Source organism: Homo sapiens, chromosome 14 (genome assembly GCF_000001405.40).
Source record: "Homo sapiens chromosome 14, GRCh38.p14 Primary Assembly".
Classification (NCBI taxonomy): Eukaryota; Metazoa; Chordata; class Mammalia; order Primates; family Hominidae; genus Homo; species Homo sapiens.
In genome coordinates this window covers 101432986-101493933 of record NC_000014.9, presented here as the reverse complement: position 1 = coordinate 101493933, position 60948 = coordinate 101432986, and the positions used below count along the sequence as shown (strand labels likewise).

At 48.1% G+C, this 60948-nt stretch overlaps 2 long non-coding RNA genes across 6 annotated transcripts, besides 4 other annotated features; one reads left to right on the top strand and one right to left on the bottom strand.

The window, feature by feature from the left end:
• Positions 16568 to 16751: a silencer, noted in NCBI's record as "fragment chr14:101943520-101943703 (GRCh37/hg19 assembly coordinates)". NCBI's record gives its function as "represses an EF-1alpha promoter that drives an FKBP-Casp9 reporter gene in an ReSE screen in HepG2 liver carcinoma cells {active_cell/tissue: HepG2}" and the evidence as "EXISTENCE:reporter gene assay evidence [ECO:0000049][PMID:32094911]".
• Positions 17438 to 18115: an enhancer, noted in NCBI's record as "H3K4me1 hESC enhancer chr14:101942156-101942833 (GRCh37/hg19 assembly coordinates)". NCBI's record gives its function as "activates a minimal SCP1, AML or CMV promoter by ChIP-STARR-seq in naive H9 embryonic stem cells {active_cell/tissue: H9 hESC(naive)}" and the evidence as "EXISTENCE:reporter gene assay evidence [ECO:0000049][PMID:30033119]".
• Positions 18144 to 29791, top strand: LINC03117 (long intergenic non-protein coding RNA 3117). Of its 5 annotated transcripts, none has more exons than XR_944217.3 (4): positions 18144 to 18204; positions 22847 to 23399; positions 23749 to 23969; positions 24105 to 29791. It is a non-coding gene; the product is annotated as a long intergenic non-protein coding RNA 3117 (long non-coding RNA). The 5 variants fall into 5 exon arrangements; XR_007064343.1 differs by having other exon boundaries at positions 18737 to 23399; XR_944220.2 differs by having other exon boundaries at positions 18144 to 22935; positions 23124 to 23399.
• Positions 19419 to 20197: an enhancer, noted in NCBI's record as "H3K4me1 hESC enhancer chr14:101940074-101940852 (GRCh37/hg19 assembly coordinates)". NCBI's record gives its function as "activates a minimal SCP1, AML or CMV promoter by ChIP-STARR-seq in naive H9 embryonic stem cells {active_cell/tissue: H9 hESC(naive)}" and the evidence as "EXISTENCE:reporter gene assay evidence [ECO:0000049][PMID:30033119]".
• Positions 39056 to 40255: an enhancer, noted in NCBI's record as "CDK7 strongly-dependent group 2 enhancer chr14:101920016-101921215 (GRCh37/hg19 assembly coordinates)". NCBI's record gives its function as "activates an origin of replication core promoter dependent on BRD2, BRD4, P300/CBP, MED14 and CDK7 cofactors, with strong dependence on CDK7, by STARR-seq in HCT116 cells {active_cell/tissue: HCT116}" and the evidence as "EXISTENCE:reporter gene assay evidence [ECO:0000049][PMID:35650434]".
• Positions 49619 to 51858, bottom strand: LINC02314 (long intergenic non-protein coding RNA 2314). Its single transcript, NR_135240.1, has 2 exons — positions 51677 to 51858; positions 49619 to 49952 (listed from the first exon to the last, which is right to left on the bottom strand). It is a non-coding gene; the product is annotated as a long intergenic non-protein coding RNA 2314 (long non-coding RNA).
• Between the last annotated feature and the right edge of the window lie 9090 nt (positions 51859 to 60948).

The window sequence follows — 60948 nt, the reverse complement described above, 5'->3', positions numbered from 1 at the left end:
TACACGATTTTGCTTTCTCATCCGTAATGGACAAGGGGTCCCATGTCTCCACATCCTGGCCAGCCCTCATTCTCTGTGTGTATTCACCAATTTATGACAGCCATCAGGAATGAGTATGAGGTGGGATCTCAGTTTGGTTTTGATTTGCATTTCCCTAAGGACTAATGATATGGAAGATCTTTTCATGGGCTTATTGGTCATGTGTATAGCATTTTTGGAGAAGTGTCTGTTCAGGTCCTTCACCCATTTTTGAATCAAGTTGCTAATTTTTTGTTGTTGAGTTACATTTGTGTCACTTAAATAAAATGTTTAAATGTGTATTTTTAAGAGCAGTTTTCGGTTCATAGCGAAATTGAGAGGAAGGAACAGATTTCCCATAGACGCCCACCCCCACACCTGAACAGTCTCCCCCATAACCAACTCTTGCACTCAGTGAGCCTGCACTGACACAGCGTGATCACCTGGAGCCCAGGGTTCACCGTAGGGCCCACTCTTGCTGTTTTACATTCCATGGGTTTGGACAAATGTGTCCCAGCAGGTATCCACCATTTTCACATTACTTTTGATTTTTAAAAATATTGGTTAAAATGTGACATCTTCATCACTGAGACTTTTTTCCAGCGCCGTCTTAAATTTTGTGAGTCCTGGCCCTGCTCTTCGTGGGGAGGAAAATTTCTGGGTAACCACTCTGGAAGGGGAGGGTGATCCCCTTAGCATGGGGTCCTGGAGGGGTAGGGTGGGGGCTGGGAAGGTCGGGGCCGCGGAGTCCTCAGGGCTGCGATGCGGAGCCCTTCCTGCTGCCTTCAGTGCGGACTGTGCTGCAGCGTGGGCCTTCTGAGGGGCTTCTCAAGGAAAGGAAGGAAAGGGTTTGAGTTCCACGCTGGGGCCAAAGCCTGGGAGATGCGGAGGAACCACTGTGAGTGGGGCACTGAGGCTGCTGAGGATGCCCAGGCGACCTTGGGAGCTTCCCAGGGAGGCTGGGGTGGGGGCCAGGCCCACCGAGATCCTCCGAGGAGGAGGTCCAGCAGCGAGGGGGCCCCGCCCCTGCCTTATGGCCGTGGGTGGCTGCAGCATCCTGGGCCGGTGGGTCTTCTTGAGAGTCCTTAGCCCCAAGCTCCGACGGCTCCTCCTTCCCTTCCTGTTCAGGGCAGCAGGTGGCTCACCCACTGTGCAGCAATGTCCGGAGGAGGCGGGGTGCTGTCCTACTCTCTACGGAGCGGGGAATCACAGGCCCCCGCAGGAATCCAGCACCATTAACACAGAGCTCTCACCAGCCACTGGCGAGGTCCAGTTTGCTCAGGCTCTCAGACAGCGTTTTAAGAGGTAGGGTTGTTGGGTCATTCATAATACATCAGTTGGCCCTTATTCTGAAAGAAAGAAGTGCCTTTTCCCAGTGGCCCAGCTGCAATACATGTGGCTTCCTAAGGTGCACGAGGGCATGTGCTGTTAAGCCCGTTTATTAGAGCTGGGGAAACAGGCATTTACATTGGTTGCCAGCTGTCCATCCAACACCTGTGATGATGCTGCACCTCCAGGGAGAAAAGCAAGGCGAGATCACACGCTGTGTGCCCAAGTTGGGAGATTTCCCTACTCCTCATCCTGTGACGAGATTGTGTCTGTGTCACCTTATAGGAGTAAGCCTGCTGTGAGGCTTTTTCTCTCTCCCGGAAGGACCTCAGCTCCACCTCCACCTGGAAGGCCCTAATCATTGCATGATTGGATTAAAGGGTTGATTGGCGCCTTCTCGCCAAGCACGCGGCAAAGCGCGCTCTCAAGTGGCTGCGTAGATCCGTCAGGGTGCTCAGCTGCAAGTGATAGAAGACTCCACGGAACTTGGGGCAAGCAACAATAACATTAGAGAGCAATGTGTTGAGCCAGGCGTGGTGGCCCATGCCTGTAATCCCAGCACTTTGGGAGGCAGAGGTGGGAGGATCGCTTGAACTCAGGGGTTCGGGACCAGCCTGGGCAACATAGCCAGACCTCACCAATCCAAAAAAAAAAAAAAAAAAAAAGAGAGAGAAAAAAGAGCAATATGTTGACTCACAAAAACTGACCAACTGACCATCACATTTCAGGCCTGATGGATCCACAACTCCCTGTCTCCTTCTGTAAGATTCTCACTCCTTTTTCCTGCCCAGATCTTCCGTCTGGGATCACTTTCTTTCTTCCTGAAATGCATCCATTTCAAAAGTCCTTTTGTGAGAGTTGTTGGTGGGACAGTCTCTCCTTTTGTGTTTATCTAAAAATATCTTTATTTTACCTTTCTCCTTGAAATACAGTTTCACCAGGTATATGTCCAGATTGACTATTGTTTTCTTAGGCACCTTGAGGATGTCCTCCCGCAGTTGTCCTGTGACTCACTGTCTAGTCTGTTCACTTTCCTCCCTGCAACCCCCCGCCCCCAAACCAGTCTCCTTTCTTCTCCAAACCCCACTTCTCCCCAGTCTTCATGCTTAGTAGTAACCTTGCTTCTGGTTCACTGACAAAATAGAATTATTCAGAAGGGATCTTCTGCAGATGCCACCTACCTGAATCCTGCACCAAGTGCTGCAAGTGACAAGCCCCTTTCCTAAGGCAGGCCCTCGCCTTGTGCGCTGGATCCAGGCCCCCCCACCTGCTTAGTGGCATCCCACAGCCCATCTTCCTCTGGTTCCCACACTTTCCCTCAATTTCCCACATTCCTGTCAGCCTTGAGACCTGCTGTTGGGCTAAGTTTGGGTTCCCCAGAAACAGATTCTGAGACAGGATTCCAATGGAAGTGGTTTATTTGGGGGTGCGGGGAAGGGAAGTGTCTTGGGTGGGGTTCAACTCGGAGTTGTGTGTACTTGCTGGGGAGAGAGAGGAGCAGGATTGAGCAGCCGGAGGAGTTCAACAGTAGTACAGCTGCAACCAGAATCTTGGCGGAGCCCACAGAGATCCCTGGACTTGGGGTGGCCATGCCAAGGTGTCCTGAATTGAGGCCAGGGGGCAGGCGTTTGCATCCACGTGGATCAGTCATTGGATATTCCCATGCTAGCTACCGTCCCAATTTTTCTCCTCTTTGTAGAGCACAGCTTCATTAAGGAGTAAGTCTGTAGTCTCTGTCTCCCATTCCTTTTCCTCCTTTTTCTTTACCCCAAAGTCAGGCTCTTAGCGACATGATTCTACCAGGGACCACCACGCTGTCAGACCCAGCGGTTGTCTACTATGCCCTGTTCTTCTTGACCTACAAAGCTGCTGCAGTCCATCCTCCTTTCTGACATGCACTGTTCTGCTTCAGGACTCAAAGCCCTCCTGGTCCTCGGCCCTTGACTCCTCCTTGACTCCTCCTTGACTGCTCCTTCTGTCTCCTTTGAGCCCTCCTGGTCCTCCATGCCCCAGCCTCTCAGTGTTAGATTTTGTTCTTTCTCTTTATCCTACACTCACCCCAAATTTATATCTCCAACCCTAAACTCTGCACAAGCTCAGGAATTGTATATTTAAAGTCCCAGCTTGACATTTCCACGTGTGTGTGCCTCGTAGACATTTAAGCTCATGCCTCCAAACAATTCCCCAATAGCCCCAGACGTGTTCCACCCACAGACTGCAGCATCTCAATGGATGGCAACGAGATTATTCTAGTTGCTCAGACCCAAACCTTGTATCATCTTGACTTTTTTCTTCTTTTCTCCTTCCTTCCTTCCTTCCTTTCTCCTTTCCTTCCTTCCTTCTTTCTTTCTTTCTTTTCTTTCTTTCTTTCTTTCTTTCTTTCTTTCTTTCTTTCTTTCTTTCTTTCTTTCTTTCTTTCTCTCTCTCTCTCTCTCTCTCTCTCTCTTTCTTTCTTTCTTTCTTTTTTTTTTTTATGGAGTCTCGCTCTGTCACCCAGGCTGGAGTGCAGTGGTACGATCTCGCCTCACTGCAAGCTCCGCCTCCCGGGTTCATGCCATTCTCCTGCCTCAGCCTCCTGAGTAGCTTGGACTACAAGCGTCCCCCACCACGCCTGGCTAATTTTTTGTGTTTTTAGTGGAGATAGGGTTTCACCATGTTAGCCAGGATGGTCTCGATCTCCTGACCTCGTGATCCGCCCGCCTCGGCCTCCCAAAGTGTCTTGTTTCCTTACATCCAATCTATCAGGGATTTCTGTAAGCTTTGCATTCAAAATGTTACCATTCATTTTGAACCCAACCATTCATTTTCTGGATGGCTGTGATGCGATAGCCCCCTAGGAAGTCTCCTTGCTTCTGCCCTTGCACTCCTATTGTCTGTTCTCAGTTCAGAAGCCAGAGTGTTTCTTTTCAATTGTCAGTTTCTTTTCAATTGTCAGCTCAAAACCATGTGGTGGGACAGATGTCTGCTCCCAACCATGATGATGGAGCAACAGGGGCTGCACTGACCTTCCTCTTTACACTGGGCAAGAGAGACAAACAACTGCGCTCCCAGGAGGAGATAAGCGGGAGATAGGAAGGAGCCCTTTCTTTGCCTGACTTTCTGCTTGGAGGTTTCCATGCTGCTGTGTGGGACTCGGGGTGGGGGTGGGAAGCTAAGCAGAGCACTGAGGCTTCTCCAGGGGGGTCACCAAAAGCCGGGGGTCATACTTACAAAAAGGAAAGATCTTTGCAAAAAAGAGCTACAGAATAGGAGCAAAGGGGTCCTCTTTAATCTTTGCTGAATACCAAAAAAAAAAAAAAAAAAAGCCTGAGTCAGGTAAAACTCACCAGGTCAGTCAAAGAGTAATTCACTGGAGCTGCGTTGAACTGTTCGTTCATAAAGTCCATGTGGAGATGGGATCGTTCAAGTTCTCAATTGCAATTGCAGTTCAGAATTCCTTCTTGCTGATCACCGGGCATTCGGTAGACACCTTAGAAGAGCCACACTTTAGCAGTGGGCCCAAACTATCTCTAGAACAAAGGATCCTCTAGACCTGTCCTATAAAGCTAAAAACGAGCCTAGAAAGTGTGTAACTGAACTGGAAGTAACTAAACTGCCAAGCAGGACAAACCCCAAAGCTCCTTAAAAGAGGATGGCAAATTACAGACACTCAACAATGAAACATTCACAACATTCAGCATCTGATCAAAATCCATGTGCCAAAAAGCCAGAAAATGTGAACCACAGCCAGGGAATAAGGCCGTCAATAGAAACAGACCAAAGGATGATACGAACAACGGAAATGCCGGGCAACAATGTTAAAAACAATTATTATAACTATGTTCAAGTACTTAAATGAAAAGATAACCATAGTGAGAAAATAAATGGAAGATATAAAAAGAAACTATGTGGAACTGGTAGAGCTATGTCTAAAATGCAAATTTCACTGGATAAGCTTGACAGCTGGTTCAAAGACTAGTGAACTTGAAGACATAGTTCTATAAGTGATCTGAGACACAGCACACAGAGAAAAGAGACTGGAAAACAATAAACAGATTCGCAGTGACTATGGGGCAATAGTAAGTCATCTAAGGTATGGAAAAATTGAAGTCTTCGAAAGCAAGGAGAGGACAAAAAATGTTTTAAGATATAATGGATGAAAAATTTCCAAATTTGAAGAAAACCATAAATCTATAAATCCAAGAAGTGCAATGAAGACCAAGCAGGATAAATACAAAGAAAACCACAGCAAGCCACATCATAAGCAGTTTTCTGAAACCGGCGTTAAGGAGAAAATCCTAGAAGCAGCCAGAGAAAAATGAGACGTGTAACATACACAGGAACATGGTGAAAATGAAAACAGTATTCTTTTTGGAAACAATGTAAGCCAGAAGTCAATGGGGTAACATCTCAAAAGAAGTGCAAGAAAGAAGCTGTTAATCTAGAACTCTGTATCCTACGAAAATATCTTTTAAAAATGAAGGCAAAATAAACATTTTAAGACGTCATCAGACTTGTACTACCAGAAATGTTAAAGAACGTTCTTCAAGCATAAAGAAAACAATACCAGATAGAAACCCGGCTCTCTGAAAAGGAATGAAGACTGTGAGAATGGCAATTATGTAGATAAACACAAAAAAGTTTTTTAAACAAATAAAAGCCCACTTAAAGAATGGTTATTTGTAGGCAGTGTGGTGGTTCACACCTGTTATCCTAACGCTTTGGGAGGCTGAGCTGGGCAGATTGCTTGAACCCGGAAGTTCCAGACTAGCCTGGGCAACATGGCAAAACCCCATCTCTACAAAAATACATAAAATAAAATAAAGTAAAAAATAGCAGAGCATGGTGGTGTGCCTGCCTGTAGTCCCAGATACTTAGGAGGTTGAGGTGGGAGTATCATCTGAGTCTGCGAAAGTCAAGGCTGCAATGAGCCATGATCATGCCACTGTACTCCAGCCTGGGTGACAGAGTGAGATCCTGTCTCACAAAAAAAAAAAAAAAAAAAAGACTGGTTATTGGTAATGATATTTGTGGCAGTGGCATTCTGGTGGTTCATAAACATTTTAAAAACTTGATTAAATATTTTAAAATAACAGATGTGATGCATGTTCATTTTATTCTAAACCCTTCCAACCTATTACCTGAAGGAAACTATATATATATATATATATATATATATATATATATATATATATATATATATATATATATATAGAATATTATAAATTGGTGTTTTACATGAACTGTTTACATTATTGTGCTACATGCATTTAAAAATATCTATTAAAAGACTTTTTTCTCGCTTTTTAATGTCTTTAAAAGACAATTGACTGTTTTAAACAGAATGTCAACCATGTACTTTGGGCTTACGATATATTAAAAAGTAATATCTATGACAACAAAAACATGAAGGATGGGTGGGGTAAGATTGAAATATACTGTAGCAGGAATATGACATCATACATGAAGTGATAATATAATATCAATTGAAGGTAGATTGTGATAAATTAAATATGTATATTTTAAATAATGGAGCAAACACTAAAAATTAGAACAAAGAGATAGTTTGTTAGATACTAGTGAAGAAATAAAATCCTAAAAACATACTCAATTAAACTTAAAGAAGCAAGGAAAAAAGAGAAAAAGGAACAGAGAGCAGATAGGATAAATAAAAAACAAATAGCTAGATGGTAAACTTAAATCCAATGATACTGATTAATTGTATTAAACGTAAAAGTCTAAACTCTCCAATAAAAGGCAGAGATTGTGACACTGGATAAAAAAACAAGGTTCACTTTCCTGTTGTCTGTAAGAAACTCATTTTAAATATGCATAAATAAATTGCATGTCTATATACTAACAAAGAACAGTTGGTGATTGAAATAAAAAATAATACCATATGATAAACCATATACTCAAAAACCAAAAGGATCATGGGTACTGAAAGGACACAGGAACCAATTTGAAAGAGCTCCCAATGGCCAAAGCTGGAACAATTTGAGCAACAAAATAAATAGTAATAATATTGGATTATAACCAAAATAATAAAATCTTTTCCTCAGGTTATTTTACATATATACACACACACATATACATAATAAATATATAATTTTTATATTTTACATTATAAAAATAATGTGCAATATATAATATTAAATTATAAGTATCAATAAATAAATGGGAGAAAAGGAACAACACCTCATTAAAGAAGAATTCCTATTAACAAATGTAGAAGAAATGAGGAAAATAGAAAAATCATTGAAATTCCACAGCAATAATTGCTGGAGGCAAGTTAAACACCAAATACTAAAATTAGTGGGCAAAAGTTTAACAAACAGGACATTTGCACAGTCTCAAAGTATCTTTCCCAAGAGTTACTAATTACAAAAAGAAAAATAGTAACTGTACAGTGAAGGAATAGGACAGATACTCTCTTTACCAAGTTACCAAGGCTCACATCACCAGTAATAAATAAGGTAACTGCCTAGTTTGATGCACTTAGAAGGGTACAAAACTCCAGTAGTATTCTTGATAAAGCGTGACCATGAATAGTCGTGAGAAAATATCAAACCAAACCCAACTGAGAGACACTCTACAAAATATCTGACAGACCATCAAGCCATGAAAGCATCTTCAAGTCATGAAAGAGAGGAATACTGAAGAACTGTCATAGATTGTAGAAGACTAAGGGGATATGCCAACTAAATACAATGTAGGATCCTGGATGGGATCCTGGAAGTGAAAAATAACATGAGTGGAAAACTAGTAGAATCCAGATAAAGTCTGTAGTTGAGTTAATAGTATTGTACCAATATTAATTTCTTAGTTTTCATGATTAGATTGTGATTATGTAGAATGTTAGCACGAGGGCAAGCTGGGTGAATAATATACAGGGAGTCTCTGTACTGTGGATGTGACTCTTTCGATATTTTAACGTTACCTCCAAATAAAAAGATATTTAAAAACAATACCCCTTACAATAGCATAAAAGGTATGAAATGCCTAGAGATAAATCTCACAAATATGTGCAAGACCTGTACACTAAAAACTACAAAACATCGCTGAGGGAAATGAAAGAAGGCATAAATAAGCGAAGAGATATACCAAGTTCATGAATCTGAAGCCTCAATATTGTTAAATGTCTATTCAGCCCTCAGTGATCCATAGATTCAACTTAATCTCAACTAAAATCACATCTGTCTTTTTTGTAGAAATGGACAAGCTGATTGTAAAATTTATATAGAAATGCAGTGGGCATAGAATAGCCAAAGCAATTTAAAAAAAGTGAGGGGAACTTACAGTATTCAATTTTAAAACTCATGATAAAGCTATAATAATTAAGGTAGTGTGGTAGTGTAAGAACAGCTCAATGGAACAGAATAAAGAGTCTGGAAAAATACATATAGTATAATAAGTCTTTATATGATATATATTTTTTCAATTGACTTTTGAAAGAAGGGCCAAGCTAAATTATTGGGAAAAGGGAAGACTTTTAAACAAATGTTGCTGGAATAATTAGCTATTCATCCATAAAGATATAAACTTCAACCCTACCTCACACAATGCAGAAAAATTAACTTAAGATGGACCACAGCCCTAAACAAAGCCAAAACCGTAAAACTTCTAGACACTTTGTTACATTGAGGAAGACAAATATTTCTTAACAGAACACAACAATCCCACAAGCATAAAACTAAAAATAGATAAAAATGGACATGATCAAAATAAACAATGTCTACATTTGAAAAGACCTGTTAAGAAAACGAAAAGACAAGTTACAGACAGGGAGAAAATATTTGCAATACATATATCTGATACAGAGTTATATCCAGAATATATTTGAAATTCTTACAACTCAATAATATAATATATGCAACAATTAAAGAGTTGGACAAAAGGTTTGGACAGACACTTTGTAAATGAAGATACACAAATTGCCAGGATGCCCTAGCTGCTTCTCTTCCTGAGAGACACTCTTCCATATCTCGGTCTCACCAACTCCTTCCTCTCCTTCAATTCCCCTCCCAAATTTTACCTTCTCAATGAAGCCTCTCTTGAAATTGTTTTCAGGTGTAATATTAAAAATTGATATGTAGTAGCTGTGTGTACTTTGGGAGTACCTGTGATATTTGGATATCTGTATACAATGTGTAATGATCAAATCAGAGTAATTGGAATATCTATCACCTCAAATATTTATCTTTTCTTTGTGTTGGGAACATTCCAGTTCTTCTTTTTTAGCTATCTTGAAATGTACAATAACTTATTGTTAGCTATAGTCTCTGTACTATACTATTGAATACTAGAACTTACTCCTTCCATCTAACTGTATTTTTGTACCCATTAGCCAACTTCTCTCCCTCCCTCCTGCCCTTCCTAGCTCTAGTAACCACCATTCCACTCCCCATGAAATCCACTTTTTTTAGCTCTCACATACGACTGAGAACATGTGATGCCATATTTATCTTTCTGTGCCTGGCTTATTTCATTTAGCATAATGACTTCCAGTTCCACCCACGTTGCCGCAAATGACAAGATTTCATCCTTTTTATGGCTGAATAATATTCCATTGCATACATATACCACATTTTCTTTATCCATTCATCTGTTGATGGACTCAGGTTGATCCCACATCTTGGCTATTATGAATAGTGCTGTAATAAAGATGGGAGTGCGGATACCACTTTGACATATTGATTTCCTTTCTTTAGGATACATACCCAGCAGTGGGATTTCTAGATCATGTGATAGTTCTAGTTGTAGGTTTTTGAGGAACCTCCATACTGTTTTCCCTAATTACTGTATTACTTTACATTCCCACCAACAGTGTTCTTCTCCACATCCTCACCAGTATCCATTACTTTTTGTCTTTTTGCTAATATCCATTTTTAACTGGGGTGAGATGCTGTCTCATTGTGGTTTTGATTTGCATTTCCCTGATGATTAGTGATGTTGACCATTTTTTCAAATCCCTGTTGGCCATTTGTATGTCTTCCTTTGAGAAATGTCTATTCAGGTCTATTGTCCATTTTAAAAACAGATTGTTATTATTTGCTATTGCGTTCTTTATACATTCTGCTTATTAACCCCCTGTTGGATGGAGAGTTTGCAAATATTTTCTCCTATCCTGTAGGTTATCTCTTCCCTTTGTTAACTCCCCTGACATTTTATTAAATATGGTGCCCTGGCTCAGCCTCTCCCAACCACACACATACTCAGAGTCTCCTCATCCTTTTTTGTTTCTTTTTCCATATATTCCAATTGATAGCATTTGCCAATATCTAACACACTGTATAATTTACTTATTTATTATGTTTATTTTTTGTCACCTGTCTTCCTGGTGACAATGAACACAAATTCTGTCTCTTTCTGGACGGATATATCCCAAGTGTCTACAACACTGCCTGGCACCTAGCAGGTGCTTGATACATTTTTCTCTTACAAATTAATAAATCTGATGAATTTATAATAAGCATATGCTTTCCTTTTGTCTTTGGTATCCTGCAGTTCTACTATGATATCTCAAGGCATATTTTTATTTATCCTGCTATAAACTCACTAGTATTCTTGAATCTAAAGATTCACATCTACTGTCAATCTTGGAGCATTCTTAGCCATTATAGCTTTAGGCATGCACCCCCAGCCCTGTTATTTCTACTGTCCTCTTCCAGAACGTTAATTAGCTATCACGCTACTCACTCTGCCTCGATGCCTCTTCACCTCTTTTTTTTTTTTTTCTCCAGCAGCGTTTCTCTCTGTGATTCTCTGGGTAATTGCTTCAATTCTACCTTTCATTTCACTAATTCTGTGTTGAGCCAGTTCGAATCTGCAGTTTTACCAAATAGGTTTTCATATCGTTAATAAGATTTTCATAGTTCTGTTTGGTTCTCTTTCAAATTTATTTAGTCACTTTTGATAGTACTTTGCTAATTGCCCATAGTTTTGGCTCTCAATTCATTTCTTTATGCATTAAAATTATTTTTAAAAATTCCCTAGTGAGTAATTTTTGTTTGAAGTTCTTGGGGTTTGAATTTGGGATTTCGACTGCCTGTTCTGGTGAGTCTTTATTTGTGGGAATCCTGTGAGGTCAGGTTGGGGGATCTGAGTTTGCTTCTAGTCACGGAACACTACATACCTGAAATATCTTTAATTTTATGGTTTGGAGTTTCCTTGAACACAAAGGGAGTATGAATTCGAACCCCACCCTCCTGTGAAGTGAGGTCTGTGGCTGTGATTGTCAGGGGAGACTTGTCCTCCACCTGGATCCCAGAGAGAGACAGACAAGTGCTCCTGCTGCTTCTTTTACTAGCTGAATTAGTCAGGATAGCCTAAGTTCTGCTGCAGCAACAAAGGAACTCTCTCACTGGCTAAACCCAACAGATGCTTTATTTCTTGCTTTTATGGCTCCTGCAAAGTTTGCTGGGGACTTGAGTAACTCTCCAGGGAAATGTCTTCCCTGGAGCAGCCTGGGTCCAGGTTACCATTTTCAGGCTCAGCCTCCACACGTGCCACAGGAGAGAGATGGCGCTGCCGAGTCTGGTGGTGTCAATGGCTTTAGTCTAGGAGCGATTCACATCGCTTCCTCTCAGAGCCCTTTGGCCAGAGCTAGTCCCAAGCCCAGGCTAATTGCTGGGGTCAGAGACTGTGTTCATCTGTCGCCTGGAGGAAGAAGAGCATTTAATATGGGTAAGCAGTAGAAGCCTCCACATGCAGCAGGTGGTTTTCTCAAGTTGCCCCTCCACTGGCGTTAGAACCTCTGAGGTTCTGGTTTGGTGCAAGGATGGCAATCCTGCCATCCCACCTTCTCTCTGCCCCTGGATGGCCACTGAAAGCCACTGGGACTGCCTGACACCTGAGGTGGCTTCATGCCAGCACCGACTTATCACTCTCGCTCTTGGCTTTCCCCTGCCTTTGGCCTCTGGGAAACTCCTTGCCTTTCTTGTAAGCTCAGTTCCACGTGGAAAGTGATGTGTAGTGTATTTTATGTAGCACCCTGGGCACTTAGTTTTGGGAGGTATTAGTATTCACACTTTATAGAAGAGGAAAGAAAGCAGAAAGCCTCAGTACCTTGCCCAAGCCACACATCAGGGATGTCCTGGAGCCGTGCTTCTCAGCCAACCTCTTCTGACTCGGCAGCCAGTGCTCCTCTTGGGAGCCATGGTAGTCTCCTTCCTACAGAGAGGCAGGGATTGGGTCTGGCATGGAACTTTGGGGCAGGCTTCCCAGAGGAGGTAGCCTTTGACCTGGTCTAGAAGGATACACAGTGGGTCAACGGGAGGACATGGCGGAGGATGCAGCCTGGGCAAGGGCCTGAGGGTGTGAAAAGGCAGAGACACATGTTAGGTGCTCAATCAATGTTTGCTGAATAAACGAATAAATACATAGCCAGGGAGAGGAACGGGGGGGATGAATAACGCTGTTGGTAAAGCATGAGTCAGTTTCTTGCAATGGCTTGTGTTTGACCTGCCGTTTTTCTACCTGCTCTTGCCTAATTTCCTAAGCTAAACAAACTGGGAAGAATTTGTGGGAATGCCAGAGAATGAGTCTCTCTTCCAGTCTTAGCAATTGCAGTTACCTAAAATTACAAGCCTGTCTGATCTCATTAGCAAAATAAGACTCAGCGAGGACCCAAGGTGGAAGTTCAGTCCTGACAAGGAGACGCTGAGGTCTTTTCAGGGCTCCAGCTCCCTGCTCCCTGCTCCCGGAGCCCCCCGCCCCTGAGCCCTGACTAACATCTCAAATCTCTGGCAGCTGGAGGCCTGTTGAGTTAGCTCCCGCAGGTCTGGTCCATCAGCACGCCCGGGGAGGAAGAGAAAGCAAACAGGGAAATTCCGAGTTCAGCCTGGACTTCAGTCAAACCCGCTTTCCTTCATAAACACCCTCCCTTGCACTTATTACAATGAGGGAACTTGAGCCAGTGGCCTGGAGCAGGGATTAGATGATCCAGAAAGGGCCACCGAGGCATCTGTCGATGGGAAAGCCAGCGAGTGTGTCTCAGCCACTAAGTGATGGCTCTACAGGGCACTTAGAGGAACGTTTAGGGGCCTCAGACCTATTTAAGGACCTTGAGTTTCAGGTAATGAGAGAGTCAAAGATATTTAAGCTCGCAGAATAAAATCAAGAGGTCTTATTTGTAGAGTAAAGCCGAGGCTCTCTTGGGAACGTTTTAGAAGACAGAAACATTGTTGCCTGCTCTGATGGCTAGAGTATTTCACAAGAGTAATGCTTCTTTATTGATCGCCTCCTGGGGGCCAGGCTGGAATTAATGCTTTTACACCAATTAGCTTAAGCAATCCTCATAAAAGCTCTGCAGAGCAGGTATCATTATCCCTGTTTTGCAGATGAGGGATTGAAGATGGGGTGGTTAAGTAACTTGCCCCAGGTCACTTAACTGGTAAGTGTGGCCCGGGGACCCGGCCTGTCCATTAAGCTCCGCAGGCCCAGGGCGAGGATGTCTGTCTCAACCTGATACCTTTAGGGGCCCAAGAACATCTCTCTAACTTTGCTTAAACCAGAAAAAAATATGTGGAAGCATTTGAAGATTTATTAATTTTTTTATTTTTAAATTTTATTTATTTATTTCATACTTAGGGACATTTACTACAATTTTCCCCCCAGCTTTTATTTTAGGTTCAAAGGTACATGTGCAGGTTTGTTACATGGGTAAATTGCATGTCATGGGGTTTGGTGTACAGATAATTTTGTCACCCAGGTCATCCGAATAATACCTGAAAGGTAGTTTTTCCATCCTCAGCCTCTCCCCTCCCTCCACCCTAGAGTATGTCCCAGTGTTCCCTGTTTCCTCCTTTGTATCCATGTGTGCTCAGTGTTTAGGTCACATTTATAAGTGAGAACATGCAGTATTTGATTTTCTGTGCCTGCGTTAATTCGCGTAGGATGACGGCCTCCAGCTCCATCCCTCCAGCTCCATCCGTGCTGCTGCAAAGGACCTGATGTCTGATGTTCTGTTTTATGGCTGCATCGTATTCCATGGTATATAGGTACCACATTTTCTTTATCCAGTCCACCACTGAGGTGCATCAAGGTTGATTCCATGTCTTTGCTATTGTGAATAGTGCCGCAAGGACACATGCCTATCTTTATGGTAGAAGGATTTGTATTCCTTAAACACGTTTTTAAATACAGGTATTTTTATGGTGGGAGAGGCCCATGAAAATCGTAGTGCCCTCTGGGGGAAATCTCATAGAGCCACTGGTTACTTCCCAAGCTCAGGCACTCAGAAGGCCCAGGAAAGCTCCTCAAAGGCATGGCAATGATGAGGTAAATACGACCGACCGCAGGGCCGTGGGTGCTTCTGGCCCCTCTGATGTCCTGCACGGTCATCGCAAGCACCGTCAGATGAGGTGCCTTGGACAGCGTCTCCTTTTCACAGCCCTGGGGGATGGAAGTCATGCCTGTGTCTGTACCCAGACCTGGGGGATGGAAGTTATGCCTCTGCTATACTCAGCCCACCCCATATCAGCACTGCTGTCCAGTACAAGCCCCCGCCAGGGTTTGCAGACCAGGCTCAGTGTGTTCCTTCATTCCAGCCTGTCTGAGGGAGGCTGTGGCCTGTGGCCAGGACAGGAGGGACTGAGGGGGCCCTGTGAAGAGCAGGTTGTCCAGAGGTCCAGTTAGCGGCCTTGGAGAATACTGACAGCAGCACTGCCTCAGCCTCACTCCTTGGTGTGCAATGTGGGGGCTTCTCTAAGGAGGACGGGGGAGCTTTCTTAGGCTAAACATCCAGGGTGCCGTCCTGCAGGTGCTCACTTTGACACCTCACCTTCACTTTGTGGCTCAGGACAAATAGCGTGGGGAGAGATAGTGTTGAAGTGGAGGCAGCAACCGCAGGCAGCTGGTCCCTGAGACTTGTCTTCAGAGGGAACTGAGACGGGACTGCAACTGGAGGTGGGGGGTGGGTGTGGGGGCCAGGCGGGTTTCTGAAGACCAGGAATACTCACTTCAGCAATGGAGACATTCTGCCTTCTCTTTTGCCCACTCAGTCCCATTTGTTGTTTTGCTTTGTTTTTATAAACTTTTATTTTGGAACAATTTTAGATTTATAGAAAAGTTACGATAGTACAGAGAGTTCCCGTTCGCCCCCCACCCGGTCTTCCCTTTGTGAACCGCGCACATTACCGTGGTACATTTGCCAGCACTCAGAAGCTGACATTGGGCCATTGTTAACTCAATTCCAGACTTTATTTGGATTTCGCTAGTTTTCCCATTAATGTCCTGTCTCTGTTCCAGGACCCACGCCAGGGGACTTCATTGCATTTAGTTGTCACGTCTCCCCCGGCTCCTCTGGTCTGTGTCACGTTGTTTTTGATACCTGCTCTGGGCCAAGACTAGGACCAGAGAGGTGAGCGAAGAGAGCTCTGGTGGCTCCGGGCCAGGGGTCGGGCAGACAGGGCGCCCTTCCATGGTGCTGGAGAGCTGGCAGGACAAATGGCCTGGGCTCACAGGGACGGCCAGCAAAGGCAGGCACAGGGGGCTTTGGAATTGCTTTAAAAGGGGAGAGGGGGCTCTGATTGAAAACCCAGCGTGAATAATAGCATCCAGCACTGTATTTTGATGGGATAATTGTTTTATATTTGTAAAGATTCTTAATTATCTCCAGCAAATGCATTTAGCTCACTTGGTAATTGAATTAAGGAAAATGTTTTTTCAAGCATTGTAAGTCATTGCTATAATAAAAGAGAAGGAAGAATGACTTTAAAGTACCTCCCTACATGACCTAGACAAACTTGTTATGACTGAAAGCTGAGTAATCCCATTAAGGCCTTAGTTGGTTCTAATAGAACAGGCATTCTGGAGATGCCAAATGAAAATCGCAAGAGATGGTGGAAACTTCCTTTCTTTGGGAAGCCTCTGTCGACCCCACTTCGAGCGGATCCTGCCGTCCTGGTGCCCTGGGCATACTTTTATTTTTGTGCTTATCACACTGACCTGTGATAGCCTCCTGGTCAGCCTCAACTCCCCTTTATCCCCTACGTGTCCTGAGAGCTCAGATGGACGGCATTTGCCCACTTCAGTATTTCCCAGCACAGTCAATAAAGGAGCACATGAGATGCTTCCCAACCTGTGTGAATACCCTTCCTGACACAGCAGAGAACAGTCCTTCATAAATCCTGTGTCTTTGGAGGGACGTTTTCTGGCACACTGCGGCAGCTGTGGCTTGCAATGTCTAAGTTACCAGGATGTCGGTGGGGAGGGCCCTGACCAGGGCGGAGTAGGGGGACCTGCAGCGTCTGGGAGCATGAAGCCTTGCTGCTGGAGTCTCCAGGCTCGCCAGGCAGGGCTGGGGGTGGCGCTGGGAGGAGCCCAGACAGATAGGCCCTGAGCTTTGAAGAAAAATCAATATTCAGCAGGGAGTTGATTGTGTCATAAACGTCTCGAGTTGCACTGCCACTTCCTGGCCCCTGAGTGGCCCAAGGTGAGCTCTGCTGAGGAGAGAGCTGCCCTGCCTACCCCTCCCCTGCACTGCCTGTCTGAGGTCACAGAAGGAGCAGGAGAAAGGCAGCAGGCATCTTAGGTGGTAAAGCCACTCAGTGAGCCACAGCAGCGAGGCGAGGATGGTGGCTCCCTCTTTCTTTCGGAGGTGCATACATTCAACAAATAACTACTCAATGCCCACCATGCCCAGTCCTGGGGCCAGGCTCTGGTGATGCGGCCAGGAGCCCGGCAGACAGTGTGCTGCCTGCATGGAGTCTACAGTCCTGTGTGGAGATCAATGTTGAACGGGGAAATGAAACAGAAAACTGGCCAAGTAGAGGCTGATAAGCGTCATCCAGCAAAGCAATGAACAGGCAGGTGGAGGCTCGGGAGGGCTGGGCAGGGCTGCTGCAGATGGGCAGGGCTCTGGGCACTCGGCTGGGCAGGAGCCTGGGCAGTGGGGGGACTGGCTCCCAACACAGCCACTCCCCAACCACTCTTGGCTTCTCTGCTTCCTTCCTTCTCTCCCTGCCTCCTTCCCACACCTATGCCCAGGTGCTCCTGTAGCTCTGGCTTGCGTAGGGACACTGCCAAGTGGCCCATCCCCTTCATTTCGTAGTCCAGATGCTCTGACAGTGACCCCAGGTGACCGCCCATGCATCGCCTGTCCTGGTGGGGGCCATCCTGTGCCATCATTGGGGGGGGGGTGCAGTGTGCATGACACGGCACAGCATGGCTCATAGCTGCCCAGCACCAGGGGCTGAGGGGGTGATGGGCATAGCAGTGAGCATTCCATCTGGGATTGAGTCCTGCTTGCCTCTGTCAGGGGATGTCCTTAGGCAAGTCCCTTAACATGCATGTGCCTCAGTTTTGTCACCTGTAGCCCAGTGCCTCATGGTGCCAAGGAGGTCACAAGCATGAAGCCCCTGGCAGGGTGTGCCGGGCACGTGTGCACATGCCCCCTGGAGGGGATTCATCATCGCGGGCGGAGCTCTGCAGTTCCAGCCTCCTGAGGGTCCTGATGCCTCACGAGGCCAAGAGGCAAAGGGTTTTGTAACTTACATAACCGCAGAGAAAGGCAAGGTTGCTGCTCACAATGATGCTTTCACAGGGCGGCTCTGGGACGGCATCCTCACCCGACTATATGGAATTCCACATCCTTTCCGAATCTTGGTGTTACACAATAGTCACTGAGATATCATGTACCCCATTAACGTTGAGACTTTTATGTATTTACAATTCAGCTTAAATTTTTACCCAGAGAAGTTTTCAAAATGTAACATGTGTTAGTCACTGTGTGAATTGCGAAACCAAGGAAATATCTCCAAAGTGCTGGCCTTGACAATGTAATCTGGCAAGGCTTGGGGAGGAATAAAAATAACACTTCTCAGCATCGCCGTCTCTGAGGGCAGGAGTGATCTGGAGCCCTCCCCAAGCCCACAGGTAGTCGGGCGGCATGTGCGGGCCTGGGGGGCCCCACTGGGGTCTTCTCTCCTCTTCCCCGGCCCCTCCCCGAGGCCAGGACAAGTCCTGCCTGCCCTGAACGGGGGCGGCTGAGCCCAGGTTGGGGTGGTGGTGAGACAGGGAGACTGGGGAGCTGGGCACCCTGATGGGGGTTCTGGGCCTGCCACTCATCAGCCTGGAGGTCCGGGGCTTTTCCCCAACCCCCTGTGCACGGAAAGGTTTAGGGGCCATGCCCCAGGTGGCCACAGCGACGGGAAGCTCCCTGGCTGCCTCAAAGGGCTGTTCTGTGGGGGGACCTGGTCCAGGATGATGGAGGGGAGGCAGCAACTGGACTTTTCCCCTTGCAGCTGTAAGGATAGCTTGATTTTTCTAAGGACAACAACCCTGTGTCTCCCCACTGAGTTACAAGCCCGCAGGTGGCTTGATGAACATGTGGTTTCTGGATGTGACATGAAAGTTAGCATTTGCGCGCTCTTTGGTTTCCCTGGGTTTGTTTTTCTTGCTCTTACAGTCCTGAACTATTCCCAATCGTGTTTATGTTGAGGCAGAAGACATGGCTGTGGAGTGTCGGTGCACCAGGGTCTGCCGGGTCCCCGCCTCCCCATCCTTCCAAGAGGCACCAGCTGCAAGGCACGTGCATGTGCCCTCCTGACCCCCCGGTCCCCAAAGAGCCTGCTCCCGTCACTCCAGGCAGGCACTGTTGCTGGGATTTCAAGGCAGCTGAGTGCAGAGCCCACTGCAGAGGCATCAGCCCCTCCCAGGCCTCTAGGAAACCTGCTCCTCCCCTCCCTCCACAGGCATCTGCTTACAGCGCCAGCGGTGCCTCGTGCTCCACCTGGAGCACCACTGTCTGTCAGGGACACGGGCTCCCAGAGGGCTGCACGTGAATGATTTCCGACCCTCACAACAGCCAGGAAGTAGGGACTGGGATTGTTCCCATTCTGTAGATGAGAAGACTGAGGCTTGGGATAACGTGCTTGCCCAAGTTGGCATGGGCAGTACAAGACAAAGCTGGGGTTGCAAATGATCACGCTTCCTATTCTGAATATTTCTTTTTCTGCCACCTTCTCCTCTGAGTGCTGGCTTTCCCTACTTACCAAGCCCCCAGCTGCTCACTGCGGTGCCAGAGCACCCAAGAGCCTCCTCTGGCAGTGCCATGGCCCACAGCACACTCCCCTTGGCTCTATCAGGCCTCCCTTTTGGCTTGAGTGCCACCCACTCACTCCTCTCCTGCTTTCTGGCATCGTTATTTAATTGTCCAACCCTGGTCTGCTCAGTTAGACCGTAAACTCTGAGAGGACGAGGAGTCTTCGCCGGCTGCCCCCCGGGCCTGGCCTGGGGCTGCCACGTAGCTGAATCTCAGCCACACTTGCTGTAGAATGATTTGTTATTATTCTCTGAGGCTGGGTTTCCACGTGGCTGGGCACAGGAGGACAGAGTCCCCCTCCCCGTCCAGGTCCTTGGCTGGCCAGCATTTCAAATGATATTGTTTCATATTAAATTATTTTAAATTCCATGGACCCTGGTTTCACAATCAAATAATTCGATCTTGTTTACAAATGGAATTTTTAGTTTTTGACGGTTTCTTGCTTTGCTGGGCTGGACGGTCAGTGAATGCGTGTCCTCCCGTGCCCTCCAGTCCATCTCTGTTGCCTTCCCCGGGATGCCGTGGAGGCCGGGAACCGTCCCCAGGAGTGGGGACGTGGTCAGGAGGGTGGGGTCAGGCAGCCCTGTGCAGGCAGACAGCTCACAGTGCTCGGGGCCTGGAGGCGGGGGCGTTCTCTGCTTGCCCTCTTCCAGCTCTAGACATGAGAAAACCCACAAAGAACAGAATTGGAAGGGATCTTTGACACACGTGATTCCAACATCCCCTTTTACAGTTAGGAAACTGAGGCACAAGATCCTGGTTCTTGGGGTTGGGCCTTGGACCCAGCACTGGGTCTTTGCACAGCCTCCTCAGGACTGATCCACACTTTGTTCTCTTCCCCACCAACCCCATCACTTCCCGTTAGGTGCCACTTACTGCTTTCACCTACCGAGACAGAGAGAGGGAAAAGTGTGACCTCTGACCTCTAGGAGCTAGGAACCCAGTGTTGGGAGGGGAGCTGCGGAGGAGGAGACAAAGGAGGCACAATGAGGTGGACCCTACGGGGTTGGGAGGAGCTTGGAAGGCAGTTCAGAAAGGACACGTAGGAGAAGGCAGGGTGGGACTGTGGGACAGCAGGCCGGGCGCATCCAGCGGCGTTTGCAAAGCCGGAGAAGTGGCCAAGCTCAGTGGCTGTGGCCAGATGCCATTTGTGGCAGTTGATGAGAATCTTGTGACTATTTTAACCGATGTGTTAAACTTCACTCTCCCCCTGTCAGTCTCCTTGTCACCTTGGAGAATGTTATTAGTCAAGGTTCTCCAGAGAAACAGAACCAACAGAATGTACACACATGCACACACATACACATGCACACACACACACATACACACGCACACACACACACACACAAACAGGGATTTATTGTAAAGAACTGGCTCCTGGAATAACTGAATTGATAAGTCCCAAGATTTTCAGTCAGCAAGCTGGAGACCCAGAAGAGGCTACTAGGGACTAGACATGTCCCCCCAAAATTCATATGGTGGACCCCAACCTCCAATGTGATGGTCTTAGGAGGTGGGGTGTTTTGAAGGTGATTAGGTCAGGAGGGTGGAGCGCTAATGAACGAAATTAGTGCCCTTATAAGAAGAGACAGGGCAGCTCTCTCTCTCTGATCTCTGTCACATTAGGACGTAGAGAGAGGAAGGCCAGCAGTAAGTGGGCCCTCACCAAAATCAAATTGGCAGCACCGTGGTGCTGGACTTCCAGCCTCCTGAATGGTGGGAAATGAATATTTGATGCTTAAGCCACACAGTCTACAGCAGCCCGAGCTTAGACAGAGCGGACGTTTCAGTTCAAGTCCAAAGGCAGGAAAAAGCTAGACATTCAGCTCAAAGGCTGGCAGGCAAGAGGAATTCTATCTTACTCAGGGGACGGGACCCCCTTTGTCCTATTCAGGCTGTCAACTGATTGGATGAGGCCCACCCATATTAGGGAGGGGAAACTGCTTTACCTGGCCCACTGATTCCAATGTGAGTCTCATCCCCAAGCCCCTCACAGAAACACCCAGAGTGATGTCTGGTCAAATATCTGGGCGCTGTGGCCCCGCCAAGTTGACACTGAAATTAACCCTCGCAGAGGCCGCCTCTTTATCACGGGACACATGCTTGGAGCCCCTCTTCTGGAACTTTCTCTAAGCGAGTGACAGTATGGGGCAGATGGGTGTCATTGCTCTGTGGTCACTTGATGGGTGACCTGGGTTGGCCCTGTGTACCTACCCACTGGGCTTGGCTCAGAATGGCATCCTGCTGTTTCCACAAGTCAGCTGGCTCTCCAGGGTCAGGATGGAACCTGCTGAGGAGATCACAGATGGCCCTGACTCCACACGCTGCCCCAGAGGGCCCCAAGGCAGGCATCTGAGCCAGCCCCGGCTGCAGAGGTTGACTCAGGAAAGCACCAGGGAAAGTTGGTTGTTAATATCCCAGTCCAATTTTTTTTGACTGGGCCTAAAGGCAGGGACTTCCTTCTATAAAATCTGGGAGCTGAGTGCAGGGCAGGCCTGACAAGGCGTGAGGAGCTGCCTGTGGACTTCGGCTCTCCCAGTGAGTCCAGGAGCTGCCCTGGGCCCTGGCGGCCCCTCCTCATCCCCACCTCTCTGCTGCACCACTATGGCCTCAAGGTCCCTGCACTGCCTCATAAAGCTGTCCCCAAGTCAGGCTCCTGTGAGCGCGCCGGGCATCAGAACTCTGGCTGGTGGACCCACAGAGGCCCGGGGTAATAGCCATGAGAAGAACAGGCCACCACGCTCAGACTGGGAAGCACCCAGCCTGCGGGATGGCCAGAGACACTCATCCAGGGCCATGAGAGTGTGAATCAGTCGAGTACAATATGCATAACCAGTGTGGCCAGAACCGGTGCTTTGAGGTGTCTAACTCCTGGTGTCCTACCATCCCAACACTGTTGATTAATGGCGAAAGATGGGGCATTGGGGAGGTCTGTGTCTATGCTTGGTGGCACCTAAGAAAGAGCAAGGCATTTATCTGCATGGATTGAGATAGACAGGTCTCTAAAATAAACAAGGCAAAGAACGCAAGAGGCTGAACCAAAGTATGATCCATTTGGGGCTTAACAAATAGATAGTATAGGCAGCGCGGTGGCTCACGCCTGTAATCCCAGCACCTTGGGAGGCTGAGGTGGGCAGATCACCTGAGGTTGGGAGTTCCAGACCAGCCTGAGCAATATGGTGAAACCCTGTCTTTACTAAAAATACAAAAATTAGCTGGGCATGGTGGTGCACGCCTGTAATCCCAGCTACTCAGGAGGCTGAGGCGGGAGAATCGCTTGAACCCGGGAGGTGGAGGTTGCAGTGAGCTGAGATCATGCCACTGCACTCCAGCCTGGGTGACAGAGGGAGACCCTGTCTCAAAAAAAAAAAAAAAAAATAGATGGGGTAGATGCTTTTGGAAGAATATGCAGTCACTGCTCACACCAGCATGGAACAAGTGGACTGGGGTTACTGCCTGGCGAGTCTCTTTCAGGTCCCTGAATGCAGTTAACTCAGCGAGTCCTGAGTTCCCCAGGAGGTGGGCATTCCCATCTTACCCACGTTGCAGATGAAGACACTGAGGTATTGGGAGAACCTGCCCAGGTGATACAGGTAGTATGTGGCGGTTGGGGGATGTGAACTTGAGCTCCTGACCAACTCTGCTGCATGGGCTGACAACTCCGGCTTCTCCGGGAGAGGGGCAGGGGCTGAGGTGGGGCTTTTTTGTTTTTGTTTTTGGCCTTTCTGAGTCCTCTGTGCTTTCTTCCCAGGTGCATAGATGACTTACTTTCAGAAAATGTCAACAGGGTGCTCTGCAGAGGGGCATGGGCTTTTATGCCTTTATTATGCTTTTCTGTATTAAAAGAAAAATACAGTCATGTGATTTTAGAAACTCAACCCATGGAAGAGAGAATACTGGGTCTGTAGGAAATCTGCAAAGTGGGAAAGATACTTCTGGGCTTGGTGGTGGCACCTTGGAGCCTGCTTACGGAAATCACCTCTCGTTCCCGTGATGCTGAAAGCAGAATGCTGGACATGGAAGAACCGTGAGTCATGTCCAGTCCACTTCCTCGTTACACAGGTGGGGAGACCGAGGCCGGGGGAGGGGCTCTACCCTGCGTGGGTGTCACCCAGGGTCCCGCCTGCACCCGAGCCATACCTCTGTGCCCTCTACCCAGGGCCTACTCAGCTGCCCCGAACTGTAATCTGGAAAAGATGAGAGCGGACCAATTATTTCTGTACCATGGTTGCATGATTACCAAGATCAAAAATGCCCAAGGAACTATATTTAGTCCAGGACAGAATTCAAAGACCACCTGGTAACAGAAACATCTGCCTGGGAGGCCAGGCACCCATATGACCCCTCACTTTGTCTCATTCTGTCTTGGAACCCAGGCGGTACTCGAGCTTCGTCTGCTGCCCCACACCCCACTGGCTGTTGCAAGAGTGACGTTGCCATTGGTGACTGCAGGTCTCCCAGCAGCCTGGTGCAGAGAGGCCACTTCAGGCTCGAACAGAGGCCCGGGTTTCCACGGGAGACAGCAGAGCCACGGTGTAGCAGGCATCCAGCTCTCCCCCGATCAGTTCCGTGACTTGTCGGAAGGCCCTCCCTCCCGGTAGGCCTCGGTTTCCTCATCTGTGAAACAATGGGAGTGACCTGGAGGGCCTCTGCCAGTCTCACTCAGTCTAAGCCCTTGAGACGGAGGCAGACACGGTCAGCCTGTAAGCCCCTGGCCTTGCTCTTGCTTCAGGTCAGACGAAGAAAGGACTGGTGGCCTCTGGGGATCCTGAGCCTGTCTCCATGGGAACCAGCTCACCCACCCCCTCTCTGGCAAGTGTCCTAGTGGGAGCCATGGGAAACCATGGGCTCCAGCCCCTGGCCGCTGACTGGTTGGCGGCCTTCCGTTTTGAGATCCCTGGCCCAGGGTAATGGAGGGGACCTCATCTTACAGAAGACACAGCGAGGGTGTGGAGAGGCTGTGGGGGAAGCACAGCCTGGCCGGCAGCTGCTGGGTGTCCTGGCTTGAGCTCAGGGCACCTTTGTCCCAGGGTGGGACCCTCAGGTCTCAGGGGCTGCTCCATCCCCGTTGAGGGCTCCCTTCATTCTTGATGTCTGTCCACTCACAGAGGGGGCGTCATGCCTCTCCAAAGACCCCCACATTCCAGTCCTTGTGTCCCTGAGGTCGGCCTCCTGGCGGCCACCTCACAGGGAAGGCCCTGGACACAGGGCCCTGGCCTAATGCAGCATGGCTTCATCTTAACTAGTTACGTGTGCAAAGACCCTGTCTCCAAACAAGGTCATATTTTGGGCTTCTGAGTGGAAGTTGGTTTGGGGGACACTCATCAACCCAGCACAATGCTCCCCCTCACCATGTTCGTTGAAGAGAAGACTCTTGGACACCTGGAGGCCACCAGTCCTTTCTGGATCCCCAGAGGCCACCAGTACTTTCTTCCTCTGACCTGAAACAAGAGCTAGCAGGGGCTGGCAGGCCGACTGCGTCTGCTGCCATTTTGAGTACTGGCCCCAGCCGCAATGCCCAGGACTGAGTCATGGAGATTCCCTCAGAAATGGTGCAACCCAGTCTGTCCACAGAGTGAGGGGCGACAAGCCTGGTGGCCCCGGCTTCAGTGCAGGCCATCCTTTCCACCTATTGTCTCCTTTTGGTCTCATGGGGACCCGGTTCTTGTCCTCTGCCCTGTAGCATGGCTACGACCCTCATGGGCCACAAACTTGATGCCCTCAGGCGGCTAGACTCTACCCCAGATCCGGGGCTGGCAGCGGCATGGATGTGGTCAACTGGCATGCAGTTGTTACCCAGACACCCTCCCATCAGCACTTTTTTAGGGGGTGAGTGACAGAAACTCAACTTGGGCTTAAAGGTGAATTTACTGGTTCCTGTGATGACAGAGTTCAAGGTTCAGCTGGACCTGGTGCCTCCAATGACGTCACCAAGTCTGTCTGTCCATCTGTCTGAGTTCAGCTTCCTCCAGGTCTTCGTTCTCCAGCAGGCCTTCTCCTCAAAGTGGCCAGGTGACTGTCAGCTCTATGGTTCATTCTACCAGTTTATGAATCTCCCCTCCTCATGTTGCTCAAATTCAGCTGTGAGTAAACTCCCAAGCTGATTGCAGCGTCCAAAGGGAGGGCACTGGTCCCATGTGCAGCCGGCAACTCTATGGGTTCAGCTCCACCCAAACTATATAGACCACAGCAGGGAAGGAAAGCCAGGGATGCTAGGATGGCCAGCACCACTGCAGAAGCCTATTGATCCCGTGCAAAATAGCTCCAGTAAAAGGAGGGCTTTGGGGCCCGGTGTGTTGGCACACACCTGTAATCCCAGCACTTTGGGAGGCCAAGGCATGTGGATCACTTGAGGTCAAAAGTTCTTGACCAGCCTGATTAACATGGTGAAACTCCGTCTCTATTAAATACAAAAAAATTAGCCAGGAGTGGTGGTGCATGACTGTTATCTGAGCTACTTGGGAGGCTGAGACAGGGGAATTGCTTGTACCCGGAGGCGGAGGTTGCAGTGAGCTGAGATCACACCATTGTACTCCAGCATGGGCAACAAGAGCAAAACTCTGTCTCAAAAAAAAAAAAAAAAAGGAGAGCTTTGGTCTACAGAAAGTCAGGCACCATCACAGCATCATAGGGACAGGGATACAGGATGCAGGTCCCCGTTACATCCAGGGCTCCATCCCTCTTCTCTCCATCCTCCCCATAGGCTTTTCCTACAGGCCTTTGGTTTTCCCCGGATGTTGGCTTGCCCCTATACCAGCACTGCCATGGATGTTGGCTTGCCCCTATACCAGCACTGCCACGGATGTTGGCTTGCCCCTATACCAGCACTGCTCTGGATGTAGGCTTGTCCCTACAAGATCACTGGCCCGACTTGTCACTCCAGGGACAATGTGTCCACCCTTGGCCTAGCTAGTCAGAAACTTTTGTCTTCGTGTCATCGTGTCCAATCAAGATGTCCAAGATCCTTCTCTCTTTAGAGAGCATGGGGAGGAGGGGCATTGTGCTGGGTTGATGACTGTCCCCCAAATCCACTTCCACTCAGAAGCTCAAAATATGACCTTATTTGGAGACAGGGTCTTTGCAGATGTAATTAGTTAAGATGAAGTCACGCTGCATTAGGGTGGGCCCTAGACCCAAGGCCTAGACCCAAGGACTGGCGATCTTATAAAAAGAGGAGTGGACACAGAGACAGATGCAGAGGGAGGGCAGCCACGGAAAGACAAAGGCAGAGAGTGGATGATGCAGCCGCAAGCCATCGGATGTCCAGGGCCACCAGGAGCTGAGGAGGTGAGGAAGGGCACCCCCAGGAACCTTCAGAGGGAGCACGACACTGTCGACACCTTGACTTTAGACTTCTGGGCTCCAGATCAGCAAGGGAGTAGATTTCTGCTCCTTTAAGCATTTTATGGGTCTCTGCTGCAGGAGCTCAAGGAAACTCATTCAGGTATTTAGGACGGTTGTGCTGGGTGGAGACGGACCACACACCGTCTCTGGGCTGAAGGGGCGGGCACCAGGAGCAGGTCCTCAGTCGACCGCATCTTGGCACTTAGCTTTGGTGACTCCCCCTGGTGCTGCTGATGTCCTACCGTGGCCTCTAGGGGACTCAGGGTCCTGCACCCCACCCCTGCTCCCTTCCTGCCCTGGCCTCGTCTCACCTCTGCAGTAGCAAGACTTTCTGCAGCCTGAATCTAGATTCTCTGCCGCCTCTTGGTTCTTCTCCTTCAATGTGGGCTCACCAAGGGCCATGAGGGTCCCCAGGACTGCAAGGGCACACAGAAAACCCACAGATTCATACACTGAGATATCGCTCTCCTCGTCGACAGGACCTCAAGCCTCCAGGCCCAGCTCAGTCTAATTCAATCTCTGTGTCTTTGCTCAAACTCTTGCAAGGAAATCTGACCACCTTGGCCTGGCTGGGGGCATCCAGCGCTATCCCTGGGGTGTGGCCTGAAACCCTTCCTTCCTCGGTAGGACTCAGTCAACCAGGGTTAAGAAAAGGGCACATTCCTTGGAGAAGCATGAGGAGATAATGCTTCTGAGGACGCTCATGTATGTGAACGCTCAATGCAGACATATGGAAATTATGTCGTCTACATTTACCCCCATCCCTCTAGGGTGGGTGTCATCAGATTCCCGTCCCAGTTTGCAGCTGGAGCCTCGGGGCTTGGATTAAGTGCTTGCCAGTGCTGGTAGAGAAGCCTGTCACCTCCCACCACTCTCAGCACTTGTCCACTTGCCAAGGTCTCATGGCAAGTAAGTCCTGGCCACCTTGGTCGCCTCTTAGACGAAGTGGCTTGGACTAGATGCCCTCCTCCGAGGTGAATCTTGAGCTGAAGCTTCGGTGTGTGCCTGGAGCATGTGGCTGGGGTGTTCAGCAAACCCTGGGCAGGGAGGACAGGCCAGCCAGACCTCGGGCCCCCAACTGGGCATCTGCCTCCATAGGGCATTCATCCACTTTGGGGGTCTTTGTGTCCCTAAAAGAGTCTGAATATGAATCCACACTCAAGCAAAACCATTAAGGAGATCAAAGCAGCCGCAATGACACTGGAGGAGGCTCATGCTCCTGGGAAACCTCAGAGTAAGACGCATGGGGGAGGTGCTGGCTTAAGGGTCATGACTGAGGTGAGAGGCTGAGGGCAATGGACAGAAAGCAGCATGCAACCAAGTTCAGGTGGCAGGGAAAACAGAGAGCAAGGAGGAAGCAAAACTGTGAGCAAAACAGGCCTTGAGGGGCCAAACAGTCAGCCACAGATGCCAGGCTCCTGCCCGACCTGCCCCGACCCTGCCTCTCAGAGGGCACCTGCCATCCTCTGTGCACCCCACCTGTCCTGTCCCATCTGTGCAGGGCCCCGTCTATCGCCCCTGAAGGGTCAGGTGCTCCTCACTGGAAGGTAGGAACTGGGCTTCACCATCTGGACTGTGCAAGGCCTGCCTGGTCATGAGAGCAAAGAGTTTTCTAGAAGGCTGGCTTGCACACATAAGTGAAGAACTGCCCCCCAGAAGTAATGCTTAGGCAAAGAAGGTGGGCAGTGGTGGTGGTCACAGATGCTGGGGGTGAGCCATAGGCCTGAGCCATCCATTGTGGGGGTCTGAAAGCCCAAGTCTGTGGCTCCCACACACAGAGATAGACAGTTCCTAGAGAACACCAGAGTCTAGGCCCCAGGGGCTGGGCGTGCCTCAGAGGGCGCCCCATGCCAGCTTAAAGGCAGCTGGGAATGCAGCAATTGATCAGTGGGTGCTGGGCAGCTCACACCCCCGTGCGGACAGTCTTCTCCATGGGCCGAGAAGTGTGTCACATGCATGCAGGTGCATATGCATGGGGACATGGGGGCCCAGGAGTCTTCCTACTGCAGAGTTCAAAGATGCGGGCTGAAGGCAGTTTGGAGAGCGTCCCCTGCCTGTGCTTCTCTTTTAACTCCAGGACCTGAGCCTCTGCTGGGTGGCGGGTGGACGCTGCTCCCAGTCTCCCATGCAAGGGGCCCCAGAGGGAGGAAAATGGCAGGATGGGACAGAGGGACCACGTGAGAGCAGCTTTGGGATAAAGCTGCCAGATACACAAAGCAATAAACAAAAGGGAAAAAGGAAACGGGACTCAACACAATTCACAAGTCACAAGGTGGTTGGCTCCAAGGAGCAGGTCCCTGGCTCAGCGGGTCCACTGGGGCTCTCTGGGCAGAGGGGCCTGGTGTTTGAGGTCCCCTCCAGAACCTTCACGCTGAGTGGCAATGACATTCCATAGCCTTGAGGGGCAGGGGCGCAAGGCTCAGCACCCTGGGGCTCTGGGGTGGAGGAGGAGGATGATCCGGACTGGGGAGGCAGAAATGGCCCTCCGTTCTTTTCTGTTTCTTCTCACGCCTCCAGCCCCTTGCTGCAGCCACACTGGCCTCAGTTACACTGGCTCCTTCCTGCTCCTCATCTGTACAGGGCCAGGTCCTGAATTAGGGGGGCCTTTGTACATACAGGCACCAGAACATTCTTCCAGAGCTTCACTGGAGCCTTCCTCTTCAGCATGACCGTCCCTGGCCACCTGATCCAGAGCTGGCGGCTCCCAGGCATAGCCCATCCCTGCTGCGGCTCTGCACTGCCCCAGTCCTCACCTGCATGCAGGGGACTATTCACATGCTGACCGTCTGTCCATCTCCCGTAAGAACGTCGGCTCCTTCCACGTCTGCTGGGCGTGGAGGATCCCTCACAGCCTCCCCGACCTCAGAGCCATGAGAGACTTGCAAAGCTTGAAACAAACTCTGAAAGGACTCTTCACAGATAAATTCCTCCAGGTGCATGTTTCAAACAATTTTATTATCTAACCCAAGAGTAAGTTAGCAATCGATTTCCTAATCTTTATTGATTGGCAGTGGGCAGGCTAGTGTGATTAAAGATGTGAGAGAGACTTGCCAAATAAAATGCATGAGCAGCCTTCATGAGCTTAGCTCCAATGTGCAGAGTGATAGGGTCAGGGAAGTGTGTGTATGTGTGCATGATTGTGTGAGATCAGGGTAGTGTGTGTGTGTGTGTGTGTGTGTGACATCAGGGCAGTGGGTGTGTGAGAGAGATCAGGGCAGTGTGTATGTGTATGTGTGAGATCAGGGCAGTGTGCGTGTGTGTGTGTGTGTGACATCAGGGCAGTGTGTCTGTGTGCATGAGTGTGTGAGATCAGGGCAGTGTGTGTGCATGAGTGTGATATCAGGGCAGTATGTGTGTGTCTGTGTGTGTGTGTATGATATCAGGGCAGTGTGTGTGTGTCTGTGTGTGAGGTTAGGGCAGTGTGTGTTTGTGTGCATGAGTGTGTGAGATCAGGACAGTATGTGAGAGAGAGAGATCAGGGCAAAGGGCAGTGTTTGTGTGAGATTAGGGCAGAGTGTGTGTGTGTGTGTATGAGATCAGGGCAGTGTGTGTGTGTGTGCATGAGTGTGTGAGATCAGGGTAGTGTGTGTGTGTGACATCAGGGCAGTGTTTGTGTGTTTGTGTGAGATCAGGGCAGTGTGTGTGTGTGCACGAGTGTGTGAGATCACGGAAGTGTGTGTGTCAGGTCACCACAGTGTATGTGCGGGTATGCGTGTGTGTGTGCACAGGGAACACACGGACAGCCATTCCAAGTACACACTCTCCTTGGGTAAATCTGTGAGTAATCATTGCTCCAGCAGTGAGAGCCCGTGAGGGTGGTGCAGGAAGACTGTGGCCTGCCTCCTGAGGGAAGCATTAAAAAAACAGTCAAAGGAAAACGAACTCAGCTCTCCCAGGGTGGAGGACGTGGAGGTGGGCAGCCAGGGAACAAATCTGGTTGCTGCGAGCCTGTCAGAAAGGGCCCTAGTGCCCTGCCAGGAGGAAGGACTCTGGGCCATGAGCATGATGGTCTTTGAAGGCCAGGAGAGCTAGCCTACCCCAGCTCTGCCACTAACTGTGCGACTCACGGTCACATGATGATACCTCCTGGGCCCCATATACTTTATCTGCAAATGGGAAGAAGCACAGCCTCTGTGTCCACAGTGCTGTTGAGGTTGGATCGGGGCTAACTGGCAATCAGACATGTGTCTATAAATGCCGGCGAGCCAGGCAGAGCCCAGGCCTGAGAGTCCACCAGGGTGGCAGGCCTTAATCCGCGCTGCACAGATCTGTGAGTCCCAAAATCTGCAGTGGGGCTTGAGGAGGAGCTGGCCCAAGGAGAAGACTGGAGTGGAATTGGAAGGGGGGAGGAGGATTTTACTGGAGGGCTACTGGGGGGTAGGGGAGAAGACATCTTGGGCCCCAGGGAGGCACAGGATCAAAAGTGACAGATGACTGTCAGGTGCTAGCCTGGGCAGACACATTGAGTCAAGACCTCATCTGGTACATGATCTCGCTGAATCCTCTCTAAGACCCTAGCAGGGAGTTGTCCTCCTCATTCTAAGAGGAAGAAGCAGAGGCTCCAGCTCAGGAGGGGAGGTGGCCTCTCAATGTCATAGTAGGAAGTGGTGGCTAGGATTCCAGCAGGAGGTTCTGACTCCAGGGCTGGAAGTGGGGGCAGGAGATGCAGCAGGAAGGAACTGCGGGTCTCCCTCCACTCAGGCTTAACCCACACAACCTCAGCTCTAAAGGGTGGTCTGCAAGCTCCACGCTGCAGCCCATTAGGATCATGGGATTGTTTCAGGGGTGGCAGCCATTATTTGGAAAAAAGAAATAGGATGAACAGAGATCAGCATTCATGACGTCTAGTAAGAGAACCATTCTTTTGCAAAAATTGTGTTTTGGTTATCTAGGTATAGTTAATTAATTATTTTATACATAGTTGTCTGGCTTGCCGTGGGCTGAGATGCACAATGTATTTCTTACCCCAGCCACGGTCAGCAAGCTTTGAAAGCCACGGCTTTCAGGCTTTCTTGGTTCTGCAGGGGCCTCCGGGCCTTTGTTCTCTGAACAAGAACGCCAGTGCTGGGCACAGGACAGGAGCCAGGACCTGCTGGAGGATTTCCGCAACATGCCCCTTCCCACACATCAACGCAGCTGGCTAGGCAAGGCACCATCTCATGGGGTCCTAGAACTTGGGGTGTCAATGTTTGGCTGCAGCATGGGGGGTGCTAAACACGGAGTTCCAAGGCCCTAATGCTGTGCTCACATGGGCCATGCTTTCCTTTCCTTATACATTGCATAGGGTTCCTTATCTGCAGGCTGGGGTACTCCTGAGACCCCCAGAGCTAGGCCCCAAAGCAGCTCCACCAGGCTGGCCTGCTCTGAGAAGCCCTGAACGCAGTGTGTTCACGGGCAATGGGCAGAGAGCGCCTCTCTCACCGCTGGGCCCGTGTCGGCGACAAGGACAAGTGTCTTAGGGAGTAAGAGATATCAGGGTGGCAGGAGGGCAGGGGCCAGGAAATTCTAGAGGTAGGGCTGGGAGGCCACTGGGGAAGGAGGCCGAGCTGCCTCCTGCGTGCAGCAGACGGATGCAGGAAGGCTTTCAGTGATCAGATTCGTGTTTCAATCAGGTAACTCTGGTGGGGGTGTGGCCAGGTTTCTGTTTGTCTGGCATTCTTCAAAGAGAGCTGCTCTGACCAGAGATTCTGGTGTGGGTGAGAACCCCAGCAGATGCATTTCCAGGTGTAGCCCTCTTACCTGCCCCAGGCAATCTGCTTCTCCTCCTCCCCTGGGCATTTGTTTCTTGTGTTTATCTCTTACCACAGATTCATCCATCCTGGGAATGGGCTTCTACTTTGGGCAACGCTAGATGACACAAAACCTTCAGTTGTAATAAACAATCACAAAGCAAACTGGCATTCCAACGTGAAGCCACGTCTCCTCCTGACCTGGCTGGCTTTCCTGTTTGCCGTACCGGCCAGCCCAGGTACCCCCAAAGGGACCTTTGTTTTCCCAGAAAAACAGAACAAAACAAAAACAGCAACAAAAAACCCAAACACACACACATAAACCCAACTGCCCACCCGTAATCAGGACTGAGGCTGAACGTCCTATTGCCTGGCTCTGTAGGAGGTCAGCAAATCTTTCTTCTCCAGGTGGTGACTCGATGTGACAGGTGAGCTCAAGGACATCTCAGATCCCAAGTTTTGGTCCACACTGTGGTCTTATTTTTATGAAAAATGACCAGTGGGTCCCCAGCAATGCTGCCGAGTAGGCCACTGGGGAGTTTTTAAAGGAGAGAAACATAAAATGGACCTTTCATGTCCTCAATATGGGACTAAAACATGGACACGGAAGGTATCAGGATAGAAACTGCCCAGGCTCCGGCATGCCCCAGCATCTCCTGTGCTCCCACTGACAATTGACCCACCTGCCTTCCTCTTATGGCATGATTATACACATCAAAATCCTCAGGGGTCAGCACTAACTGTCTGCATAGACACACCCAAACACCTGGGGCCTGGCATTCCAATAAACCCTCTGGACAGAGCGGCATCTCTCCCTCACACAGTGAAACTAACTGCACCTCAATTCTCCTCCTGGGCGTGCAAGCGTCAACAAACAGGTATTTTCCCCATTTCCTGTTCGGTTCAAAGGTTATTCCTAATAACCAGCCATTGACCTGTTTTTGATTTTTTGACTGAGAAATGTATTGACCACGAATGCACAAATTATTTGCTGCACTGTATATTCCTCTCTTACTGACACAAGATCACTGGAAAAGCCATCTCAGAAAAAAATGGAAGATTTCAGGAGGAGCTAGAGTGAAACAAACCCAAGGTCGTTCAGCTCATTACATGTTAGTTAAATGTTACAGTTTCATACAAAAAAACCCCAGATATTCCCTTGGTTAAAAAAAAAATTAGTCTTTTCCTGTGTGTCTTTTATCTCAAATAAAAAAGGATTCTAATTTTATCTGTGTTCAATAAGCCGATAAAAAAATGGTTAGGCTGGGGTTGTTTACTTTTTCGTAAGATTCTCTGAGCAGCAGAAGGAAAGAAAACCAACTTGAGTCTAGCATTTTCTGAGCACACTAAAACAGCCAGGTCCCTTCAACCCATCTGGAAAGAAATTAATTAGTTCTCTGTGTTAGTTTAATATGAAATTATTTTATTTTCACTTTTTTTTTTCTTTTTCTTTTTCTTTCTGGCTATTAGGAAGGAAAAAAAAATGGTGTGGAGAAAGACGGGCTCTGGTTCCTTACGGCCCATTTTCTCTCCAGGCTTTTCTTGGTTTCCAGCTTTTGCTTTTTAAATTTTTCCCTGTCTTTTTGGTTGAAAATGTACAAAATGTGTATTTTAAATATCAAAAAATTATACATTTTGAACATGACAAAATCTTAGATCCACAATACGTTTTTACAAAAATATTATTTTAAAAATACCGTCTGCTTTCTCTCTACTTGAATTAAAATGTCATGTTCATTTCTTATCTTCTGATCTGTTCAATCTGACATTTGTTAGATGTGAAAAAGTTCTGCAGACTATTTCAGAGAATATTTTTAAAATGTGAACAACCGACATGTAAAATGTCCGCGGGAGCACGCTTGCGGAGTTCACATTCATTTTTCAGACGCTGGGGTGCTGGGAACGGCGGGCGTCCTTCCTGGGTACCGCGGGGCGGCCGTCCCGGGCCGGGTCCCCTTCCTCCTCGGGGCACCGACGGCCTCTCCTGGCCGGGCTGAGGCCGGCTCGGCCCCGTGCGGCCTTCCGGTTTGCTAGCATTTTCCTTCTGGGACGCGCACGGAGGCTGTGGAGAGACCCGGCCGGGGTCCGAGGGGGTGGGCGGCCCTAGCGCGGGTCGGGCCGCGGGTCCCACCTGCTGCCGCCCGCCCCGAGTGCCCCAGAGACTCTGCCGCCGCCCGAGCGCGCGGCCCGGGCCACCTGATGGAACGTGCGGAGCTCACTCCTCCACCTGGCGCCCATTTGGCTTTTTATTATCTGCCTCCCGCATCCTAACTGGTTCCAGATTTGCAACCTCAGAGGCGCAGACACCCGGCTGGGCCACGCCATCGATCCCCAGGTACCCCGAAGCAATTACAGCCACTGCGTCGCGGCAGCCCGGCGCCCCTGAGGGCTGCTCCAGACGGCGCCCCCCCGCGGGGCTCCTTCCAGGGCCTCGGGCCTTTCCGGGCGAGAGCACCGTAGCAGGCGGGGAGTGGGGCGCCGGCGCTGGCACTTCAGAGCTGGGACCCGCTGCCCCCGGCACCAGCCCGGCCTTCCCCGAGCGCAGCGCACAGCCTCCACCAGGTCAGGCCGGCTTGGAGAAGGTCCCCGGGGCCCCAGGGCGCAGGGCATGAGCCCGCGGGCGACCTCGGAAACTGGCGCGGCGGGCAGCGCGGCGCAGACACTCGCTCTCAGGCCCCGCGCCCCGGGCGGCCAAGACTCGGAGCCCTCCCGGGCGGGCGGGACCACCCACGCCGTCGCCGACGTGGGAACCGGGCTGTCGCCGAGGCCGCGGGGGGCGCCGCGGGTCGCAGGCTCTGCCTGGCCGCAGCACAGCACCCAGGTCCCACTGTCCTGAGTCACTGTCTTAGGTAGTGAGACCCCCAACGCGACCTGCTTCAGGCCCTCCAGACCCCCAAAGCCTGGCACCCCCAGCCCGCCCCCGTGGCTGGGCCCCGCCAGCGCCGGGCACCGGAGGGGGAGGGCCCCGAGGGCTTAGGGCGCAGTTCCAAAGGCCAGAAAATGGAAACTGTGCGAAAAGAATCCCTAAATCCGGTCGGGCCCAAAGCCCACCGGCTTACATAAAGCCCCGGGAGCCCGCCGGCCCGCCCGCCTGGGGGTGAACAATCGGCAGGCACCTGGCCAGGCCGTCCCAGGCTGGCACCGTCGCCGACCCCCGACCACGGGCCTGGCGTGACCCTGGGGAGGGGGCAGGGGTCTCGGCCTCTTCCCACCCCCTGCTCGGAGAAACGTTTAACTGGCCTTTAATCACATTAGCAGCCGGCCCCAATTAGGGCCGCGGGAGGGGGAGGCCGCAGAAAAGCGCCGGCCTGGCAATGTCACTGGAGGATAAAGATCCTTTCATGCCCTCGGCCTGGTCATGGGCAACGCGGCGGGCCGCCACCCCCGGCCTTTGATGGCCTCGCCGACGCCGCCCTGGCTTCGCCCTCTCCACCCCTCGGCGGGCATCGCCAGGCCACCTCCCAGCCCGCCCGAAGGACAGAGGCCTGGAGGCCCGGCCCAGGCCTGCGTGTGTGCACCTGGGGCTCCCGCGGCGCTCGAGGGGAGGCTGGGGGCTCGCGGAGGGCAACGCTGAGCGTCCGGCTCGGACCTGGTAAGGCCGCTGCCCACGGACGGAGTGGCTCGGAGGGAGGGTGACCCGCCGCCAAGGTGCCCGCGCAGGTACCCTGGGCCCTCCTGAGCACCCCCAAGCGGGGAGAGACGGCCCTGAGTCGGGCTCCATCCTCCTGGGCCCAGGCCAGGCCCGCGCCTCCCTCCCGGGCTCCAGGCGCGTCGGGGACACCGGGCCAGGGCGTCGGGGCCAGACTCGGGCCTCCCCGTCGGTCATCGACCCGCGCGGCGGAGAACCGGTCCGTGCGCCCTGTCGAGGGGTCGCCTGGCGCCCAGGCTCCCGGCCACCGCTCCCCGCGCCGCGCTTACCTTGTTGGCCAGCGGGGGCTGCGCTCGCCTCGCCCCGAGGGTCGGTGCCGGGGCGCGCTCTGGACGGGCTGGGGTCGCGCGAGGACAGCGGCCGCCCGCGCCGCCGGAATGCTGATGCCGCAGGCGGCCGCGACGCCCGGTGGCCGCCTGGGACCCCCCGCCCCACGGCGGCAGCTGCAGCCCGGAGCCGCGTGACCCCGGGCCCGACCTCCCCGCGCTCGGCTGTTTGTGCGCACACAAAAGAGAACACTCATATTTTTCTTTTCCCGGCACAGACTTCACACCCGCCCCGTCTCCCCTCCCCCGTAACCCCCCGCCTCACACACGCTCCGCTGAGAACCTCTTTTTCTTTGCGCACCCACTGTGCCTCGCCTTTCTCTCCTCTTTAATTCCATAGTTGTATTCGAGGATGTCAGCATAGCTTAGAAAGTTTCATAGAAAGTCAGAAAGCAATTAGAGAGGCCCTTTTATTGGAGTCTCGTTGGTGCCATGGAATCTTTTAAAGGAGAGCCTGAAGGACCGAACACAATCCCATTAAGCCGCCAAAACTCCCACAGTCTTCAATAGGGGTGCTCAATACTTCGACAGACTTTCGCTGGCTCATTGGGAACCACGGGGTTTCAGTTCCTAGTTCCGCAGCGGACTCACAACGGCGCGGCCTTGAACCCCTCGTTTCTTCCTTTCTCATCGGAATTTCCATTGGTGAAATGGCTTCCAGGGCCGGAGCGAACATTAATTAATGTCTGCAGAGCGTTCCGAGGTCTCTGTTTGACGAGCGCTATGAAAACTTGAAGCGCTTTAATATAGTAACACCACATCCTGACTGTTTATTTGAAATTAAAAAAAAAAAATTCCAGCCAGTTTCTAGAAATGCGAGCTGGATTTTTAAACAAACTTTTACCTCTCTGTGCTTTAAAATCGATCTACTGACATTTGGAAAATGGGTCAAAGAAATTATGCTTTGCTGGGAAAAACACCACGTATGACCAACGTTTCAGCTTAATTGAGTTTTAGTGCCAAATTATAACTCACTGAATAACCGGACTTGGGCGAAGGGGGGTGGCGAAGGCAGAGAGGGCAGGACAGCCAATTCTAATGGAAATACAGCCATCCTGGGCTGGGGTGGTGCGGCTACCATCGGAACAAGGACTGCAGCCGCCACCAACAGCCTAATTCCAAAGAGCTGAGGTTATCAGACTGTCGGCTCTCTTTGTGGGAAAATTGGGGATTGGCCCCTGTTGGATTTGTGGATTTTGATTCATATTCTGGTTTATTTTTAATGTAGCAGGCAACTTTTCTATAAAGCATAGTTCTTCCTTTGCTATTTTAGAGACTAACTTCTGTTCCTGCCAATAAAATTTAATCTCTTCCTTTAAAAGTCAGTATGTAAAGAAAGCAGGTGTTTTAAAGAAATAAAGTATTTAAAAAAAAGGTACTTGGTTGTCAAAGCAAAGTGCCGGGTTTAGAACAATTAGGATTTTGCTCCTGGTGTGTGATCACAGATGTTCATTTTATTAAACATAAGTTTGTATTTGACAGCTTCTGGATTAATTTTTGGAAAGCAGAATAGGTGATAGGCTTATAATTAAGGAATTATAATTTAGATGCTAATGAAACGACTACCGATTATGGGGAAAATGGACTGTTTTCTAACTGTAAGGAGATCATTAAAGATAGGTGTGCAAAAACTGAATATTGGAGTTTAGACTGCTTTCTCTTAGTCATCAATTATTTTGAAATTTTTCTCAAATTTCATTGCCTGTCCTGGTCCTGCTGTCGCAGGGATCTACTCCTTGGTCCCTGGTCTCTGGTTTTGTGTCCATCTGCCACCCTAGCCTGCCTGCTGACCTTGCATCTTCTCAGCTGGGATACATCAAGGCCTGGGTGGGAAAGGTCAAGACTCCCAACTCCACATCCAACCTCAGGCACTTCTCAGCCCTGCCTTCAAAATCCTCCTCCTTGACTGCACTGAGTTCTTCCCTGACTCCCTAACCAGCCTTTCCCCCACTGTCTCTGGGCTTCCCTTACCTCCTTTTCCCTGCTTGAAATGCCTTCCACCCTTCTTTCCACCTGTCCAGATGGCACCTCTCAGACCCAGCTCTCCCATCACCACTCAGACCCACTTTGACCCCACCCACTGTGGACTCCCCTGGGACTGTCTCCACCTCTTGCTCCTCACAGAGGATCCTCGCGGTACCGTCTGTGTTTTATTGCACCATGTTTATTTCTCACTGTGTGGCATGTCTCTGGGAATGTTTCTGGTTGAGGAGAAAATAATGGGAACCCCTGGTGAGCAAGTATCATTTTACGCACTTCTGGGGGCTCTGTCAGCACCCAGCACACAGAAACCAGGCCATCCGTCAGTCAATAGGATGCTGAGTTATAAATCACTCATATTTCAGCAAGTCGGAAGGAGAAACACAGTTAAGAATGCGCCCGTTCAGCACTTTGGGAGGTGGAGGCGGGCGGATCACCTGAGGTCAAGAGTTCGAGACCAGCCTGGCCAAGATGGTGAAACCCTGTCTCTACTAAAAATAAAAAAATTAGCTGGGCGTGGTGATGCATGCCTGTAATCCCAGCTACTCAGGAGGCTGAGGCTGGAGAATCACTTGAACTGGGAGGCAGAGGTTGCAGTGAGCCAAGATAGTGCCACTGCACTCCAGCCAGGGTGCCAGAGCAAGACTTTGTCTTAAAAAAAAAAAGAATGCACCCGTTCACCGAAGCCACAGGCCAGCAGTGGGCATGCTTCTTCACTGAACTCACCGGACCTGCCACTGGACTTTCTCAAACAACATAACACTATTTAAATGACATGGAATCTTAAGTTGTTTAAAAAATGAATGTGACTCAGTTGGACTGCAATAGAAAGTAGAGAAAACACAAACAAAAGCAAATCCAGAAATCCAAACAGTTCTGTCTGCTTTGGATATTCTGGACTTGCCTAAGAAAAGGAACAGACTCTGGAGAAACAAACAAGACATTCTAACAGTGCTGCCATGTCATGGCGAAGGCTCCTGGAAAGGATGATGCCTCCTCAGGTTATCTGTTCCTGGTCACACAAGACCCTCTCCTTTGAAGTTGCCCTGCACCAAGGCAGGTCCTGGGGATTTTGGGAAAAGTTCCTCTCCAGTGACGTCCTTGTGTTCCTGGGTGGGTTGGGTTAGTGTCCCTTCCTCAGGGGAGCATGACTTATGCTGAATCACGCTGAAAAACTGGTGACAGGGCTTGCTTGGAAGAGGATGACAAATTCCGCTCTTGTCAATAAGCACATGATTAAAGTAACAAGATAAAAATGACATGAACACAGCTACTTTTAAAGCTCTTCAGGGAACAAAGAGATGAGCAATGGCTGTGGTACAGGAAGAAATGAAAGTGATGAAAATAACTCTCTCAAGAACTTGAAGGAGGAAAATTTGGCATTTAGGTTTTACTGCAAATGTGCGAACGATCCATCTACGAGCAAGGTATCATTTCCTACCACTTAATCAAATTAACTAAATACAAAGTATTAGCATATAAAAATGGATTGCCGTTCTCCCCTGAACTTTACAATTCCTGAAGGAGGCCACCCCTGAGTCTTCATCTTCAGCTGAGAAATTGAACTTCCCTCTGGAGTATCAAATTATCGGCTCATTCTTGCAAGGAACAGTGAGATAATCACAAGAAAAAAACAGGTATATAAAATAGAGAGCTGGGTTTGGAGTATGGCTGGGTAAAAATGCACAGATGGTATGATTTTCCAGCTGTTTTAAAAACTTAAAAGCTTTCTCTCTTTCTTCTCGAGGTCAAGGTTTCAAAAATGGGTGGGTGGTTTAAGCTCTTTCCATCCATGAGATGACCTGACCATCTTGTGTCTTTTCAACCTGGGACTTAAACCGAAATGAAATCCCGATTCCATTCCCGCCACTTTTGGAGAATATTTTGATGTTTTGATTTTGTTCCAGTTCAGTAGTTTAAGAAAAATATGTAGGTTCAGGTGTCATTTGAAATTGGTTCACTGGGTGTCCTGATGGGGGAAAAAAGATAAACAAAATAACAAAAATATCCACTTTAGATTGATGGTTTAACACAGAATTGATATTGGAGCTTCGGCTGATGATCGGTGAACCGGTGTGGTATGTTTGCACGTCTTTAAACACAGCTTTGGATCAGAGCCAGGCTCTCAGTTTTAACCCTGCGAGTCACCGTCCTTCTTCAATGTAGCTTGGGTACCTTCTCACTTAATTACATGCCAGGCCCCTGTTTATGTCAGACTCTAATAGTACCAGTCTGCAAAACCTGCGTGGTTGGATGTTTTTCAGAATTGAGATTTTTTTTTTCTTTCAATAGAAAATGAATACAGTATCAAGACTGTAATGGGATATTCTAGACTTCTCCAGCCTGGGATTCCTTTCTTCCCAATTGCATGGGCATTTGGATAGTGAACATAGGAATGGTCACTCTAAGTGGAGTGACAGGAAGACCTTAGATATCCGCATGTCAGGGTGGGTTGCAAAATTTGAGTAACAACTTTTGGTTTTTAGAGCTTTTTGGAGTTTTGCACTTTCATGTAAGAGACCGTAGACTTGGATTTCAGAGCCTCTCCTGTTTCCCTCAAAAACAAACAAACCCAAAAACAACAAAAAAGAAAAGGCACTTGTTCCAGGGCCTTCCAGATCCTTTCCATTGGTCAGTTTTAATTGTCGCTCTGGTATTTAAGTGTTATTTGTTTAAAGAATGCTTGTATATGTTCGGGTAATTCATAAAACCTTATGGACTAAAGGCCATGCTTTAGTATATTAAACATGAACTATGCTAACATACAACATTTCCCAGGCTAATTTCCATATATCCTACTACTAGGTAAGGGAGTGAATGCAGGGGTCCTGTGGCCGGCGGGACACAGTGCCGGGGATGGTGAATGACCTCTGATGCCATGTCTTGCCCCTCGCCCTGCCAGGAATATCTTCCAAGCTTAAAAGGCTGCAAATGCCTTTATTAATATTTGCCTCTGACCTTTAGAACCAAAATAAACTGCACATAACAAGTAGAATCTAGGTACGAAGAGGTCCTTCAGATGATGAAAGTGAACCAGGAGCGTGTGGATGGGATTCCTGCAGGAGAGAGAGGATTCCGCAGTCCCAGCCAATCTTGACTCAGTGCTTCTTGCATGACCCATGTTCAATTCTAGTAAACATCAGCTCTTTCAAGAAATAGAAGCACTTTGGGTAAAAATAGTAAGCATTGTGATTTAAATGGGAGTATGATGTACATTTTAAATATTAGAGAGATTTTTATTATAAAAGATGGTGCGTTTGAATTTGGTTGAATTTTTTTTTTTTTTTTCTTTGAGACAGAGTCTTGCTCAGTCGCCCAGGCTGGAGTGCAGTGGCGCGATCTTGGCTCACTGCAGGCTCCACCTCCCAGGTTCACGCCCTTCTCCTGCCTCAGCCTCCTGAGTAGCTGGGACTACAGGCACCTGCCACCACGACCAGCTAATTTTTTGTATTTTTAGTAGAGACGGGGTTTCACCCTGTTAGCCAGGATGGTCTCAATCTCTTGACCTCGTGATCCGCCCATCTCGGCCTCCCAAAGTGGTTGAATTTTTTATAGGGCACATACAGGCAAATGAAATGCACATGGGCTGTGTGCACTCTCAGGCAATGTCGGAATTCCTCATTAGATTTCATGTTGTGTTGGATGCAAGTTCTCAGCCTCCACTAATGCACTTCTGAAATTAAAATGGAAGCCATGGGGAAGATGATTCGCCATGCCAGGATTCAGTTTTGCACCTGACTGTTCCAGAATTCATCTGGTGCTCAAAGTAAAACAGTCCTGTTTCAGCATTGCACATTTTTAGGGGGTCCTGGAAATAACTTGGGGTTCTATAAGTGTGCAGCCAACAGCATTGGCCTCCCAGGGATAGCACCTTACACTTATAAAAGGGGAAGAGGGTCGGAAGCCCAGCATCCCCTGGGTTTGAAGGGTTAGAATGGGTAGGAGGAAAGGCAGCAGGCGATTCTTAGGAGGGCTGCGAGGGAGAAAACCCTCCAATAAGTGCCATTCTGGTGCCAATCGTGGAGCTGCCAAAAGTAGTAGGAAAGGTGGCTGAGGGTGTGGCCATCTCACCTCCTCTGTCTCCCCTAGGCCTGGCATGGGGGGCTTGATGCCTGACCATGGGCAGGTTTAAATCCAGCAGGCAAGTGTCAGCCTCTGTTGGAGACAGTGCCCACACCAGCCTCAAAGCAGTATTTTAATCTTAAATTGCTCTTCCTGTTTTTTATGCTTGCACCATTTCCCCTGAAGACTGCAAGGTGTTGTATCCAGCTGTTCGCCTATGAAGCAGCTATTTAATTTTGCATAATTAAAATCTGGGGAAGTGGCAAAGGCCCAGGCAGGGGGAAAGGGAGCAGGATTCAAGAGAGGGTGGGAGGCAGGAGCAACAGCAAATCCTGGCACTGCTCAAGGTCCTCACTCAGTAGCGGTGGAGATACTCAGAAAGGAAGTGACCAGGCCTGGCGTGGCTGCTCACACCTGTAATCTTAGCACTTTGGGAGGCTGAGGTGGGAGGATCACATGAGGTCAGGAGTTCAAGACCAGCCTGGCCAACATAGAGGAACCCTGTCTCTACTAAAAATACAAAAATTAGCTGGATGTGGTGGCAGCACACCTATAGTCCCAGCTACTTGGGAGGCTGAGGCAGGAGAATCACTTGAACCTGGGAGGTGGAGGTTCGCACCACTGCACGCCAGCCTGGGCGACAGAGTGAGGCCCTGTCTGAAAAAAAAAAAAAAAGGAAGAGAGTGTCTCTGTCCAGTGAGGGTAACAGTATAGTATGCATTCACACCAGGCCAGGCCCAGAGGGGTCAGGGAACGCGTCCTTGGAGAGGTGGTACCTGAGATGAGTCTGAGAGGGTGATTTAGCATTGGCCAAGTGGAAGGCAAAGGCAGGGGGTGACAGGTGGGAGGTGGTCATCCAGGAAAAAGGAACAAATGGCCTGAGAAGGGAGGGGTGAGGGCCCTGGGGTCCCACTCTCCATGTTGAGGCCTCGGATCCTCAGCCCTGCTTTGCATGGCAAGCAGATGAAGTAATCTCTTTCCACCTGGCCTGTGTCCCTAGTACTGTGCTGTACTGCAATAGGTCAGTTCAAGTTCTGCGGAGCACCTTAATAGGAAGTCACAAAAGAGAGACGCTGATGGACAGCTTTCCCAATGTTCTGTGCACATGGATGTTGGAATGCCTTCATTTTTAGACCTTTTCGGCTTTCTCTCAGGATGTCTGTATCAGTATTGTCTTTAATTCATTTATTCAAGAAACATTTATTGGCATCTAATAGGCCCAGAGCACTGGCCCAGGTATTAGGGCACAAAAGGAGGGCGCGGTTTCTGCCATCACGTCACGGGGCTTACGATCTGCAGAGAAGGACATTTCACAGCAACAATGTGGCCCAGGTGACTGTTTAATGCCTGTTGTTTTAGCAGCTCAGAAGGGAAAAAAAGACCTTCAGCAAACATCCCCGGGAGCCTGCTCTGTACCAGTAACTGTGTGAGGTGCTGGGGAGTGTGTAAGGTGGTCCTCAATGAGTTCGGAGCCAAATTGGGTGAGACAGGCAAGGCCATTTTAGTGTTAACAGTGGTAGATGTCTTGGGGGCACACAAGATGGGAGGATCAATGCTTAATGCATGGGGTATACCAGGAGGAGAGAGGAGCACCAAAAGGCTGAGTATCTCTGGGAAACCGTCGACCCCAATGGGGGCTGGGGTATGGGGCAGGTCGGGGCAGCAGCAAGGGTAGAGGGAGCAGCAGGCACCAGATAGCCAGATTATGCCAGCTGCAGGTGTCTGGCCGAAGATGTTTTCTACTGAATTAAGTTCACATGAAGAGAATATTCTATGATGTTAGGTGTAACTTGGCATCACTTTAAAAATATCTGATTTCTGAAGAATAACCTGGATAGCTGCTTCAGTGTCAGCCTAGCCTCTTGTTGAATAGAGACTGGGAATGTGGAATACCTAGAAGTGGTAGGGACTCTACGCCCCAGACAATCGCGACCCTAGCTTCGGGTTAGAAATGCAACGTGAAATTCACCAAGGGCAAGCAAATGACATGAGTCATGTTGATGCATGTATTTTCCGGGCCATGGTAGTGGGGGCCCTCATGCCCTGAATGCTTGATCACATGGGTGGCTCTATCTGGCTTGCCTGAGCGGCCTCTTGGGATTCCATTTCTGGGACTGTGAGGGAGGAGTGAGCATGCGGATGGCAGGAAGCGTGCAAGCTGCTTCCACCTGTACAGGAGACAGCTGGTCTGCTCTGCTGTGGGGAATCAGGTGACGCCAATTTCTGAGCGTTGTTTTCTGCAAGTGTTATTCCCCCCTCTGGGTGTGGCTAAACCTCCGCTTTGAAGATGTGGATACCAGCAGTGGCTGAAGCAGGTGGCTGCAGACCTCCTGGAAGCCTTCTCTTTCTCAGACCCAGAAAGTTGCCTGTCTAGATAATGAAATCGATTTTGAGGCTCTGTCAAATATCTTTTTTTTTTTTTCAAGAGAGCAACCAGTTAGTAATTAGTTGTTCAATTCAACTGTTTTTTCTGCTTTCTTCAAAAAAAATTTTTTTTAAAAAGTGGTAGACTTTTTTTTTTCTGGGCAAATTCTTAGGATTTAATTGCACTTAAAAATTGTGGAGCCTGTCAGAATAAATTGCACATAGAATAGTCTTACCCAATAAAACTAGTCCTGTGATTGTCACCGTTGTCATGCTTCTCAGATAAAGTTGTGGGAAGGACAATTTAAGTCTGTGTGGTGAACCACACTTCAAATCAGTATTCAGCATGAAGCTCATTGCACTGAAAAACAAATACCCAAGTTTAGCAGCCGTGATGTGTGAGGCATCAGACTGATTTTAAAATAATTCCAAAATTTGCCCCTGAAAAGAGAAGGAGAAATGTCTACCCCATTGGTTTAAAGTTAAGGCAGTGGCATTAAATCTGTAAAAAAAATTTTTTTTTGAAAAGACAAATAGTTTTTATAGCATATTAAAAATAGTAAAGCATAAACAGTATTACTAGCTTCATGCAAAATTGCATCTGCTATTTGGCTCAGTCAAATTGTTGTTTATTCCTGGTAGCAAAGGAGGACGGCTATATGTCAGGAGTAGACATGGCCAATTCTTTGGTTGTTAGAAAAAGGACTACCTTTAGGGTATGAAAACCCCCAGCGCTCTTATTTTTTGCCCTAAGAAACACTTTCATTATTTGTTCCTCTATTTTCGATGTGATTAATCAATTTATTTTCATGGAAAGCAAGTGTTATACCACACACATCTTATCTGTATGATCAGTGTGAGTTCTTGGGGAGAAGAGGGTGCCTACTACTTTTTATTCTCCCTCCCAGAGCTCAACCCTGATGTTGGCCAATGATAAACCTCAGCTAAATGAGTATTGAATCTATGAAGGATGGAAAGTAGTTATTCTATTGTTTGACGCCATTTTTAACTAACTGTGTTATGTCTATCAATTACCATTATACAACTTACATATATATTTTTATATGGTTCCCTAAATACCCTCATGGATAGGGAAAGCACCTCCCTTATAAGAAAGCACTGCCAGGCTTGGTGGTTCATGCCTGTAATCCCAGCACTTTCGGAGGCCGAGGCGGGTGGATCACAAGGTCAAGAGATTGAGACCATCCTGGCCAACATGATGAAACCCCCTCTTTACTAAAAATACAAAAATTAGCTAGGTGTGGTGGTGTGTGCCTGTAGCCCCAGCTACTTGGGAGGCTGAGGTAGGAGAATCGCTTGAACCCAGGAGGCAGAGGTTGCAGTGAGCTGAGATCGCGCCACTGCATTCCAGCCTGGGTGACAGAATGAGACTCTGTCTCAAAAAAAAAAAAAAAAAAGAAAGAAAAAAAAGAAAGTGTCACTTCTACCTTTTGGCATTGTGGAGAAGGCGAGTTGGATTATAGACTGCTGAGTTGTTGAAACTTTTAAGAAGCGAGATGCTCAATGAGAATTCAAGCAGAGCTTAGCAGTTGGGAGTTTGGCTTCCAGAATGGGACTTCGTCAGGTCCAGTGTTGGCTCCTCAGCTTTGTGCTGTGTTGTGCAAATTATTTATTATTACCCCTCAGTTTCCTTATCTGCAGAAGATGTGGACATCTGTGTCTTCACCGTGTAGCTATTGGAAGGATTAACCAGATAATCCAGGTAACATACTTAGCACACTGCCTGCTGCTTAGCAATCAATAGTTAATAAGAAAACAGGATTTAACAAAAACAAAATTAGAAAAATTAAGCTGGTTGAATATATTTTTTCAAAGGGCGTATTAAGAGTATTAGTATGTTTATGTATGCATAATAATTAATGTGTTGATTATATACATTCTCCTTATCTGAATCCTTAAGAAATTTGAAAATTTATTGCCCATGGAAGTTATTAGTTTATTAGTATGATGTGTAGATACACACACATATATATTCAGATATGTGTGTGTATGCACACACATGCAAGCACACACCTGTATCTGGCCAGTTTGTACATTTTGCAAGCTGTCAAATAACAGCAGAGGGCTGGTATCAGCCCTACACCTGCTCCGGAGCTGCAAGGATCCCTCTAGCCAACCTTAGCTTGGACTCTTTCACTTAGAAAAGAGGACCACAGACACTGCTGTTGAAATGGAAAATCCTGGTGTGTTAGTCTGAGTCAGAAGCGCAGGGCGCAGTGGAGGACAGGCTCACAGGCTGTTCCCTTGTGGCACCACAGGCTCTGCTGGCCTCAGAGGCCACTGGGGTTGTGGGCCTCTTCCTCTTGGTGGGAATGGACAGCTCTAGCCCCAGGCCAGCCAAATCCTCAAGTTCCCCTGGCAGGTGCTGTTTTGGTGCCAGGCTGGTCGCTGCAGAGGGAGGCATGAGCAAGGTGGAGGGGTAGGAACGGGGATCACAGATGGCTTCCAAGCAGACCTGGCTCTGTCTTTGGCCTTAGAACCTTCCAGAGCCTCCCAATCCTGCTGTGTGAAGGTGAGCTTGTGTTGCCAGGATTAGCTGTAGGAACGGGCTATCCCCATTTACAAGCAGGCGAGGCGATAGATGTGGTAACACCTGTCCCGGCCGACAAGGAGGCAGTTGCACTCTGCAGCAGTTTACTTTGATAAATGCTCGAGGCAGATAAAATGATAGAATGTCTGATATAAGTCAGTGGTAATGTGAATCAACATATTTTGTCCAGTTCTGCCTTGTACAGATCTGTTTTGCTAAGATGTCGTTTTCACAAAGTGATATTTTTCCACCTCGCGGTTATCTTTGTGTTAGAAAGGAGCGGAAGCCAACTTAAACTATGAGTTGTTTGTCTGCATAAAGGTCCTCCCAAACTCTCCTAGTAAATCAGGGCCTGAGAATTGTTTTAAAAATCCAGAAGATTCTCAGTTTATTCTGGATAACTGAGCTAGATAATATTGTAAATGTTGACAGATGTTACTTATCAACACTTGAATTGGCCAAGTATTAAAATATCCTACATATTTAATATTAAAAAAAGTGAATAAAATATACTATTTTTAAGCTACAAAATTAGGTTCAGATATGTCTACTAAAAACCCATCTGATGACATATTTAAGGTTACTTGGTAAAAAAATGTTTAGGACTGGGTCCACAAACAAAACCAGTTACATGTAAAACATTGTTAATTATCGGTTGTTTGACTTAATCTGGGTGACATTTAAAACTGGCTTGTGTGTGTAGACAGAGTCTAAATGTGAATCTTGTTTATTAAAAGACAACCTTTTTGATTAAAGCTCTGAGTAAGGATTATGTAAGACATTATTATAAAATGGATTAAAACTGCTTAACTGTTTTCCTCAAAGAGAACGGCATGATAAACTCTTCTGTAATTCTGTAAGTGTCTCTGATTACTTTGTCTTTAAGCTAAAGGAATTTAATAAGAAGAGCTAGCATTAATTACATGCTGACTGTGTCCAATGCTGGAGGGCTTGGCCTGTGCTTTCTCATTTATTCCAGGTGCCAATCCAGCAAGATAGGTGCTGGTGTTATACCCATTTTACAGATGAGGAAACCGCTGCTCAGTCAGACTTCCTCATCCTGGGTCAAGTGGGAATTCAAAGCAGAGGTCAAACTCGAAGAGCCTGCGTGCTTCATGACATGCAATACCACTCCTCAGTATTCCAGAGGCTTGTGGGGGTGATGGCAGCATCTTATTACATCCCAAACTATACAATAATAAATACAAATGGATGTAAATTAGTACTGCTGGGCAGATGTCACAGTAGCAAGTGTTTTGAATTTCCGCCTGAAGTCTCCTTCTGTAATGGGCAGGCAGCCTGTTAGAGCTGTGGGATTTAGAAATGTTCCCGCAGTTTGAACAGAACCACTGCATGACAATTAGAGGACGTTTCCAAATGGAATTTGTCCTGTGGAATTTTAGGGCAGAACTAATGTTATATTATAAATACAGACTCCACATACAATGTGAACTGCTAACTAACGGCTAATAGGGGAGAGCTAAAAACAACTTCAATGTTAAAAAAAAATCATTCAGTGCCTATTGAGCTTCTTCTGTGTGCCAGGTGTCGTGATACACAGGGTCCTCTTCCCGGAGTGCCAGGCTTGTCCAGCGGGAGACAGAAGCACATCCAGAGAAAACGAAAATATTTCTAGATGGAGGCGAAGAGAGTTCTAAATGTGAAAGTGATATATAATGAAGGTTTAAAAAAGGAAACATTGGCCGGGCATGGTGGTTCACGCCTGTAATGCCAGCACTTTGGGAGGCCAAGGCGGGCAGATCACCTGAGGTCAGGAGTTCGAGACCAGCCTGGCCAGCATGGTGAAACCCCGTCTGTACTAAAAATACAAAAATTAGCTGGGCATGGTGGCGGGTGCCTATAATCCCAGCCACTCGGGAGGCTGAGGCAGGAGAATCACTTGAACCTGGGAGATGGAGGTTGCAATGAGCCGAGATCGTGCCACTGCACTCCAGCCTGGGCAACAAGAGTGAAACTCCGTCTCAAAAAAAAAAAAAAAAAAAAAAAAAAAAAAAAAAAGGAAACATTTTCAAATAACAGTCTTCTGGCTCATAAGAATACCAGTCGTTTCAAAAGGAACAAGTTAAACTTGGGGAAATACTAGGAATGAATACTGACACTTAACGAAATATTGATTGAGGGTTACAGACTATTGAAGCCGAAATAAGTCCCTAGGGCTTCATTGCCCAATCGCAACCAAGACAGACCAACAGACTTTTGAGTGAGTAACAGCATACCACATTTCTGACATGTGTGTATTTCAACACGTTTGATTTATTGGTTAAGTGAAGTCACCGATGATCAAATATCCTTGATGGGAATCCCCAGCCCTCCCCATTGCCATCTGCATTTAGAGAATCCCAGGAATCCATGTGGGTAGAGGAAGGCGGGCAAAGAATAAGAGACTTTTAGGTCTGAGTTGGTCCATTAGGGAATTAGATGTGTTTGTGCTCATTTTAAGCAGAAGAAATACACTGCTAGAGGAAGAAGAGAATCCCAGCTCGAATCCTGCCCACTGGAGTCCATGGCACAACTTCCAGATGGTGATATTCAGATTCTTTTGATATTTCTCCAGCTAGGGATATGAAATACATACAAGAAAAAAAATCTTATGCCCTGGAGGAAAAATAAGCACATCCTAACTATTGACAATCTCGTGTTTGTATTTAAGGAAATGATCGCCTCCTATTTGAATGTCATGAGATCAGCCATCGGGACCACTAGAGTCTAAACTTGATAAGGCAACGTGAGGATCTGTGGTCCCTTCTGTCCCGCTCACCCAGCATTCCTGGTGCTTCAGACAGGGTCTGGGATGTTACAGGTGCTTAGAACGATGTCATGATCAAGTGACATGATGATTGATAGAGATGACTGTAGAATGGGGGCTATTCGAATGAGAAGTACCTTTTGGGCAGTAAGTTAAAACAATGGGTAGACCCTTGAGGAGTTCATGGTGTCATTTGATGATGCAGTCTTCGTGACCCTTTCCCTAGGGTTTTTTCTTTTTCTTTTCTTTTTTTTTTTTTTTTAACGGAGTCTCGCTCTTGTTGCCCAGGCTGGAATGCAATGGCGCAATCTCGGCTCACTGCAACCTCCGCCTCCCAGGTTTAAGCGATTCTCTTGCCTCAGTCTCCCGAGTAGCTGGGATTACAGGCGCCCGCCACCACGCCCGGCTAATTTTGCATTTTTAGATTCTCCATGTCGGTCAGGCCGGTCTCAAACTCCCGGCCTCAGGTGATCCGCCCGCTTCGGCCTCCCAAAGTACTGGGATTACAGGCGTGAGCCACCACGCCGGGCCTTCCCTAGGTTCTTAAATAACTGAGGAAGAATAACGAAGACCCAGGAAGAGATTCCAAAGAACACATGGCTAATTCACAGATAAGGGAGAAACACAATGTTTAAGAAATTCAGTAGCACCCAACAGCAGACTGAAAACAAGTTGGGAAGTGGACTCTCTCACGGAGCTCAAACACTCAGGCAGCATTTGCATCTCAGAAGTAATTTTTGAGAATTCATTTGAAGAAGGAAGGATTTTCCTTTCCTTTCCTTTCCTTTTACAGGATGGTTCCCCCTAATGAACTGTTTTAAGCGGACGAAAGAATTCATTTGGCACACTCTTGCTTAAAACCCACAGGAAAAAAAGCAAAGTTCTCTTAAGGATGTCAGCTCCAGACTAGAGCAGTCCGTTTGAAAAATCTTGGTTTTGAGAAAGTGGCAGAATTACATAATTATTCACAACTCATAAGACATTAAAATACTTCTTCCAAATATGAAGTTGTGAGATAACAAAAACCACAAATTCTAGACTTGCGGAGGGTGTGTGCATCTTTTACTCTCCCACACACAAACCCACATCAAAGAGTCTGGGTGGCGCTGGGCCGGAACTCGTGGCCGCGCTCGCCTTGGTGCGCCTGGGCCACAGGAGGAGGCTGCTGGGGCCGCTCTGCCGCCGCACCTCCCTGAAGGAGATCCGGGGGCAGTGGGGATGCTAAGGATGCAGCGCCGGAGAGGCAGGTGGCGGCCCCTGCGAAGAGGTGGTCCCCGCAAAGCACACGGAGACCACGAGGTTCCTTGTCGCCCACTCACAGCAATGCTGCACGAGGTGAGGAACGACCTGGAAGAGTCCCAAAGTAAAGGCATCGGGTGATGAGAGGAATCTGGGGGTGGAGAAGTGGTCAGACGAGCCCCAGGGCTCTGTCATTCTGGAAGGGAGCCCCTGCCCTGTCGTTCTGTGTGGGCATAACTTTGAAAATCAGGGCACTTCATTTAACAAGACTCATTTTTAAAAGCTCATGTTACCTGTTGAAAACCCAAGGGAGACTGGCCTTTGGCGGATGGATTAAGCGCCGCTCATTCAGTTCCATTTTACGGAAGGACCTGCCTCAGCCCCGTATGAGGCTGCGGGGATTCCAAAGTAAAGTCAAGGAGATGGGGTTCCTGCCTGCAAGGAGCTTCCCACCTAGCAGGGCCGTCCGGTGGGCAAACTGTGGGCACTGGATGAGCAAATAGTGCATTTTGCTGACGACAGGAGACGCAGGTGGCGGGGGGGTGCCCAGGAGCCCGAGAGGAGGGGTGTGGTGGAGGGCGGGAAAGGAGGGGTGGGGTGGAGGGCAGGAGACGAAGGGTGGGGTGGAGAGCGGGAGAGGAGGCTGAGCCCTGGAGCGTGGAGTGGGCATGGGCCAGGGACACCGAGAGAGCAGCCTGCGCAGAGACGATGGGGCAGCAGACAGGCCTGTGTGTCTGAGGAGGGGAGCCTCCAATGGAGAAGGCTGAGGAGTGGGTGCAGGCAGGAGACTGTTGAGACTGGCCGTGGGGAACCGCAGATGGGCGTCAGCTGGGGAAGACAGTCTAGCCGCACTGGAGAGGCAGGACTGTGGGGTCAGACGAGGGTGGGGCTGGCCTTCTGGGAGAACCCCAGAGGCTCAGCAAGAGGTACCACAGGGCTTGAGCTGTTGAGACGGAGAGAAATGCTGAGGATGTGGCCCGGACAGGGCCCAGAGGGACCCGGGCCTCCCTGCATAGGTGCTTGGCAGTGCCCTCTCAGTGGTGGTATCAACTCCTGGGCGAAGGCGAGAAGATGGCTGGTGAATACAGCCTGCAGGCAGGCAGCATATTTAATAAGATTAGGACTTGGGAGAAAAGTCCTGGGCTTGTAGGTGGGAGCTGAGGCCACCGCAGGGTGGGCGTTCCTGGACAGTGGGTATTTAGAGAGCAGAAGAGACCGCAGGAACAGCCCGAGATGACCCAGCCTCTAGAGGTGGGCTCAGGAGGTGGGGGAGGAGCAGCCGGGAGGGTGGGAGAAGCCCCCATGGGGAGCGGCACCACCACAAGACTGAGGCAGTGGTGGGAAGGCCACGGAGACCTCCCAGAAGAAAGGGCTGAAAAGTCTGTGGAATCCTCTGAGTCAGAAGGTCCTGGGAACCATTGCCCAAGCAATTCCTGAAGGCAGAAAGAAGCCTCATTGCATCGGGCTAAAATGAATGGAGCTGGAGGAGCGGGGATCTTGGAGGACCGAGTCTGTGGCTGACTCATTTCAGGGTCCACTGTAGTGCTTGGCACACAGTGAGTGCCCAATCCATACCTTCTAATTAGAAATATTTCCCTCTATTTCCACAGACCTCCATTAGCAATGCCCTTTCAGCAGTGTTAGCTTATTTAACATTTATAAAAGCATGTATCCTCGAAACAGGAGACAGGCTCATGAACTTGACCAAGGAAGAGCAAGTGATCAACTGCAGACCCATCCAATTGGTGTTTTTCCATTTTTCTCGTTGGTTGTCATAGCCTCCCCTGCCGAAGGCATCTTATCTTTGCTTGCATGTTAACTGCCTAAGGCACAGAGTTCAAAAAGCAATTTCCATCTCATGCTTTGAATACCTTCCATGTGCCAGAACCATGAGGGTCACGGGGCTGCTGCCCTTCGGGATCTCACAGTCTAGTGTTTTTGCTTAGCATGGTGGAAATTGGATAAAATCAAATTCTCTGAAAAAATCATACTTTAAAAGGAGGTACGGCCCAAGGAGCATCAACAGCACCCCATTTGTATGTGGAACCCCTTGAAGGGACCAGATAATCAAGAGAACTGTGTGACAAGAAAACAATGGCTGCAAGAATAAGGGCACTGTCCTTAATAAAGCTCACCTCTGGAGAATTAACTAGCCTTATGCCAGAGTAGCTCTGACAGTGAAGGGGTTAAAATAACAAATAAATGACTTTATTTAGATTTCAGCATTTCTGGCATTTTTTTTCTAGCTTTTTTTTTTTTTTTTTTTTGCCAGAGTATTTGATGTGACAGGTTTTGTTTGCTCACACTTGTCTCTCTTTTAAAATTCTCATATCAGCAGTAAAAGCTATTTCTTTTTCCTGTAACATCTTGAGCTTGGTATCCAATGATGGGAGAAATGGCTCTTGCGTTCCTTGAAATTATAATATTATGCCTAATTTTGGGGGAGAAAAATTAGGGTAATTTAGATCTGGAGCCGCTGAAGCCTGCAGGCAGGTCAGTTGCAGCATTATTGCTGATTAGTTATCTAAAAAGTGTTTTCGCCCAAGGGCAGGCTCTGCCATTTCTGGCATTCTATAGAAAGGCTGATGTCGAGGCCTGTCTGGTCAAGGAAACGATGGTCATCACCCATTTTCGAGGTGGCAGTCTGGGCTCAGTGGGCTCTGGTTAGGGAGTGGAGAGCCTCAGACCATCCCCCGATTCACTGTTAGGGAGCAAGTGAACGAGTGGGGGCAGAGCAAGCATGCTGTCCTGGCTCTCTTCATTAAGCCGCCTATCACTATCAAAAGCCTCACTGTCATCCTTGGTACCACTGGAACTCTGAACGCACAAGTGCTCTTGCAAAGGATGCCTCTTTGAAGCAGGCGATTGGCTTCAGGCACCGATGATCTGGAAATCATTGGTGCAAGTGGAAAGGTTACAGAGGGAAGTCTGTCTTTTCTTGACTCTGCGAGATCATGTATAGACTATAAACAAACCAGAATGTGTTGCTAATCATTTTAAAAGCAAGTTTGAAGTTTACTTATAGGAGTGAGACTCTGCTGTCTTTTCTAGTTTCCTTCACTTTCCTCAGGCCTCTTTGGGTCCCTTCTGGTCCCCGCAAGGGTGCTACCTCTTTAGCCACTGATTTCCAGGTGAGCATACACGTCCTTTGTGTGCGTGGCTGGTGGGAGCTCTTTGCTCCTTACATCTTTTGGTGTGGCTGGGTGAAAGGCATTCTGCAGCTTTCTGAGTGGAGGGGCCAACTAGTCTCAACTGGCTGGTATTTTCTAAACTTCTCTGTGTATAACCCTGAGAGCACTGTATTACCACTCTAAAGAGGGAGACTGGAGAGCCAAATGCCAGTGGAATTCTGTAATGTGGGCTGCAGTGTAAACTGTGGTAGGGTTGAACTAAGGACTGTTCTAGAAAAACCTGTAAGTAATTAAGTTCTCCCTCCAGCAAGGTAAAAGCTGAGTCTGAAGTATATTAGTACAAAAAAAAAAGAGTGAAACCTTTGTTGGTGGTTATATATTTTTTCTCGTTTTTAATGTAAATAAATAAAGAATTCTGGCAAGACAAAAAATCTCATATCTCCTTACTGACCTAAGGAGAGAAAAACAAAAGATGTAGCCATTGTTGGCTGCATGTTTTAAATGGCTGAGGTCAGGATGAAACTTACATTACCCTGTTTCAGCAATTCCCAAACCATGTTCTGGGGAATATAAGAAAGTTCTTGGGGAGGGTTGGGGAGGAGAGAGGAAGATTTTGTAGACAACTGTATTTCAGAAACCTTGCATATTATATTTTCTCCTTTGGAGATTCTCAGTGCATTTTAGTGTATTAAAAAAAATGCAGTGTGCCTTTGATTAACCGAGCATTTTCTCATCCACTGTGACCACAGAATCCTTTTGCACAGGGCGCCTGCTCACATCTTATGGGAATGACTGCTTACTTGGTCCACAATGGAAACACCATCACTAGCAATTCTTCTACCTGCCAGCCTCACTGTCTTTCTCTGAGCTGGCTTCCTAACACTTTATTTGAATCTATGTTGTTATGCAGTCCATTGTGATGTGTGTATCAAACTTCCAAGATAGACTGCCTTTGTATATCTTTTTCTTGCATTGTTTCACTTGTTATAATAAGATCAAATTATTTTTTGAATTGGAGAATACAAGTCAATAAATATTTTTAAAAATTAAAAAATAAAGTAGCTGAAATAAGAAGAAATAATTTTTTTTGCAAATTGCTTGGCCTATGGAGGCATTCATCAAAGATTCCTTTTTCTGTTGTGACCCATTTCACGGTCGCCGTTTTGTGGCCTGGTGAAGCCTACAGACCCTTTCTCAGACTAATGTTTTTAAATGAATGAAGTACCAAGAGTCACAAAGGAAACCTGTTCTATTGAAATAAGGTGACAATATATCAAAAGCCACATTTGTGATGTATATTCATATGTGCTTCTTTATTAATATCTTAAATAAGATCGAGTGGTATAAATCTAACAACTACCACGATTTCGGAGTAGTGATGAGTGCGAGTGATATTTCGAGATACCTGCAACAGCTTTAATGTGTGAAAACATTTGTGATTTCTATTGACAGCAAAGTCACAGGAACAGCAAATACCACTGAGGTTTCTTGCCTACGTTTATAATTGAAGCAAGTGTTCTAAATGTCTGTTAGAAAGTATTGAAAATAAAGGTAGAAATTTTTTTCCCATTCAAGTTTACAAACCACCTTGAGGCATATGGTATCTACTAACAGGTCAAAGTTAAGTTTGCTTCATTTGGGGAATGTGAGTTGATAATTTATAAAGTCAAATCTTGGTGTGTAAGGGGACAGGGCAGGGAAGCTTGGGGACTGCTCAGGAGTTAGGCTGGCCAGCGGGGTAAGCCTAACTTGAGATGGCCAGCCAAGGTCAGCAGGATGGAAGGTAGTTGGTACCTTGTGCCCACCCCACCGGAGCCCACCAGAGCCCACCGGAACCCACCAGATCCCACTTGAGCCCACCGGATCCCTACAGCCGTGCATTCAGTGGTAACCAATGCACAGTGCCCCACGCTGTTTTTTACAGATTCTAAGTTTTAAAAATTTTTCTGCTTTTATCCATGTATTCTCATTTTTGGGGGAATACATTTGTAGCCTCTCTTGGCAGTCGTTTTCTGGAGGATTACTTTGAGCTAATCTTTGGTCATTTCTGGCTCCCTTGAAGTTGTCAATCCACAGGGTTTTTGCAGGAGCCCAAGGATTTGGGTAAACACACTCGCAACAGCACCTTTGTATCCATTCCTCTTTCTGCCGGGGCCCTTTTGAGGGATTCGGCATTTGTGAGGGAGGATCGGGTCATTTGCCACAAAGTCTAACAAATTGGAAAGTCCAAAGACCCAGAGCTAAAGATCCAGGCCCTTCCAACTGTTTCTTGGATATTCTCATAACCAGCTCATCACTTAGTTAATTCATCAAGTCACCTTGCTAGAAGCTGCAGGGCAGTGCTTCTCAAACTGTACATCACAACACATTAGTAGGTTAATTGAAGTAATTTAGTGAGTTGTGACCAAAATTTAAACAATGAAATAGAAAACAATAAAAAACATTACTAGTAAAGGTAAATATTCTTTTTTTCTGTTTTTTCTAGATGGAGTCTTGCTCTGTTGTCAGGCTGGAGTGCAGCGGCCACTGTTACCTCCGCCTCCCGGGTTCACGCGATTCTCCTGCCTCAGCCTCCCAAGTAGCTGGGACTACAGGTGCGTGCCACCATGCCCAGCTAATTTTTGTATTTTTAGTAGAGATGGGGTTTCATCATGTTGGCCAGGATGGTCTCGATCTCCTGACCTTGTGATCCACCCGCCTCGGCCTCCCAAAGTGCTGGGATTACAGGTGTGAGCCACCGTGCCCGGCCTAAAGGTAAATATTCTATCATGAAATGTATGTCTCAGATGTGTTCACACACACACAGAAGCATGTGTGTACTAGATTACGATGTTTTGTATATTCAGTTCTTATTTTGGGTCATTATCAAAAAACTGGAAAATCCCTGCTGCGGAGACTATTCAGCAAACACTAAATTTTAGAGTCTCCTATGGTTAATGTTGGGGTTGAGTGGAGTAGCTGACACATTAACTGAATATGTATGAGAAGCTAACAGCACAGGGGCAGCTGTGTGGCTGTTTGACATCTGGCGGAGCACCTGTCGCAGGTGAGATGCCATGCCACACGGTGCAGAGGGTAAACCCAGGCTCACAGGTCCATGGGAATATTCGTGTCTGGAGGTCAGAGCTGGGTTTTGTTGTGTTCCCTGCTTGCAGGACAGAAGGAAGTCTCTCATGGACACCTTTTAGAGGCTGGAATGTGATGGGGTCAATCTTTGAATTTCACAGGCCATGTGAAGGGGCCTCATGTTATCTTAAGCACAGGGGAGGCCACCCAAAGGCATTAAACAGGGAAGTGACATGATGAACCTTGTGCTTTCGGAAAATGTCCCCCAGGATGCTCTGTGAAGCATGAACTGAAGGGCAGCCAGACCAGAGGCAGGAGTGCCCTGGGAGTTTTGCAGAAATCCAGGTGGCAGTTGATCCGGGTGGGCTGGGTGGCAACAGCGAGGCAGGAGACAGGTAAATATGGATCTAGAAGAGACTTAGGAGGTAGAAACTAGAGTACGGGTGGCAAACTTTTTCTATAAGGCGCCAGATGGTAAATAGTTTGGACTTTGTGGGCTACACTGTCTCTGTTGCATGAACTCAGCTCTGCCACTGTGGTGTGGAAGGGACCACAGGCAAAACAGAAATGAATGGGCACGGCTGTGTTCTGATAAAACTTTATTTGCAAAAGCAAGCAGTGAGCCGGATTTCTACGGTTGTAGTTTTCAGACCCTGGGTCTCAACCAGTGGTGATTCTGCTCCCCGCAGGACATTTGGCAGTGTCTGGAGATGTTTTTGTGTCACCACTCAAGGAGCGGGTGCTACTTGCGTATAGTGGGTAGAAGCCAGGAATACTGATAAACACCTTGCAGGGCACAGGACAGCTCCTGATGCCAACAGGGGCACAGAATCATCTATGGATGTGGTGAGTGTTTGAGTGTTAGTCAATCGTGAAATGAGGTTCAGGGTTTTGCTGGCACTGATGTTACCTTTCCTTTGCAGATAGAATATATATGGTATAAAAATAATAAAATTTAAATTAAACTTACTTTAATAACTAACAACGTAAGCAGGATCGGCTCACCTTAATAACTTGAAAAACATTTCTTTTTAGTACCTTTAGATAGATACATGTTTATAGGCAGTTACTTAGGTTTTTTCCAGATATGAATATTTTATTAAGAGCATATGTGCCCCACACATTCAGAAAACGTAAAATGCAATCGTGCCATTCCGAGAGAGCCTCTGTGGTTTCCTCAAGCCTTCTCCAGAGACCTCAGATTTCCAGCCACACAGGACTGTTGCAGTGGTCAGGCTCTTCAGCGAGAAGAGACCAGGGCTCCCCCAGATGCTGGAGTCTCTGTAGTCTTATTCCAACTCTGGTTTGGTCAGTTTCATGCTAGTGCTGGCAATCTCTGCTGGAATGGTGGCATTTGATTGCCTGAGTTGACTAGTTCTCTTGGGCTGTTTATGCAGCATCATCCTGGCTCTCGGCTGTCTCTGAGGAAGCCTTAAGAAAGGGGTCATCAGGCTGGGCACGGTGGCTCACGCCTGTAATCCCAGCACTTTGGGAGGCCGAGGCGGGAGGATCACGAGGTCAAGAGATCGAGACCATCCTGGCCAACATGGTGAAACCCCGTCTCTACTAAAAATACAAAAATTAGATGGGCGTGGTGGTGGACGCCTGTAATTCCAGCTACTCGGGAGACTGAGTCAGGAGAATTGCTTGAACCCGGGAGGCAGAGGTTGCAGTGAGCCGAGATCGTGCCACTGCACTCCAGCCTGGTGTCAGAGTGAGACTCTGTCTGAAAAAAAAAAAAAAAAAAAAAAAAAAAAAGGGATCATCAGCTGAATTGGATGCGTGCCTCACCAGTACTCCATCCAGGTAGGGGTCCAGGGAGGTAGCAACACTAGAGTTCTTATCCCTTCTCCAGTTTTCAAACACAAGTTTAGGGAGCTGTAAGAATCACTTATATGTCCATCTCTCCCTGTCTAAATGGCCATGGGGAACTGGGGTGGAGTGTGCAATCTCTTCTCTCAGGTCCTCTCTACCACTAGACTCAAATGACTTTTCTTTCATTTCCTAAATGTTTTTGGAATGAAAAACTCTGTTCCTTTTGCAACATTGTCAAGTTATTTGAAAGTTTCATCATAAGATTCAATATATAAGTCTTGACATTATAATATTGACTTTTAAAAAGAGTTGTTACATAACACAATTAAATTGACTACTTAAATGAAACGATACCTAATGTCAATAATTTTAGAAATATATACGTCTCTTTCTAATTCTCAAATTTTTATTTTTCCCCTTATATTTCTTTTCAACATATCCCATAGATTTTTTTAAAAATGAAACTTGTGGCTGGGCACGGTGGCTCACACCTGTAATCCCAGCACTTTGGGAGGCCGAGGCAGGCAGAACACGAGGTCAGGAGTTCGAGACCAGCCTGGCCAACATGATGAAACCCCGTCTTCACTAAAAATAAAAAAATTAGCCCGGCGTGGTGGTGGGTGCCTGTAATCCCAGCTACTTGGGAGGCTGAGGCAGGAGAATCATTTGAACCTGGGAGGTGGAGGTTGCAGTGACCCAAGATCGTACCACAGCATTCCAGCCTGGGTGACAGAACAAGACTCCACCTCAAAAAAAAAAAAAAAAAAAAAAAAGAAAAGAAACTTGCATTTTAGAATAGTTTTAGATTTACAGAAAATTTTCAAAAATAGCACAGAGTTCCCATCTACCCCCACCCAGTTTCCCCTAAGATTAACATCTCACAATAGTATGGCATACTCATCACAATTAATGCACCAATATGAGCACATTATTTAAACTAAAGTCCATACTTTATTCCTGTTGTTTTAGTTTTCTCTCTTTAGGATCCAGGACACCATGTTATGTTCAGTCATCATGTCTCTCTCAGCTTCTCTTGGCTTTGACAATTTCTCTGACTTCCCTTATTTTTGAGGACCCTGACAGTTTTGAGGAGTCCTGGGCAGGTAGTTTGTGGAATATCCCACAGATCGGATTTGTCTGATGTTTTTCTTGTGATTATATGGGCTTACGGGTTTTGGAAGGAAGACTACAGAGATAAAATCCATTCTCATCACATCCCACCCAAGGGTGCCCACCATCAACATGGCTTATCACCATTAATGTTGACCTTCATCACCAGACGGACGTAGTGTTTGTCAGCCTTCTTCTCTGGACAGTCACTCATTACCCCTTTCCAATGCCATCATCTTTGGATGGAAGTCTCTAGGCACAGCTCCCACGTGAGCAGGGAGCTAGGCTCTGTCTCCTAGCTGGCAGAGAATCTACATAAAGTATTTGGAGTTGTTCTGCATGGGAGACTCAGCTCTTCTGTCCTCCTTTAGTTATTTACTCAATCATCTATTTCTATCAGGATAGACTCATGGATATTTATCTTATGCTTTGGGCTGTAAGCC